The following is a 72,089-nucleotide window of genomic DNA, read 5'->3' on the forward strand; positions in this document are numbered from 1 at the left end:
CATTGCAAGTTTGTACTTAACTCAGACTGTAATAAAATTGATTGCAGGTATGTAACAGCCAAACAGCTCAGATATTGAGCATAAAAAAATTCACAGATATCTGACCAATGCTTATCAGCACAGAAAAACCCTCTAGGCTGAGAGTTGAACACTGAATATTAAAGAAGGGAAAACAACAATAACCCCCACTACCTGCAGAGAGAAAGAGAGACCACAATATTCAGTGAAAGGAATACATATACCAGAAAATAAAATGCAGTACTATCTTTAACACTGCAAGTTTGTATTTAACTCAGCTTATACTACAGTTGATTGTAGATATATAGCAGCCAGCCAAATAGCTCAAATATTGAGATGAAATACCTTCACATATACGTCACCAGTCCTAATAAGCACAGGGAAACCCTCTAGGCTAAAAGGTTAACTCCAACCATAAAAGAAGTGAAAACAACAATAACCGCCACTAACTGCAGAGAGACAGAGAGACCACAATATTCAAAGAAACAAATAAATAAATCGAAAAATAAAATGCAGAACTATCATTAACACTGCAAGTTTGTACACAACTCAGCTTGTAGGTATATAGCAGCCAGCCAAACAGCTAAGATATTGAGCAGAAATAAATGCACTGATATGTAACTAACTCTTATAAGCACACAGACAGCCTTTAGTCTATGAGTTTAACACTGAATACTAAAGAAAGTCCACAAATATTCCAAACCACAAAAAGTAAATAGAAGAAGTGCACCAAAATCTACCAAATAATAATTTATTAGCACTTTCATCTTTTTAAATACAAACTTCATCAGAATAAGCAGGTACATACAAAAAGCCATATTCAGACCCAGCTTTAAATACCAATCAGGTTCATTAATATTAATTATCAATTACCTAAAAGGTATACATCACTAAAACGTATATATGTATATATATCCACATCCCATTTTAGGTAAAAACATTAAAACTTTTTAAAGAAATGACAATAATAAATTAATCCATTGTACAAAACATACAAGACATAAATATATCATGCAGATATGTTATAGCCCTTAAATATATGCATATATTATGGAAACTATTAAATACGCAAAAACATTTTTTTACATATAACCGTCTGCCCTAAGCCTAAGAACAGGACTTATAGAAATATTACTATTGAGTCCTGGGTGTTCAATAGCATTGGTTCTCATCTGCCATCTCAATTCTTGCAGTTCTAAAAAAACATTTAAAGGGCCCCCCCCCCCATCCCCCATTACCACTTGCTCTAGTATAGTAAATTTAAAACTATGCTTCTCATTTTTGAGAACATGTACAGCCAAAACATTTTTGGAATCTTGTTTTTTAATATCATAAAGATGTTGATATACCCTAGTTCTAAGATTATTAATAGTCTTCCCAATATAGAAACTAGGACAAGAACCACAAAGGGCAAGGTAGACCACAGACATAGTACTACAAGAATTCTTCTTTTTATGTGTGTGCCTACCATAATTAGGTATATTTACCACAGTACCTTCCCGTATGTGTTTACATTGCAGGCAAAACCCACACTTAAACATTCCACCTATCCCTATATTAGTCTTACAGGTTCTCTCTAGCATATTTTTAAAAGTGATATATTTTTGATAAATTAATGTTGGCGCCATTCCTACCATTTCTATTTAGTCTTGACTAGTGTTAAATAAATTCCAACTTATGGTAAATTATTTGTCTAATACCATTAAATTGCTTGTTATAGCTAAAAATAGCGGATTGCTTAAAACCATCAGTCACTATCTTAGAAACACCCACTTGTAAGGAACTACCCTTTCCCAATAAGGGAAAGAAATGGCAGCTCTCTCTTTTATCAATCACTTCCTGTAGAATCACATCCAGAAATACTTCAGGATAACCTCTTTGTACAAGCATCCCTCTCAATACTTAAACCTGATATAGAAATTCATCCCACTCAGATACCATCTTGTTTAACTGGACACCCTGTCCTTTTACTAAGGATTTTTTTCTGATGAAGTGGGTGAAAGCTATTAAAATGTAGCAGGGTATTAGAATAAGTTGGTTTTCTATAAATGGTTGTTTTAAACCCTTTTGCCTCTCGGTCTTTGCTAATGGTAATATCCAGGTAGTTGATCTCTTCCTTACCTATTGTATGGGTGAAATCTAACAAGTCTGTACTTTGTTTTATGTAAGTCAAGAAGTTCTGTAGTTCTGTCTTGCTCCCATTCCATAAAATAATTATATTGTCCAAATATCTCCCATAATATTTCCAATTTTGGGCAAATGGGCTATTATAAACAAACTCAAGTTCCCAAAATATTAAAACTATATTTGCAAATATGGGGGCACAAATGGCCCCCATTGCCACACCCTTACACTGTTTAAATAACTGCTCCTCAAAGACTATGACATTTGCATCTAGGGCTAATTCCATAAGGGTTCTAATGGTCCTAATATGGTCATGCTTAAGATTGGAATATCAACAAAGAAAAGAATAGAACCATTCAACCCCTGTATCATGTGAGATTACTGAAAACAAATCCCTAACGTCTATTGTCACAAAAAGAAGGGTGTCATCATACATGTTCTTCCTAATTTTCCTGAGCAAGTCCCAAGAGTCTTTCACTACCCATGTACACTCATTTAGTACATATTTCAACTGTGTGTCAATGAATTTTGCAATAAAATAAGTTTTCAATGCCTTCTCATCTACAATAGGTCTAAGGAGGGGTTGGCTAAATCCTTATGCAGTTTCGGTATACCGATAATAGTTGGAATTTTAGGATATTTTACTCCCATGAACTGATAGTCGTCTAAACAAATTTCTGTATTTAGTACAAGCTCATCTAACATCATATCCACTTTCCTATATAAAATATTTTTTTCATTTAAACTAATCTCACAGTAAACATCCGTATATAATATACCTAACATTTTATCAATGTAAAGGTTAGAATTCATAATAGCCAACCCACCCCCCCTTATCAGGTTTCATAACTCTGATTGCCTTATTGTTAAAAATATATTTTACCAACTTCATTTCATTGTCATCCAAGTTGTTATCTTTATACAAATAATTACCTTTGTTCATAAAATATTTTTGTATATCATATTCACACATTTTCTCAAACGTTTGTACCACAGGGTGTACTGGAGGATTAATCATACTAGCTTTTTTACATATTCCATATTCTATCGGGATGGGGGCCATACCTTTAAAAAAGAATTGTAGATTTAATTTTCTTGTATAAAGGTTTAGATTAATCAACACATTGTCTATTGTTGCATCCCTACTGGGAACAAAGGAAAGACCTTTATCAAAAACATCCGCTATTTTCCTATCCAATATAATATCGCTATAATTATATATACTGAAATCTCCACATGTATTCTTGATAGTGCTAAATGAAGGCTCATTATTAATATTCAACACATTACCAGGTTCGACACCTGAATTAAGCACTTGGTTAAAAACATTACATACATATGCATTCAATCCATTTCCCTTTCCCCCTCCCCCCCCATTGTTCCAATTGTATTGGTTCATACCCCCTCTCTGGTTCCTCAGTCGCTCGGACTTCCTCAGAGGGGGATATTCTAAAGGATCAGGGTGAAATTCACCATTATTATTCAAACCCCTACAATCATTGTGATCATACCCATCTTCATTATCGGAGCTATTACCAGATTGTATTCGCTTATTTTGTCCCAAAGGGGGTGGGGGATAAGCTATACACTGAGCATATTCATTTTCATCCCTCTTAAGTTTTTGATCTTTTTTGTGTTTAAGATCATTAAGTACAAATCAATATGTTTAAAAATATCAAAATAAACATTCTTTTTAAAATCGAACAACAAAGCTGCATGTATAATATCATCCAGTCTTTTAATTTTCACAGACAGGTCAGACAATCTAACAGCTCACAACCATGTTTATTGAAAATCTGTAACAGTTCAACATGTAGGATACAGTCTTTTACTAACCCTGTTGTGTACTTCCACAGGCAGAGGCCCTTAGGGATCTCCTCTCTGCGTCTACATTCTCTCAGGTAACAGTTCTCAAGCTGCAATTTGCAGAAATCAGATGTTAATATTTCAAAATATTTTAGCTGGTCACTTAAGGAACTGTTTCCTTTATTGTTAGTTTGCTCTGTTGTGGCACGCCATTCCTGTTCACCTTCAAGCCATTGACTTAGTGGATCTCTTCCATTATAGAAGGAAACGCCCTTTCGCTCCTCATGATTTAAAAGCCTATGCAAATTCTCGCCAGTCGAGTGGATAGATTGCGATCTCCGTTCTCTTTGGGCTGGTGTAATACCGCTTGCTCTCATCTCATCCCCTACACTATGGTCATCAGACCTATCAGGTTGTGGAGGTATCGTACTAAAAGGTTGTTGAATAAATCTTTCCATTAAGGTAACTAAATTACCAACTGTAGAATTCAGGGTCTGCAATGACAATGCCAACTATCCTATAGTAGGTGGATCATTAGAGTCAGCTCCTTCCATAACACCAAACTAAGAAAGTCCACAAATATTCCAAATCACAAAAAGAAAATAGAAGAAGTGCACCAAGATCCACCAAATAATAATTTATTAGTGCTTTCGTCTTTTTAAATAAAAAAAACTTCATCTGAATAAGCAGGTACATACAAAAAGATGTATTCAGACCCAGCTTTGAATACCAATCAGGTTCATTAATATTAATTATCAATTACCTAAAAGGTGTACACGACTAAAACATATATATGTGTATATCTACATCCCATTTTAGGTAAAAACATTAAAACCTTTTTAAAGAAATAACAATAATAAATGAATCCATTGTACAAAAAATACAAGACATAAATATATCATACAGATATGGTATAGCTCTTAAATATATGCATATATTATGGAAACTATTAAATACTCAAAACTGTTTTTTTACATATAACCTTCTGCCGTAAGCCTAAGAATAGGGCATATAGAAATATTACTATTAAGTCCTGGTTGTTCAGTAGCATTGGTTCTCATTTGCCATCTCTAAAAATCTTTTAATGGACCCCCCCCATCCCCATTACCACTTGCTCTAGTATAGTAAATTTAAAAATATGCTTCTCATTTTTGAGAACATGTACGGCCAAAGCATTTTTGGAATCTTGTTTTTTAATATCATAAAGATGTTGATATACCCTAGTTCTAAGATTATTAATAGCCTTCCCAATATAGAAACCAGGACAAGAACCACAAAGGGCAAGGTAGACCGCAGACATAGTACTACAAGAATACTTCTTTTTATGTGTGTACCTACCATAATTAGGTATATTTACCACAGTACCTTCCCGTATGTATTTACATTGAAGGAAAAACCCACACTTAAACCTTCCACCTATCCCAATATTAGTCTTACAGGTTCTCTCTAGCATATTTTTAAAAGTGATATCTTTTTGATAAATTAATTTTGGGGCCATTCCTACCATTTCTATTTAGTCTTGACTAGTGTTAAATAAATTCCAACTTATGGTAAATTATTTGTCTGATACCATTAAATTGCTTGTTATAGCTAAAAATAGCGGATTTCTTAAAACCATCAGTCACTATCTTAGAAACACCCACTTGTAAGGAACTACCCTTTCCCAATAAGGGAAAGAAATGGCAGCTCTCTCTTTTATCAACCACTTCCTGTAGAATCACATCCAGAAATACTTCAGGATAACCTCTTTGTACAAGCATCCCTCTCAATACTTGAACCTGATATAGAAATTCATCCCACTCAGATAACATCTTGGCTAACCAGACACCCTGTCCTTTTACTAAGGATTTTTTCTAATGAAGTGGGTGAAAGCTATTAAAATGTAGCAGGGCATTAGAATAAGTTGGTTTTCTAAAAATGGTTGTTTTAAACCCTTTTGCCTCTTCGTCTTTGCTAATGGTAATATCCAGGTAGTTGATCTCTTCCTTCCCTATTGTGTGGGTGAAATCTAACAAGTCTGTACTTTGTTTTATGTAAGTCAAGAAGTTCTGTAGTTCTGTCTTGCTCCCATTCCATAAAATAATTATATTGTCCAAATATCTCCCATAATATTTCCAATTTTGGGTAAATGGGCTATTATAAACAAACTCAAGTTCCCAAAATGTTAAAACTATATTTGCAAATATGGGGGCACAAATGGCTCCCATTGCCACACCCTTAGACTGTTTAAATAACTGCTCCTCAAAGCCTATGACGTTTGTATCTAGGGCTAATTCCATAAGGGATCTAATGGTCCTAATATGGTCATGCTTAAGATTGGAATATCAACAAAGAAAAGAATAGAACCATTCAACCCCTGTATCATGTGGTATTACTGAAAACAAATCCCTAACGTCTATTGTCACAAAAAGAAGGGTGTCATCATACATGTTCTTCCTAATTTTCCTGATCAAGTCCCAAGAGTCTTTCACTACCCATGTACACTCATTTAGTACATATTTCAACTGTGTCTCAATGGATTTTGCAATAAAATAAGTTTTCAATGCCTTCGCATCTACAATAGGTCTAAGGGGGGTGTTGGCTACATCCTTATGCAGTTTTGGTATACCGATAATAGTTGGAATTTTAGGATATTTTACTTCCATGAACTGATAGTCGTCTAAACTAATTTCTGTATTTAGTACAAGCTCATCTAACATCATATCCACTTTCCTATATAAAATATTTTTTCATTTAAACTAATCTCACAGTAAACATCTGTATATAATATACCTAACATTTTATCAATGTAAAGGTTAGAATTCATAATAGCCAACCCACCCCCTTATCAGGTTTCATAACTCTGATTGCCTTATTGTTAAAAATATCTTTTACCAACTTCATTTCATTGTCATCCAAGTTGTTATCTTTATACAAATAATTACCTTTGTTCATAAAATATTTTTGTATATCATATTCACACATTTTCTCAAATGTTTGTACCACAGGGTGTAGTGGAGGATTAATCATACTAGCTTTTTTACATATTCCATATTCTATCAGGATGGGGGCCATACCTTTAAAAAAGAATTGTAGATTTAATTTTCTTGTATAAAGGTTTAGATTAATCAACACATCGTCTATTGTTGCATCCCTACTGGGAACAAAGGAAAGACCTTTATCAAAAACATCTGCTACTTTCCTATCCAATATAATATCACTATAACTATATATACTGAAATCTCCATGTGCATTCTTGATAGTGCTAAATGAAGGCTCATTATTAATATTCAACACATTACCAGGTTCAACACCTGAATTAAGCACTTGGTTAAAAACATTACATACATATGCATTCAATATATTTTCCCTTTCCCCCTCCCCCCGTTGTTCCAATTGTATTGGTTCATATCCCCTCTCTGATTCCTCAGTCGCTCAGACTTCCTAAGAGGGGGATATTCTAAAGGATCAGGGTGAAATTCACCATTATTATTCAAACCCCTACAATCATTGCGATCATACCTATCTTCATTATTGGAGCTATTACCAGATTGTATTTGCTTATTTTGTCCCAAATGGGGTGGGGGATAAGCTCTATGTTGAGCATATTGAGCATATAAAAAGACGAAAGCACTAATAAATTATTATTTGGTGGATCTTGGTGCGCTTTGAATTTTAAAGAAGTGAAAACAACAATAACCACCACTAACTGCAGATAGACAGAGACCACAATATTTAATGAAAAAATCAATAAGCAGGAAAATAAAATGCAGTAGTATATTTAGCATTACAAGTTTGTACTTAACTCAGCTTGCAATACAGCTGATTGTAGGTGTATAGCAGCCCGCCAAGCAGCTCAGATAATGAGCAGAATTAAATTCACAGATATGTGACCAACACTTAAAAGCACAGAGAAACCCCCTAGGGTAAGAGTTTAACAACGATTAATAAAGAAGTAAAAACAACAATAACCCCCCACTAACTGCAGAGAGACAGAAAGACCACAATATTCAATGAAACAAATAAACAGAAAAATAAAATGCAGTACTATATTTAAGACTGCAAGTTTGGACTTAACTCAACTTGTAATACAGTTGATTATAGGTTTGTAACAGGCAGCCTAACAGCTCAGATATTGACCAGAAAAAAATTCACAGATATGTGACTAACACGTATAAGCACAGAGAAATGCCCTAGGCTAAGAGTTTAACACTGAATATTAAAGAAATGAAAACAACAATAACCCCACTAACTGCAGAGAGACAGAGGGATGACAGTATTCAATGAAACAAATAAATAAGCAGACAAATAAAATCCAGTACTGTCTTTAACACTGCATGTTGGTACTTAACCCAGCATGTAATACAGTTGATTGTAGGTATATAGCAGGCAGCCAAACAGCTCAGATACTGAGCAGAAATTAATTCAAAGATATGTGACTAACACTTATAAGCACATATAAACCCTCTAGGCTAAGAGTTTAACAATGAATATTAAAGATGGAAAACAAAAATAACTCCCACTAACTGCAGAGAGACAGTGAGACCAAAATATTCAATAGAACAAATAAACTGAAAAATAAGGTGCAATACTATCTTTAACACTGCAAGTTTGTAATACAGTTGATTGTAGTTATATAGCAGCAAGTCAAACAGCTCAGATACTGAGCAGAAATACATTTCAAATATTTAACTAACACTTATAAGCACAGAGAAACATCCTAGGCTAAATCTTTAACACTGACTATTAAAGAAGTGAAACCAACAATAACCTCCACTAACTGCAGAGAGACAGAAAGACCACAATATTTAATAAAACAAACAGAAAATTAAAATGCAATACTATCTTTAACATTGCAAGTTTGAAGTTAACTCAGCTTGTAATACAGTTGATTGTAGGTATATAGCAGCCAGCCAAAGAGTTCAGATATTGAGCAGAAATAAATTCACAGATATGTGACTAACACTTATAAGCACAGAGAAACACCCTAGGCTAAGACTTTAACACAGAATATTAATGAAGTGAAAAAAGAATAACCCCCACTACCGACAGATAGAACCAAAGACAACAATATTCACAGAAACAAATAAATAAACAGAAAAATAAATATAGAACTAACTCAACTTCTAATACAGTTGATTGCAAGTATATAGCAGCGAACCAAACAGCTAAGATATTGAGCAGAAATGAATTCACTGATATGTAACTAACTCTTATAAGCACAGAGACAGCCTCTAGGCTTAGAGTTTAACACCAAATATTAAAGAAGTGAAAATAACAATAACCACCACTAACTACAGAGAGACAGAGAGACCACAATATTCAATTAAACAAATAAATATATAGAGAAGTAAAATGCAGGAATATCTTTAACACTGCAAGTTTGTACTTAACTCAGACTGTAATACAATTGATTGCAGGTATGTAACAGACAGCCAAACAGCTCAGATATTGAGCATAAAAAAATTCACAGATATCTGACCAACGCTTATTAGCACAGAGAAACCCTCTAGGCAGAGAGTTGAACACTGAATATTAAAGAAGGGAAAAAAACAATAACCCCCACTACCTGCAGAGAGAAAGAGAGACCACAATATTCAGTGAAAGGAATACATATACCGGAAAATAAAATGCAGTACTATCTTTAACACTGTAAGTTTGTATTTAACTCAGCTTATACTACAGTTGATTGTAGATATATAGCAGCCAGCCAAATAGCTCAGATATTGAGCTGAAATACCTTTGCATATACGTCACCAGTCCTAATAAGCACAGAGAAACCCTCTAGGCTAAGAGGTTAACTCCAACCATAAAAGAAGTAAAAACAACAATAACCGCCACTAACTGCAGAGAGACAGAGAGACCACAATATTCAAAGAAACAAATAAATAAACCGAAAAATAAAATGCAGGACTATCATTAACACTGCAAGTTTGTACACAACTCAGCTTGTAGGTATATAGCAGCCAGCCAAACAGCTAAGATATTGAGCAGAAATAAATGCACTGATATGTAACTAACTCTAATAAGCACACAGACAGCCTTTAGGCTATGAGTTTAACAATGAATACTAAAGAAAGTCCACAAATATTCCAAACCACAAAAAGAAAATAGAAGTGCACCAAGATCCAGCAAATAATAATTTATTAGCATTTTCATCTTTTTAAATACAAACTTCATCAGAATAAGCAGGTACATACAAAAAGCCATATTCAGACCCAGCTTTAAATACCAATCAGGTTCATTAATATTAATTATCAATTACCTAAAAGGTATACACCACTGAAACGTATATATGTATATATATCCACATCCCATTTTAGGTAAAAACATTAAAACCTTTTTAAAGAAATAACAATAATAAATTAATCCATTGTACAAAACATACAAGACATAAATATATCATACAGATATGTTATAGCCCTTAAATATATGCATATATTATGGAAAGTATTAAATACTCAAAAACATTTTTTTACATATAACCTTCTGCCCTAAGCCTAAGAACAGGACTTATACAAATATTAATATTGAGTCCTGGGTGTTCAATAGCATTGGTTCTCATCTGCCATCTCAATTCTTGAAGTTCTAAAAAACATTTAAAGGGCCCCCATCCCCCATTACCACTTGCTCTAGTATAGTAAATTTAAAACTATGCTTCTCATTTTTGAGAACATGTACAGCCAAAGCATTTTTGGAATCTTGTTTTTTAATATCATAAAGATGTTGATATACCCTAGTTCTAAGATTATTAATAGTCTTCCCAATATAGAAACTAGGACAAGATCCACAAAGGGCAAGGTAGACCACAGACATAGTACCACAAGAATACTTCTTTTTATGTGTGTGCCTACCATAATAAGGTATATTTACCACAGTACCTTCCCGTATGTGTTTACACTGCAGGCAAAACCCACACTTAAACATTCCACCTATCCCTATATTAGTCTTACAGGTTCTCTCTAGCATATTTTTAAAAGTGATATCTTTCTGATAAATTAATTTTTGGGCCATTCCTACCATTTCTATTTAGTCTTGACTAGTGTTAAATGAATTCCAACTTATGGTAAAGTATTTGTCTAATACCATTAAATTGCTTGTTATAGCTAAAAATAGCGTCTTTCTTAAAACCATCAGTCACTATCTTAGAAACACCCACTTCTAAGGAACTACCCTTTCCCAATAAGGGAAAGAAATGGCAGCTCTCTCTTTTATCAACCACTTCCTGTAGAATCACATCCAGAAATACTTCAGGATAACCTCTTTGTACAAGCATCCCTCTCAATACTTGAACCTGATATAGAAATTTATCCCACTCAGATACCATCTTGGCTCCTGTTCTTCTACTAAGGATTTTTTCTGATGAAGTGGGTGAATGCTATTAAAATGTAGCAGGGTATTAGAATAAGTTGGTTTTCTAAAAATGGTTGTTTTAAACCCTTTTGCCTCTTGGTCTTTGCTAATGGTAATATCCAGGTAGTTGATCTCTTCCTTACCTATTGTGTGGGTGAAATCTAACAAGTCTGTACTTTGTTTTATGTAAGTCGAGAAGTTCTGTAGTTCTGTCTTGCTCCCATTCCATAAAATAATTATATCGTCCAAATATCTCCCATAATATTTCCAATTTTGGGCAAATGGGCTATTATAAACAAACTCAAGTTCCCAAAGCGCTAAAACTATATTTGCAAATATGGGGGCACAAATGGCCCCCATTGCCACACCCTTACACTGTTTAAATAACTGCTCCACAAAGACTATGATGCTTGTATCTAGGGCTAATTCCATAAGGGGTCTAATGGTCCTAATATGGTCATGCTTAAGATTGGAATATCAACAAAGAAAAGAATAGAACCATTCAACCCCTGTATCATGTGGGATTACTGAAAACAAATCCCTAACGTCTATTATCACAAAAAGAAGGGTGTCATCATACATGTTCTTCCTAATTTTCCTGAGCAAGTCCCAAGAGTCTTTCACTACCCATGTACACTCATTTAGTACAGATTTCAACTGTGTGTCAATGAATTTTGCAATAAAATAAGTTTTCAATGCCTTCACATCTACAATAGGTCGGCTACATCCTTATGCAGTTTCGGTATACTGATAATAGTTGGAATTTTAGGATATTTTACTTCCATGAACTGATAGTCGTCTAAACTAATTTCTTTATTTAGTACAAGCTCATCTAACATCATATCCACTTTCCTATATAAAATATTTTTTCATTTAAACTAATCTCACAGTAAACATCCGTATATAATATACCTAACATTTTATCAATGTAAAGTTTAGAATTCATAATAGCCAACCCACCCCCCTTATCAGGTTTCATAACTCTGGTTGCCTTATTGTTACAAATATCTTTTACCAACTTCATTTCATTGTCATCCAAGTTGTTATCTTTATACAAATAATTACCTTTGTTCATAAAATATTTTTGTATATCATATTCACACATTTTCTCAAACGTTTGTACCACAGGGTGTACTGGAGGATTAATCATACTAGCTTTTTTACATATTCCATATTCTATCGGGATGGGGGCAATACCTTTAAAAAAGAATTGTAGATTTAATTTTCTTGTATAAAGGTTTAGATTAATCAACACATCGTCTATTGTTGCATCCCTACTGGGAACAAAGGAAAGACCTTTATCAAAAACATCCGCTATTTTCCTATCCAATATAATATCGCTATAATTATATATACTGAAATCTCCACATGTATTCTTGATAGTGCTAAATGAAGGCTCATTATTAATATTCAACACATTACCAGGTTCAACACCTGAATTAAGCACTTGGTTAAAAACATTACATTCATATGCATTCAATACATTTTCCCTTTCCCCCACCCCCCATTGTTCCAGTTGTATTGGTTCATACCCCCTCTCTGGTTCCTCAGTCACTCGGACTTCCTCAGAGGGGGATATTCTAAAGGATCAGGGTGAAATTCACCATTATTATTCAAACCCCTACAATCATTGTGATCATACCAATCTTCATTGTCGGAGCTATTACCAGATTGTATTCACTTGTTTTGTCCCAAAGAGGGTGGGGGATAAGCTCTACGTTAAGCATATTGAGCATATAAAAAGACAAAAGCACTAATAAATTATTATTTGGTGGATCTTGGTGTGCTTTGAATATTAAAGAAGTGAAAACTACAATAACCACCACTAACTGCAGATAGACAGAGACCACAATATTTAATGAAAAAAACAATAAGCAGGAAAATAAAATGCAGTAGTATATTTAGCATTGCAAGTTTGCACTTAACTCAGCTTGCAATACAGTTGATTGTAGGTATATAGCAGCCCGCCAAACAGCTCAGATAATGAGCAGAATTAAATTCACAGATATGTGGCCAACACTTAAAAGCACAGAGAAACCTCCTAGGGTAAGAGTTTAACAATGATTAATAAAGAAGTAAAAACAACAATAACCCCCACTAACTGCAGAGAGACAGAAAGACCACAATATTCAATGAAACAATTAAATAAACAGAAAAATAAAATGCAGTACTATCGTTAACACTGCAAGTTTGCAATTAAATCAGCTTGTAATACAGTTGATTGTAGATATATAGCAGTCAGCAAAAAAGCTCAGATATTGAGAAGAAATACATTCATTGATATCTGACTAACAATTATAAGTACAGAGAAACCCTCTCGGCTAAGAGGTTAACACCAAATATTAAAGAAGTGAAAACAACAATAACCTCCACTAACTGCAGAGAGACAGAGCAATCGCAACATTCAATGAGAAAAATTAATCAACAGAAAAATAAAATGCAGTACTTTCTTTAATTCTGCAAGTTTGTGCTTAATCAGCTTCTAGTACAGACAATTGTAGGGATATAGCACCCAGCCAAGCAGCTCAGATATTGAGAAGAAATACATTCACAGATATGTGACTAACACTTATAAGCACAAAGAAATTCCTTAGGCTAAGAACTTAACACAGAATATTAAAGAAATGAAAACAACAATAACCCCAACTAACTGCGGAGAGCCAGAGAGACCACAATATTTAATGAAAAAAAATAAATAAGAAGAAAAATAAAATGCAGTAGTATATTTAACATTGCAAGTTTGTTCTTGACTCAGCTTGCAATACAGTTGACTGTAGATATATAGCAGCCAGCCAAAAAGCTCAGATATTGAGCAGAATAAATTCACAGATATCTGACCAACACTTATAAGCACAGAAAAAACCCTAGGGTAAGAGTTTAACACTGATTAATAAAGAAGTAAAAACAACAATAACCCCCACTAACTGCAGAGAGACAGGAAGACCAAAATATTCAATGAAACAAATAAACAAACAGAAAAAATAAAATGCAGTACTCTCTTTAAAACTGCAAGTTTGTACTTAACACAGCTTGTAATACAGTTGATTGTAGCAATGTAACAGGTAGCCAAACAGATCAGATACTGACCAGAAAAAAAATTCACAGATATGTGACTAACACGTATAAGCACAGAGAAATGCCCTAGGCTTAGAGTTTAACACTGAATATTAAAGAAATGAAAACAACAATAACCCCACTAAGTGCAGAGAGACAGAGAGATGACAATAATCAATTAAACAAATAAATAAGCAGACAAATAAAATGCAGTACTGCCTTTAGCACTGCATGTTTGTACTTAAATCAGCTAAACAGCTCAAATACTGAGCAGAAATAAATTCATACATATGTGACTAACACTTATAAGCACATAGAAACCCTCTAGTTTAAGAGTTTAACAATGAATTTTAAAGAAGGAAAACAAAAATAACTCCCACTAACTGCAGAGAGACAGTAAAACCACAATATTCAATGGAACAAATAAATAAACAGAAAAATAAGATGCAGTACTATCTTTAACACTGCAAGTTTGTACTTAAATCAGCTTGTAATACAGTTGATTGTAGATATATAGCACCCAGCCAAAAAGCTCAGATATTGAGAAGAAATACATTCACAGATATGTGACTAACACTTATAAGCACAAAGAAATGCCCTAGGCTAAGAGTTTAACACCGATTAATAAAGAAGTAAAAACAACAATAACCCCACTAACTGCAGAGAGCCAGAGAGACCACAATATTCAATGAAACAAATAAAAAAAAAACAGAAAAAAATTCAGTACTATCTTTAACACTGCAAGTTTGTAGTTATCTCATCTTGTAATACAGTTGATCTTAGGTGTGCATCATGCCAGTCAAAAAGCTCATATATTGAGGTGAAATACATTCACAGATATGTGACTAACACTTATAAGCCAGAGAAACCCTCTAGGCCAAAAGGTTAACACCAAATATTAAAGAAGTGAAAACAGCAAAAAACCCACTAACTGCAGAGAGACAGAGAGACCTTAATATTCAATGAATCAAATAAATAAGCAGAAAAATAAAATACAGGATTATCATTAACACTCCAAGTTTGTTCTTAACTCAGCTTATAATAAAGTTGAATGTAGACATATTACAGACAGCCAAACAGCTCAAATATTGAGCAGAAATAAATTCACAGATATGTGACCAACACTTATAAGCACAGAGAAACCCCCTAGGATGAGAGTCTATAACCGATTAATAAAGAAGGGAAAACAACAATAACTCCCACTAACTGCAGAAAGACAGAGATGTGACAATATTCAATGAAACAAATAAATAAACAAATACAATGCAGTACTGTCTTTAACACTGCATGTTTTTACTTAACTCAACCTGTGATACAGTTGATTGTACGTATATAACAGCCAGGCAAACAACTCAGGTATTGAGCAGAAATACATTCGGAGATATGTGACTACAACTTGTAAAGACAAAGAAACCCTCTAGACAGAGTTTAACACCAAATATTAAAGAAGTGAAAACAACAATAGCCCAACTAACTGCAGAGAGACAAAGAGATGACAATATTCAATGAAACAAATAAATAAACAGAAAAATAAAATACAGTACGGTCTTTAACACTGCAAGTTTGTACTTAACTCAGCTTGTAATACAGTTGATTATAGGTATGCAGCAGGCAGCCAAAGAGCTCAGATATTGATCAGAAATAAATTCACAGATATGTGACTAACACTTATAAGCACATAGAACCCCTCTAGGCTAAGAGTTTAACAATGAATATTAAAGAAGGGAAAACAATAATAATTCCCACTAACTGCAGAGACAGCGAGACCACAATATTCAATGGAACAAATAAATAAACAGAAAAATAAAATCCAGCACTATCTTTAACACTGCAAGTTTGAACTTAAATCAGCTTGTAGTACAGTTTATTGTGTATATATATATATATATATATATATATATATATATATATATATATATATATAGATATAAATAGCAGTCAGCCAAATAGCTCAGATATTGAACAGAAATACAATCACTATTATGTGACTAATACTTTTCAGCACAGAGAAACCCTATAGGCTAAAAGGTTAACACCAAACATTAAAGAAGTGAAAACAACAATAACCACCACTAACTGCTGAGAGACAGAGATACCACAATATTTAATAAAACAAATAAATAAACAGAAAAATAAAATCAAAGGCTATTTTTAACACTGCAGGTTTGTACTAAACTAAGCTTGTAATACAGTTGAATGTAGATATATAACAGACAGCCACACAGCTGAGATATTGAGCAGAAATAAATTCACAGATATATGACCAACACTTATAAGCACAGACAAATCCCCTAGGCTAAGAGTTTAACACAAAATATTAAAGAAGTGAAAACAACAATATCCCCCACTAACTCCAAAGAGCCAGAGAGACCAGAATATTCAATTAGTCAAATAGAAAATCAGAAAAATAAAATGCAGTGCTATCTTTAACACTGCAATTTTGTACTTAACTCAGCTTGCTATACAGTTGAGTGTAGGTATACAGCAGCCAGACAAAGAGTTCAGATATTGAGCAGAAAGAAATTCACAGATATGTGACTAACACTTATGAGTGCAGAGAAACTCCCTAGGCTAATAGTTGAACACCAAATATTAAAGAAGTGGAAAGAACAATAACCCCCACTACCTGCAGAGAAAAAGATTGACCACAATATTCAAAGAAACAAATAAATAAAAAGTAAAATAAATGTAGAACTATTTTTAACCCTGCATGTTTGTACTTAACTCAGCTTGCAATAGAGTTGATTGTAGATATATAGCAGCCAAACAAACAGCTCAGATTTCGAGCAGAAATAAATTCACTAATAGGTGACCAACACTTATAACCACAGAGAAATTTCCTAGGCTAAAAGTTTAACACCGAATATTAAAGAAGTAAAAACAATAACCCCACTAACTGCAGAGAGCCAGGGAGACCACAAATAAAAAAACAGAAAAAAATGCAGTATAATTTTTAACACTGCAAGTTTGTACTTAACTCAGCTTGTAATACAGTTGATTGTAGATATATAGCAGCCAGCCAAATAGCTCAGATATTGAGCCAAAATACATTCACATATATGTGACTTATAAGCAGACAGAAACCCTCTAGGCTAAGAGATTAAAACCAAATATTAAAGGAGTGAAAACAACAATAACTGCCACTAACTGCAGAGAGACAGAGAGACCACAATATTCAAAGAAACAAATAAACCTAAAAATAAAATGCAAGACTATCATTAACACTACAAGTTTGTACATATCTCAGCTTGTAAGACAGTTGATTGCAGGTATATAGCAGCCAGCCAAAGAGTTCAGATACTGAGCAGAAATAAATTCACAGATATCTAACACTTATAAGCACAAGAAACCCTATAGGCTGAGAGATGAATGCCGAATATTAAAAAAGTGAAAAAAACATTAACCCCCACTACCTGCAAAGAGAAAGGGAGACCACAATATTTGAAGAAACAAATAAATAAACAGAAAAATAAATGTAGAACTATCTTTACCACTACAAATTTGTACTTACCTCAGCTTGTAAAACAGTTGATTGTAGGTATATAGCAGCCAGCAACACAGCTAAGATATTGAGCAGAAATATATTCACTGATATGTGACTAACTCTTTTAAGCACAGATACTGCCTCTAGGCTAAGAGATTAACAGCAAACATTAAAGAAGGGAAAACAACAAACAAGACCACAATATTCAATGACACAAATACATAAACAGAAAAATAAAATGCAGTACTGCCTTTGACACTGCAAGTTTGTACTTAACTCAGTGTGCAATACAGTTAATTGTATGTATATAGCATCCAGCCAAATATCTCACATATTGAGCAGAAATAAATTCACAGATATGTGACTAACACTTATAAGCACAGAGAAATCCTCTAGGCTAAGAGTTTAACAATAAATATTAAAGAAGGGAAAACAACAATAACCACCACTAACTGCAGAGAGACAGCGAGACCACAATATTCAATGAAACAAATAAAAAAAGAAAAAGAAAATGCAGTACTATATTTAATACTGAGATTTGCACTTATCTCACCTTGTAATAAAGTTGATTGTAGGTATATAGCAGCAGGGCAAACAGCTCAGATATTGGGTAGAAATAAATTCACAGATATGGGACTAAGACTTATAAGTACAGAGAAACCCCCTAGGCTAAGAAGAGAAAACAACAATAACCCACCTACCTGGAGTGAGACAGAGAGACCACAATATTTAATGAAACATATGAAAAGAAAAATAAAATGCAGTACTATCTTTAACACTGCAAGTCTGTAATTAACTCAGCTTGTAATACAATTGATTGCAGATTTATGGCAACCAGCCAAACAGCACAGACATTGAGCAGAAATAAATTTGCAGATACGTGACTAACACTTATAAGCAAAGGGAAACCCTCTAGGCTAAGAGTTTAACATGGAATATTAAAAAAGGGAGAGACCACAATATTCAATGAAACAAACAGAAAAATAAAATATAGTGCTATCTTTAACACTGCAAGTTTGTACTTAACTCAACTTGTAATACAGGTGATCGTAGGCATATATCAGCCAGCCAAACAACTCAGATATTTTGCAGAAATCTAATTCACAGATATGTGACCAACACTTCAAGGCTCAGAGAAACCCATTAGGCTAAGAGTTTAACACTGAATATTAAAGAAGTGAAAACAACAATAACTGCAGAGAGACAGAGAGACCACAATATTAAATGAAAGAAATAAACAGAAAAATAAAAACCAGCACTATCTTTAACACTGCAAGTTTGCACAAAATTCAGTTTGTAATATAGTTGATTGTATTTATATAGCAGCCAGCCAAACAACTCTGATACTGAGCTGAAATAAATTCACAGATATGTGACTAACACTTATAAGCACAGAGAAACCCACAAAGAGTTAAGCACCAAATATTAAAGATGGGAAAATAACAATAACCCCTACTAACTGCAGACAGACAGAGAGAGCACAATACTCAATGAAACATGTAATTAAAAAGAAAAATAAAATGTAGTATTATCTTTAACACTGCAAGTTTGAATTTAACTCAGCTTGTCATACATTTGATTGTAGCTATATAGCTGGCATCCAAACAACTCAGATATTGAGCAGAAATATATTCACAGATATATGACTAACACAAGCAAAACAAAAACTTCTAGGCTAAGAGTTTAACACCGAATAATAAAGAAATGAAAACAACAATAACCACAGCTAACTGTAGACAGAGTCCACAATATTCAATGAAACTAGTAAATAAACTAAAAATAAAATGCAGTACTATCTTAAACACTGCAAGTCTGTACTTAACTCAGCTTGTAATACAGTTGATTGTAGGTATGCTGCAGCAAGCCAAACAGCACAGATATTGAGAAGAAATAAATGGACACATATGTGACCAACACTTATAAGCAGAGGGGAACCCCGTAGGCTAATAGTTTGACACTGAATATTGAAGAGGTGAAAACAATAACCTCCACTAACTGCAAAAAGACAGATTAGAATATTCAATGAAACAAATCAATAAACAGAAAAGTAAAATGCAGTATTATCTTTAACACTGCAAGTTTGTACGTAACTCAGCTTGTAATACAGTTGATTGTAGGTATATATCAGCGAGCCAAACAGCTCAGATATTGAACAGAAATGCAATCACAGATATGTGACTAACACTTATAAGCACAGAGAAACCCTCTAAGCTATGAGTTTAACAATGAATATTAAAGAAGGGAAACAACAATGACCCCCCACTAACTGCAGGCAAACAGAGATACCACAATATTCAATGAAACAAATAAATAAGCAGAAAAATAAAATGTAGTACTGTCTTTAACACTGCAATTTGTTCTTAACTCACCTTGTAATACAGTTGATTGTAGGTAAATAGCAGCCAGCCAAACATCTCAAATATTGAGCAGAACTAAATTCACAGATATGTGACAAACACTTATAAGCACAGAGAAAATCCCTAGGCTAAGAATTTAACAACGAGAATTAAAGAAGTGAAAAAATAATAAACCCCATAAACTGCAGAGACAAAGAGGCCACAATATTTAATGAAACAAATAAACAGAAAAATAAAATGCAGTACTATTGTTAACACTGCAAATTTGTACTTAATTCAGTATACAGCTCAGCAAGCTCCTGCCTGGTGCCCTTCAGAGTTCTACAGCAGCAGAGTGACAAAAGAGAGAATTTGGAGTGATTAAGTATCATTTTTCTGCATTTTCTTGCTGCCTTTAGCTAATTCCGCATAAAACGCCAATTTTCTAGAGTTTCTGTGATTTAAAAAGTTTGTTTCAGCTACATATTGTACTTATTTTACTGCCTGTACTTTGTAACCAAGTTTTTTTTTGTTTAAATCACCTGTTTAACTTTTGTAGTCTACACACTCAAGTGTGATAGCCATTTCTATGCATTTAAATTGTTTTTTTATTGTATCTGCTTTATTTTCTGAAAAAAAAAACAAAAAAAAAAACAAAAAAAATACTTGTTTTCCTGCCTTTCTAAGCTAGTATAGTCCAGTTTTCAGGTTAGTGCTGAATTCAGGGCTGTGTTACAAGTTTCTGTGTTGGTCCATACCTTACTTGGATAATAGGAAGTTTCTCTGTTCACTGTGAGAGAGGGAGCTTTGAGCAGCCTATCTGTCCCTGGAGGAGTGATTTCAGCCCAGAAATTAGTAGTTTATTGGCCATTTTGGGCTAATTTCTATCTCTTTAATTTCCCTGCTATAAAACATGCATTTGCAAGGTTTTTGTGCTAGTATACATCTCAGCAAGCTCCTGCCTGGTGCCCTGCAGAGTTCTACAGCTGCAGAGAGACAAAAGAGAGAATTTGGAGTGATTAAGTATCATTTTTCTGCATTTCCGTGCTGCCTTTAGCTAATTCCGCCTAAAACGCCGATTTTCTAGAGTTTCTGATTTAAAAAGCTTGTTTTGGCTACATATTTTACTTATTTTACTGCCTGCACTTTAACAAAGTCATTTTTGTGTTTAAATTACCTGTTTAACAGTTGTAGGCTATACACTCAAGTGTGATAGCAATTTCTGTGCATTTAAAGTGATTTTTTGATTGTATCTGCTTTATTTTCTGTATTTTTTATTGGCCATTTTGTGTTAATTTCTATCTCTTTCATTTCCCTGCTATAAAACCTGCATTTGCAAGGTTTTGCCCACCGGGCAGGACCGGTTAGCTAGGGTATAACTATTCCCGGCTCCACAAAGTCTACTCTTCAATTTTTCCCTTGGAACTAGACAAATGTTCAACCTAAGCACTCAAACCATTCACTTTTCATACTGGCACTTGCTCAAAGCTCATAGCAAGCACTAATAAACCTTAGCACTAGACCCCCCATACTGTGGAGAAGGACAATGCTCTTTATTCGACCTTACCAGCCAATCAGTAAAACAGTTCACTGTACCTATCCAGGCATGTTCAAAAGGCAGTTTCAGGTATACTCTCCAGTCCAACTGGTGAATCTGGGGATTTTGAGGCAATGTTACAATTGCCTCATATACACAGGCAACCCTCTCCTTCTTCCACCAAACATTAATACATGCGAGAGATGCAATTATACAGCCAAACTGGAGGCTAAGCTCTCTCAACCCAAAGACTGGACCAGACAGTCAAGAGGAGAAACAAATTACTTGCATCACACCACCAGTCTTACATAGAACTATGAAACCAGCACCAGCAAAAAACACACATAAATACATGAAAACATACTCGGAAGCTCTAAATAAAAATCTGCAGAAGCAACAGAGACCTCTAACGCAGACTTCCAAGAAACCTCCACCCCCCAACACAAACCATGAAACACATACTTCACAAAACCAGAGTGCCACACAATCACAGCCCTTAAGGCAAAATAACATACCCAACACACTAGTAATAGGTGACTCTATAGTCAGGCACACTGATGTCCCACTCACTAGGCTGAACAAGGAGAAGGTTACTGTTAGCTGCCTGTCTGGTGCCAGGATCCGTCACATAACACAAGCACTCAGGTCACTCCAGAACAAGTACAAATATGACTATGTCATTGTCCATGTTGGTGTGAATGACCTGAGCTGTACCTCCCTGGACTACATGAAAAGAGACATGGAGGAACTCGCTGATCACGTAGCCCACCCCGGTATGACCCTGACCCTGAGAAGCATCCTGCCTTCACCAAGAATTATACCATGGTATAGAGAAAAAATTATCAATTTCAACAATTGGCTAAGCTTCTGGTGTCATTCAAAGGGGATCCAGTGTCTGTCAGCCTGGGATGACATGCTCGACAAGCCACGCTGCTTTGCTAGAGATGGCTTGCACCTGTCACCCTTAGGCTTTCAAATACTGGCCAAGGCTCTTGCCACCCCCATAGTGCCTTTATTAGGCAAGGCTCAAAAGACAAACCCACCGCTGTAACTAGCAAAAGTAACAAAAAACTGAGGGTAATGCTATTCAGTGTCAGAAGTCTAAACCTCAAAATGCACACACTCAAGGCACTCCTCAGTATGCAGAAAATCGATATATGTGCAGTAACAGAAACCTGGTTTAAGGTTCCAGAGAGCACCCCAGCACTACCAGGCTACAACTCATACCATACATGTCGGCCACAAAACCCAGACCAAAATACAAAAGGCGAGGGAGTATCCATATTCATCAAGGATACCCACACCTCCAGGTTAGTGGCACAGCACGATGCTTCAGACATCATCAACATGCAACTAACAATGGGCAAAACTGTTATTCAAATTATAGCTTGCTACAGATCACCCACCATGTCCCAGGACCCCCACTCTGCATTCCTGGAAACACTGGGAAACATAAAGGTCCTACCAAACACCCTGATATTGGGTGATTTCAATTACCCAAACATTAACTGGGAGAACTACTCAAGTACAAACTCCCTTGCCCAACATTTCCTAGAATTTATAAACTCAAATGCCCTGGATCAACTGGTCAACACCCCCACCAGAGGTGACAACATATAGGACCTGGTCATCACCAACATAGGCGACCAGTGTTCCACACCGGAGGTCAACCCCTCGCTGGTTAGATCTGACCATAAACTAATCACTCTGGATATCCACATTCCTCCACCACGCCCAGTCAAAGAAACCACTGTGAAAAACTTTTCAAAAGCAAACTTTACATTACTTAAGACCAAGGTGGGAAGTTTCAAAGCCCCCATGCTAAAGGATAATGCTGTCCAAGCTGCAAAATCCTTTACTAATGCACTCTACAGGTACCTAGAAGAATGCATGGATCATTCTATCCCAAACAAAACCAAGTCTCACTCCACCAAGAAAAGAAAACCAGTCTGGTGGACCCCTGCCATAAACAAGCTATTCAATAGATGGAGAAACTAGTACAGAATAGAGTAAAATCCCAAGAAGGGAAGACAGCCCTGATCAGTATCAGCAAGAAACTACGTTCCTTCATAAAATCATCCAAGGCTAGCTTCAAAAGAAAAATTGCCATGGACTCCAAAGATAATCACAAGGCATTCTTTAGCTATGTCAAGAATCTAAGTGGCAATTCTCAGATCTGTTCAGAGTTAGTGCAGAATGGCACAAAATACACTGAACCGACCGATATAGCCAACATCCTGGCAGACAGGTTCAGTGCAAACTTCATCCCCCCTCTCACCCCAAAAGGGCCCATAACTATATCAGAAGAATGTAGTGCTCCTGAAATCACAGACACTCAGGTTAAAACAGCCCTCTCCAAAGCCAAAAATACAGCATCAATGGGACCGGATGGTGTCCCAGGCTGCGTCCTACACGAGCTCAAAGATTAGCTAACCCCTCACCTAAACACACTGTTTAAACTCAGCCTCTCCACAAGCTACATGCCCACAGAGTGGTGTACAGCAAAGGTTATTCCACTCCACAAAGGTGGAGCCACAACGGACCCTGGGAACTATCACCCTATAAGCCTGACTAGCTTGGTCTGCAAAGCTATGGAGTGCATCATCATGGATTTCATTAACAGAGACATTGGAAACCTCCAAATACTGGTCCCTACCCAGTTCGGCTTTGTTAAGGGCAGATCATGCCTCCTAATCCTGGTGGACTTCTTTGAGACAGTTACCAAAGCTATAGATGAGGGAAAGGTGGTCCACACAGCCTACCTAGACCTTGCAAAGGTCTTCGACACCATTCCACACTCAGGTATTATAGATAAGCTCACCAGCCTGAACGTAAACCCTTACATCATGAGATGGGTTGCCAACTGGTTCACAGACAGAACCCACATGGTAAGAGTTGCGGGAGCTAGGTCTGACTCTAAATCGGTTACAAGTGGCATTCCCCAGGGCTCAGTCCTAGGACCCCTCCTGTTCAGCATATACTTCTCAGAGGTGCAGACAAGCACAGGAGGACTATGGCTGACCAAGTTCGCAGACAACTGCAAACTAGGGGCTATAATTGACTCTCTGGCTGACACAGACATCCTCCAAAAGGGTCTCACTGAGGCAGATACCTGGCATCAAAACCATGGCCTCAAGCTAAATGCCAAATAGTGCATAGTCATCCCCTTTGGAAAAAAGTACCCCCAAACTACCACATAGGTGGTAGCCCCCTAAATACGGAAGACATAACAAGGGATCTGGGGACCCACGTAGATAGAAACTGCTTCTTTGATAATCACATTGCCAAAGTGGTTAGAAAATCCTTCTATGTGGCCCACCTAAACACAAAAGGGTTTGCATCCAGATTGAAAAAGAGGTCATTGGGCCCCTCTATGCATCACTCAGACCCATGAGAGAGTACAATACCCCATTTTGGATGTACCTTACAAGACATCTGCAACAACTGGAAAGACCACATAAGTACTTCACCAAGAGGATCACCAGCCTCAAGAAGATGCCCTATGCAGCTCGACTGAATAAACTCCAGCTGTACTCGGTTGCATCCTGCCTACTCAGAGGTGATCTCTGCCTGACATACAAGGCCATGTCCAACCCAGAATTGATGGACATGCTCCATCTAAAGAAAACCATATCCCCTCGAGCCACACGCTCCAGGGATCTAAACCTCACCACAACAATAAATAGGATGTGCTGGAGGGATAGATTCCTGTCGCAGAAACTTCCCATACTCTGGAACAAGATTTCAATCTACATTAAGCAGAGCTCCTCGCTAACTCTCTTCAAGAGAAACCCTGATGAGTGGATCGGAAAGAGAAAGTTTACCCCAGGGATCACTTCAATGGTTCTGCTGGACAGAGGCACAGGGAACTAATCTAAGGGGGCAGCAAAAGCCAACACATTCTGGCTAGGCTTATAAATGCCTTCGGGCAGATAGCCTAGTACCTACCTATGAACCTATGTACCTATAATACAGCTGATTGTAGGTATATAACAAGCACCCAATCAGTTCAGATTTTGAGCAGAAATAAATTCGCGAATATGTGACTAACACTTATAACAAAAAATAAACCCTCGAGGCTAACAGCTGAACACCGAATATTAAAGAAGTGAAAACACCAATAATCCACACTAACTGCAAAAAGAAAGAGAGACCACAGTATTCAAAGAAACAAATAAATAAACAGAAAAATAAATGTAGTACTATCTTTAACACTGCAAGTTTGTACTTAACCCAGCTTGTAATACAGTTCAGATATGTGACTAACACTTATAATCACAGAGAAATCCTCTACTCTAAGAGTTTAACACCAAATATTAAAGACGTGAAAACAATAGCCCCTGCTAACCACAGAGAGACAGAGAGATCACAAGATTCAATGAAACAAATAAACAGAAAAATCAAATGTAGTACTATCTTTAACACAGCAAGTTGGTACTTAACTCAGCTTATAATAGAGTTGATTGTAGGTATATAGCAGCCAGCCGAACAGCTCAGATACTGAGCAGAACTAAATTCACAGATATGTGACTAACACTTATAAGCACAAAGAAACATTCTAGGCTAAGAGTTTAACACAGAATATTAAAAAAGTGAAAACAATAATAACTTCCCAAACTGCACACAGACAGAGAGATCATAATATTCAATGAAACAAATAAACAGAAAAATAAAATGCAGTACTATTCTTAACATTGCAAGTCTGTACTTAACTCAGCTGTAATACAGCTGATTGTAGGTATATAGCAGCAAGCCACATAGCAAAGATATTGAGCAACAATAAATTCACATATATGTGACAAACACTTGAACCCTCTAGGCTAAGAGTTTAACACAGAATATTAAATAAGTGAAAACAGCAATAACCCCCACTAACTGCAGAAAGACCACAATATTCAATGAAAGAAATAAAAAGAAAAAGAAAATACAGTACTATCTTTAACAGTGCAAGTTTGTTCTTAACTCAGCTTGTAGTACAGCTGATTGTAGATATATGGCAGCCAGCCAAACAGTTCAGATATTGAGCAGAAATAAATTCACAGATATGTCACTAACATTTATAAGCACAGAGAAACCCTTTAGGCTAAGAGTTGAACACCAAATATTAAAGAAATTGAAAACAACAATAAAAACAACTAACTGCAGCAAGACAGAGAGACCACAATATTCAACAGAAACATAAAATGCTGTACTGTCTTTAACACTGCAAGTTTGTACTCTACCCATCCTGTAATACAGTTGATTGTAGGAATATAGCAAACAGCCAATCAGTTCAGATATTGAGTAGAAATAAATTTACAAATATGTGACTAACACTTATAAGAACAAAGAAACCCTCTAGACTAAAAGTTGAACTCAGAATATTAAAGAATTGAAAACAACAATAACCCTCACAAACTGCAAAGAGAAAGAGAGACAACAATATTCAAAAAAAACACATAAATAAATAAACAGTAAAATGGATGTAGTACTGTCTTTAACACTGCATGTTTGTACTTAATCCAGCTTGTAATACAGTTGATTAAAGGTATATTGCAGCCAGACAAACAGCTCAGATATTGAGCAGAAATAAATTCACAGCTATGTGACTAACACTTATAAGCAAAGAGAAACCCTCTACTCTAAGAGTTTAATACCGAATATTAAAGAAGTGAAAACAATAGCCCCCAATAACGACAGAGAGACCACAATATTCAATGAAACAAATAATTAAACAGAAAAACCAAATGTAGAACTTTCTCTAACACTGCAAGTATGTACTCAGCTTGTAAAACAGTTGATTGTAGGTATATAGCAGCCAGCAACACAGCTAAGATATTGAGCAGAAATATATTCACTGATATGTGACTAACTCTTTTAAGCACAGAGACAGCCTCTAGGCTAAGAGATTAACAGCAAATATTAAAGAAGTGAAAACAGCAATAACTCTCACTAATTGCAGATAGATAGAGAGACCACAATATTCAATGAAACAAATAAATAAACAGAAAAATAAAATGCAGGACTATCTTTAACACTGGAAGTTTGTACTTAACTCAGATTGTAATACAGTTATTTGTAGATATGTAACAGACAGCCAAACAGCTCAGATATTGAGCAGAAAAAAACTCACAGATATCTGACAACACATATAAGCAAAGAGAAACCCTCTAGGCTGAGAGTTAAAAACCAGATATTAAAATAAGTGAAAACAACAATAACTCCCACTACATGCAGAGAGAGAGAGACCACAATATTCGAAAAAACAAATAAACAGAAAAATAAATGTAGAACTATCTTTAACACTGAAAGTTTGTACTTAACTTAGCTTGCTATACAGTTGATTGTAGGAATACAGCAGCCAGACAAAGAGTTCAGATATTGAGCAAAAAGAAATTCACAGATATGTGACTAACACTTATGAGCACAGAGAAACTCTCTAGGCTAAGAGTTGAACACCAAATATTAAAGACGTGGAAAGAACAATAACCCCCACTACCTGCAGAGAAAAACAGAGACCATAATATTCGAAGAAACAAATAAATAAATAGTAAAATAAATGTAGAACTATCTTTAACCCTGCATGTTTATACTTAACTCAGCTTGTAATATAGTTGGCTGTAGATATATAGCAGCCAGCCAAACAGCTCAGATTTCGAGCAGAAATAAATTCACAAATATTTGACCAACACTTATAACCAAAGAGAAATTTCTTAGGCTAAACGTTTAACACTGAATATTAAAGAAGTGAAAACAACAATAACCCCCACTAACTGCAGAGAGCCAGGGAGACCACAATACTCAATGAAACAAATAAAAAACAGAAAAAAATGCAGTATAAACTTTAACACTGCAAGTTTGTACTTAACTCAGCTTGTAATACAGTTGATTGCAGATATATAGCAGTCAGCCAAATAGCTCAGATATTGAGCTGAAATACATTCACATATATGTGACTAACACTTATAAGCAGAGAGATACCCTCTAGGCTAAGAGGTTAACACCAAATATTAAAGAAGTGAAAACAACAATAACCCCCACTAACTTCAGAGAGACAGAGAGAGTACAATATTCAAAGAAACAAATAAACTGAAAAATAAAATGCAGGACTATCATTAACACTACACGTTTGTACATAACGCAGCTTATAAGACATTTGATTGCAGGTATATAGCAGCCAGTCAAAGATTTCAGATACTGAGCAGAAATAAATTCACAGATATCTGACTAACACTTATAAGCACTAGAAACTCTATAGGCTGAGGGATGAATGCCGAATATTAGAAAAGTGAAAACAACATTAACCTCCACTATCGGCAAGGAGAAAGGGAGACCACAATATTTGAAGAAACAAATAAACAAAAATAAATGCAGAACTATCTTTAATACTGCAAGTTTGTACTTAGCTTGTAAAACAGTTGATTGTAGGTATATAGCATCCAGTAACACAGCTAAGATATTGAGCAGAAATATATTCACTGATATGTGACTAACTCTTTTAAGCACGGAGACAGCCTCTAGGCTAAGAGATTAACAGGAAATATTAAAAAAGTGAAAACAACAACAACTCCCACTAATTGCAGATAGACAGATAGACCACAATATTCAATGAAACAAATAAATAAACAGAAAAATAAAATGCAGGACTATCTTTAACAATGGAAGTTTGTACTTAACTCATAGGTTCATAGGTTCATAGGTTCATACTAGGCTATCTGCCCGAGGGCATTTACAAGCCTAGCCCATAGTTTTGTGGCTTACGCCACCCCTTTAGTATGGGGAACTATACCCATTATTTTGCTGTGCCTCTGTTGAGCAGTGACACTGAGGTAATCCCTGGGGTATATCTGCGATCTCCCATCCATTGGTCAAGATTTCTCTTGAACAAGGCCAGCGAGGTGCTCTGCCTCACATATACCGGGATTTTATTCCACAGCATAGGGAGTCTTTGGGTGATGAATCTATCCCTCCAGCACGTCCTATTAATAGCCGTGTCGAGGTTTAAGTCTCCGCCCTTGTGGCTCTGACGGATCTAGATTTTTGAGGTGAAGCATATTCATCAAATCTGGGTTTGACATGGCCTTGTATGTTAGGCAAAGGTCACCTCTGAGCAAGCGGTAGCGACTGAATAGAGCTGGAGTTCTTTCAGTCGGGCAGCATAGGACAGATGTTTGAGACCCTTTATCCTTTTGGTGAGGAACTTTTGTGGCCTCTCCAGCTGCTGCAAGTGTCGGGTCAGATACATTCGAATGGGGCATTGTACTCAATCATTGGTCTGATGAGTGATGAGTATAGGGAGACTATGACCTCCTTGATCTAGATGAGAATCCCTTCATGATAAGGTGGGCAATGTAGAAGGTCTTCCTAACTACTTTAGCTACATGGGTGTCGAATGACAGACTACTATCAACCTGGGTCCCCAGGTCCCTGATAACTTCTTCTGTACTCAGTGGATTGCCACCTATTTGGTAGCTAGGGGTAACCTTGTTTTTCCCGAAGGGTATGACTATGCATTTTTGGCATTTAACTTTAGGCCATGGCTCTGGCACCAGTTATCCGTTTCTGTGAGACCCTTCTGAAGGATATCTGTGTCAGATGTGTTTTACTATGGCCCAGTTTGCAGTCATCTGCAAACTTTGTCAGCCATAACCCTCCTGTGTTTGCTTGTACTTGGAAAAGTAGATGCCAAACAAGAGTGGGCCCAGGACTGAGCCCTGTGGTACACCACTTGTGACAGGCTTTGAGTCTGACATGGCGCCAGCAACTCTGACCCTGTGGGTTCTGTCACTCAGCCAGTTTGCAACCCATCTTATGATGTATGGGTTAACATTTAAGCTGATGAGTTTTTCAATGATACCCGAGTGGGGTATTGTATCAAAGGCCTTCGCCAGATCGAGGTAGGCTGTATGGACTGCCTTTCCTCATCAATGGCTTTGGTGACTGTTTGAAAAAGTCAACCAAGTTTAGAAGGCATGATCTGCCTTTGACAAAGCCAAACTGGGATGGATCCAAAGTCTGCAAATTCCTATGTCTTTATTTATGAGGTCCATTATGATCCTCTCCATGGCTTTGCAGATAAGGCTTGTCAAGCTAATGGGCGGTAATTTTCCAGGGTCGGTGGAGGCACCGCCTTTGTGAAGTGGGACCACAGTTGCAGTGCGCCACTCCTGGGTGCGTATCCAGAGGTAAGACTATGATTAAACAGCTGTCCTAGCTGTGGGTTGAATTCCTCATTGCGTTCGTGGAGCACACCGCCGAGGAGACAATCAGGTCCCATGGCTGATGGGTTTTATGCTTTGGAGAGAGCAGTTCTCACTTGGGCGTTGGAGATGTTTGGGGGCTGCAATCGCTTGGTATAGATATCTCTCCTTTTGGGGAGGGGAGAAGTTTGCACTGAACCTGTCAGCCAGTATGTTGGCAATGTCTGTAGGATCAGTAATCTTCACATCATTTTGAACTAGTTCTGAGCATATCTGGGAGTTTCCTCCCAGGTTTCTAACATAGCTAAAGAAGGCCTTATGATTGTCTTTCGAGTCTTTAGCTATTTTTCTCTCAAAATTTGCTTTGGATGATTTTATGAGAGCTCTTAGTTTTTACTTATAGTGATCAAGGGTGTCTTACCTTTTAAGGATTTTGCTCTATCTTGTAGTAGCTTCCTCCTTTTGTTGTAGAGTTTGTTTATGGCTGGGGTCCACCAGAGTGGACGCTTGCCTTTGGTACAAAGAGTCTTTGTTTTGCTTGGGATTGCCTTATCCATGCAGTCCTGCAGGTGCTGGTAGAAGGCATTTGTAAGTGATTCAGCGGCTTGAGTACTGTTTTCCGTCGGCTCGGGGCCTTAAAGGAGACCACACTAGTCTTTAGAAGTGTGAAGTCGGCTTTGAGAAGTTCTTTACTGTGGTCTTTTTATTTCAGGTGGGGGTGGGATGAGGACCTCCAGCGAGATTAGTTTGTGATCTGATCTCACCAGTGAGGGGTATACTTCGGTGTTGAACATTGTGCTCCCATGTTCGTGATGATGAGATCAAGTATGTTTTCTCCTCTTGTGGGGATGGTGACTAGTTGTTCCATGGCATTTGAGTTTATGAATTCCAGGAACTTTTGGGCTAGGGTGTTTGGGCTTGAGTAGTGTTCCCAGTCTATATTAGGGTAATTGAAGTCACCTAGTATGATGGTGTTTGGTGATACATTTATCCCCTCTAGTGTTTTCAGGAAGGCCATGTGAGGTTCCTGAGTTTGTGAGGGTGGCCTGTAACATGCTACAATTTGCAGAGCAGTCTTGCCTATGGTTAATTGCACCTGGATGGTCTCCGATGCATCGTGCGTTGCCACCAGTCTTGAGGTGTGGGTGTCTTTGATGAATATGGATACCCTCCTTTCTTGGTATTGTCCGGATTTTGGGGCGGAACGCATGATAAGAGGTAAAACCTGATAGTGCTGGGGTGCTCTCAGGAGCCTTGAACCAGGTTTCTGTCACTGCACAGACATCGATGTTCTCCATACTGAGAAGGGCCTCGAGTCGTGCATTTTGAGATTTAGACTTCTGGCATTGAGCAGCATTACCCTTAGTTTTTTCCTTTTTGTGTTCTAGGGTGGTAGGTTTAGAATTTGAGCCTTGCCTAAAAAGGCACTATGGGGGTGGCAAGAGCCTTTGCCAATATCCGAATCCCAGGGTGACAGGTGCAAGCCGTCCCTTGCGAGCAGCGTGGCTTGTCCAGCATGTCATCCCAGGCAGACAGACATTGGATCCCCTTTGAATGACACCAGAGTTTAAGCCAATTGTTAAAGCTGATCATCTTATCTCTGTATTGTGGCATCATTCTTGGTGAAGGTAGGATACTGCTCAAGGTCAGGGTCATACCTGCCTGGGCTACATAATCAGAGAGCTCCTCGATGTCTCTTTTCATGTAGTCAAGGAGTGCGTCTCAGGTCGTTTACACCAGCGTGGACAATGACTGAGTCATATTTGTACCTGCTGTTGAGAGACCTGAGTGCTTGCGTTATGTGGCGGATTCTAGCGCCCGACAGGCAGCTTACTGTGACCTTCTCCTTACTCAGTCTGGTGAGCGGGGCGTCAGTGTGTCTGACTATGGAGTCACCAATGACTAGTGTGTCTGGCATTGTGTTTGGCCTTAAGGGCTGTGACTGTTTGACACTCTGACTGTGAGGTCTATGTGTTGCAGGTGTTGTGTTCTGAGGTGGTGGTTGTTTGGGTGTCTGCTTTGGTGGCCTCTGCTGTTTTGGTAGATTTTTGATCAGAGCCACGAGTATGTCTTTGTGTGTTTATGTGTATGATTTGAGGTTGTGATGGTACTATGTGAGACTGGGTCTATAGTGTGTGTGGTAACCTTCTCCTCCTGACTGGTCTTGCCAGTCCTATGTTGAAGAGCTCAGCCTCCAGTTTGGCCGTATAGTTGCATCTCTCGCATGTATTTGTGTTTTGTGGGAGGAGGAGAGGGTTGTCTGTGTACATGAGGCAATTGTAACATTGCCTCAATATTCCCAGGTTCACCAGCTGAGCAGGAGAGGACACTAGCAACTGATCCCTCGACATGCTAGAAGGACTAGACAAAAAAACTTTAAAAGAGATTCCGGGGACGTGGTGACCGAGAAATGGGGTTTGCCTTTTGGGGTGCTATCTATAAGAGTGCCGTATCAAGGTAATAAGTACTGTAGGAGCAAGTGCTAGGTTTAACAGATAGAGAAAAGTCTACTTGGAGTCAAGTAGAGATGATCTTTTTCGGTATTAGAGAAAGTGCTAGTAACAGGGATGCTTAAAGGTAAGATTGAAAAGAATGCACTCTGCAGTGTGCACTAGAGAAGTTAGATATGAAAGTAGGTAACTTGAGTTTTACCTGTTTTAAAAAGTTATTGTAATAAAGTGTAATACAGTTGATTATAGGTATATAGCAGCCAGCCAAACAGCTAAGATATTGAGTAGAAATAAATTCACTGATATTTAACTAACTCTTATAAGCACAGAGACAGCCTCTAGGCTACGAGTTTAACACCGAATATTAAAGAAGTGAAAACAACAATAACCACCACTAACTGCATATAGACAGTGAGACCACAATATTCAATGAAAAAAATAAATAAGCAGAAAAATAAAATGCAGTAGTACATTTAACATTGGAAGTTTGTTCTTGACTCAGCTTGCAATACAGTTGATTGTAGGTATATAGCAGCCAGCCAAACAGCTCACATATTGAGCAGAAATACATTCATAAATATGTGACTATAACTTATAAGCAAAGAGAAACCCTCTAAGCAGTTTAACACCAACTATTGAAGAAGTGAAAACAACAATAACCACCACTAACTGCAGAGACACCACAATATTCAATGAAAAAAATAAACAAACAGAAAATAAAATGAAGGACTATCTTTAACACTGCAAGGCTGTACTTAACTCAGCTTGTAATACAGTTTACTGTAGGTATGTAACAGGCAGACAAACAGCTCAGATTTTGAGCTGAAATACATTCACATATATGTGACTAACACTTATAAGCAGAGAGATACCCTCTAGGCTAAGAGGTTAACACCAAATATTAAAGAAGTGAAAACAACAATAACCCCCACTAACTTCAGAGAGACAGAGAGAGTACAATATTCAAAGAAACAAATAAACTGAAAAATAAAATGCAGGACTATCATTAACACTACACGTTTGTACATAACGCAGCTTATAAGACATTTGATTGCAGGTATATAGCAGCCAGTCAAAGATTTCAGATACTGAGCAGAAATAAATTCACAGATATCGGACTAACACTTATAAGCACTAGAAACTCTATAGGCTGAGGGATGAATGCCGAATATTAGAAAAGTGAAAACAACATTAACCTCCACTATCGGCAAAGAGAAAGGGAGACCACAATATTTGAAGAAACAAATAAACAGAAAAATAAATGCAGAACTATCTTTAATACTGCAAGTTTGTACTTAGCTTGTAAAACAGTTGATTGTAGGTATATAGCAGCCAGTAACACAGCTAAGATATTGAGCAGAAATATATTCACTGATATGTGACTAACTCTTTTAAGCACGGAGACAGCCTCTAGGCTAAGAGATTAACAGGAAATATTAAAAAAGTGAAAACAACAACAACTCCCACTAATTGCAGATAGACAGATAGACCACAATATTCAATGAAACAAATAAATAAACAGAAAAATAAAATGCAGGACTATCTTTAACAATGGAAGTTTGTACTTAACTCATATTGTAATAAAGTGTAATACAGTTGATTATAGGTATATAGCAGCCAGCCAAACAGCTAAGATATTGAGTAGAAATAAATTCACTGATATTTAACTAACTCTTATAAGCACAGAGACAGCCTCTAGGCTACGAGTTTAACACCGAATATTAAAGAAGTGAAAACAACAATAACCACCACTAACTGCATATAGGCAGTGAGACCACAATATTCAATGAAAAAAATAAATAAGCAGAAAAATAAAATGCAGTAGTACATTTAACATTGGAAGTTTGTTCTTGACTCAGCTTGCAATACAGTTGATTGTAGGTATATAGCAGCCAGCCAAACAGCTCACATATTGAGCAGAAATACATTCATAAATATGTGACTATAACTTATAAGCAAAGAGAAACCCTCTAAGCAGTTTAACACCAACTATTGAAGAAGTGAAAACAACAATAACCACCACTAACTGCAGAGACACCACAATATTCAATGAAAAAAATAAACAAACAGAAAATAAAATGAAGGACTATCTTTAACACTGCAAGGCTGTACTTAACTCAGCTTGTAATACAGTTTACTGTAGGTATGTAACAGGCAGACAAACAGCTCAGATTTTGAGCAGAAAAAAATTCACAGATAGCTGACCAACACTTATAAGCACAGAGAACCTAGCTAAGAGATTAACACCGAATATTAAAGTGGTGAAAACAACAATAACCCCACTAACTGCAGAGAGACAAAAAGACTACAACATTCAATGAAACAAATAATTAATTAGAAAAATAAAATGCAGTACTATCTTTAACACTGCAAGTTTGTACTTGACTAAGCTTGTGATTCAGTTGATTGCGGGTATATAGCAGCCAGGCAAACAGCTCAGATATTGAGCAGAAATACATTCAAAGATATTTGACTAACCCTTATAAGGACAGAGAAACCCTCTATGTTAAGAGTTTATCACCCACTAATAAAGAAAAAAAAAACAACAATAACCCCACTAACTGCAGAGGGACAGAGAGACCACAATGTTTAATGGAATAAATAAATAAACAGATCAATAAAATGCTGTACTATTTTTAACAGTGCAAGATTGTACTTAACTCAGCTTGTAATACAGTTGATTGTAGATATATAACAACCAGCTTAACAGCTCAGATATTGAGCAAAAATAAATTCACAGATATGTGACTTACACTAATAAGCACAGAGAAAACCCATTAGGCTAAGACTTTAACACAAAATATTAAATAAGTGAAAACAACAATGACACCCATTAAATGCAGAGAGGCAGAGATACCACAATATATAATCAAACAAAGAAAATAAACAGAAAAATAAAATGCAGTGCTATCTTTAACACTGCAAGTTTGTACTTAACTCAGCTTGTAATACAATTGATGGTAGGTATAAAGCAACCAGCCAAACAGTTCAGATATTGAGCAGAAATAAATTCACAGATATGTGACTAACACTTATAAGCACAGAGAAACCCCATAGGCAAATACATTAACACTGAATATTAAATAACTGAAAACAATAACACCCACTAACTGGAGAGAGAAAGAGAGACCACGATATCTAAAGAAAGAAAGAAATAAACATAAAAATAAAATGCAGTACTATCTTTAAAACTGCAAGTTTGTAATTAACTCAGCTTCTAATACAGTTGATTGTAGGTATATAGCAGTCAGCCAAAAAGTTCAGATATTGAGCAGAAATAAATTCACAGATAACTGACTAAGACTTATAAGTACATCAAAACCCTCTAGGCAAAGCGTTGAAGAGCGAAAATTAAAGAATTGAAACTGCAGATTGAGAGAGAGACCACAATAATCAATGAAACAAATAAATAAACAGAAAAATCAAATGCAGTACTTTCTTTAACACTGCGAGTTCGTACTTAACTCAGCTTGCAATACAGTTAATTGTTGGTATATAGCAGCCAGGCAAACAGCTCAAATATTGCACAGAATTAATATCACAGATATGTGACTAACACTTATAAGCACAGAGAAATCCTCTAGGTTAGAGTTTAACAATAAATATTAAAGAAGGGAAAACAACAATAACAACCACTAACTGCAGAGAGACTGCAATATTCAATGAAACAAATAAAAAAAGAAAAAGAAAGTGCAGTACTATATTTAATACTGAAATTTTCACTTATCTCACCTTCTAATAAGGTAGATTGCAGGTATATAGCAGCCAGGCAAACAGCTCAGATATTGAGCAGAAATAAGTTCACAGATATGGGACTAAGACTTATAAGTACAGTGAAACCCCCTAGGCTAAGAAGTGAAAACAACAATAACCCACCTACCTGGAGTGAGACAGAGAGACCACAATATTTAATGAAACAAATGAAAAGAAAAATAAAATGCAGTACTATATTTAACACTGCAAGTCTGTAATTAACTCAGCTTGTAATACAATTGATTGCAGATATATGGCAACCAACCAAACAGCTCAGACATTGAGCAGAAATAAATTTGCAGATACGTGACTAACACTTATAAGCAAAGGGAAACCCTCTAGGCTAACATGGAATATTAAAAAAGGGAGAGACCACAATATTCAATGAAACAAAAAGAAAAATAAAATACAGTGATATCTTTAACACTGCAAGTTTGTACTTAACTCTACTTGTAATACAGGTGATTGTAGATATATATCAGCCAGCCAAACAGCTCAAATATTGAGCAGAAATCTCATTCACAGATATGTGACCAACACTTCATGGCCCAGAGAAACCCTCTAGGCTAAGAGTTTAACACTGAATATTAAAGAAGTGAAAACAACAATAACCCCCATTAACTGCAGAGAGACAGAGAGACCACAATATTAAATGAAAGAAATAAACAGAAAAATAAAAAAACAGTACTATTTTTAACACTGCAAGTTTGTACTAAACTCAGTTTGTGATATAGTTGATTGTATTTATATGGCAGACAGCCAAACAGCTCTGATACTGAGCTGAAATAAATTAACAGATATGTGATTAACACTTACAAGCACAGAGAAACCCTCTAGGCAAAGAGTTAAGCACCAAATATTAAAGACGGGAAAACAACAATAACCCCTACTAACTGCAGAGAGACAGAGAGAGCACAATACTCAATGAAACACGGAAATAAATAGAAAAATAAAATGTAGTACTATCTTTAACACTGCAAGTTTGAACTTAACTCAGCTTGTAATACATTTGATTGTAGCTATATAGCTGCCAGCCAAACAACTCAGATATCGAGCAGAAATCTATTCACAGATATGTGACTAACACAAGCAAAAAAAAACTTCTAGGCTAAGAGTTTAACACTGAATATTAAAGAAATGAAAACAACAAAAAACACCACTAACTGTAGACAGAGTCCACACTATTCAATGAAACTAGCAAATAAACTAAAAATAAAATGCAGTACTATCTTAAACACTGCAAGTCTGTACTTAATTAAGATTGTAATACAGTTGATTGTAGGTATGCTGCAGTAAGCCAAACAGCACACATATTGAGAAGAAATAAATAGACACATATGTGACCAACACTTATAAGCACAGGGAAACCCCATAGGCTAATAGTTTAACATTGAATATTGAAGCGCTAAAAACAACAATAATCTCCACTAACTGCAAAGAGACAGATTAAAATATTCAATGAAACAAATAAATAAACAGAAAAATAAAATGCAGTATTATCTTTAACTCTGCACATTTGTACATAGCTCAGCTTGTAATGCAGTTGATTGTAGGTATATAGCCGCCAGCCAAACAGCTCAGATACTGAGCAGAACTAAATTCACAGATATGTGACTAACACTTATAAGCACAAAGAAATGTTCCAGGCTAAGAGTTTAACACCGAATATTAAAGGAGTGGAAAAAAACAATAACCTTCCAAACTGCACACAGACAGAGATATCACAATATTCAAGGAAACAAATAAATAAACAGAAAAATAAAATGCAGTACTATTCTTAACATTGCAAGTTTGTACTTAACTCAGCTTGTAATACAGTTGATTGTAGGTATATAGCAGCAAGCCACACAGCTCAGATATTGAGCAAAATAAATTCACATATATGTGACAAACACTTATAAGACAGAGGAACCCTCTAGGCTAAGAGTTTAACACAGAATATTAAAGAAGTGAAAACATCAATAACCCCCACTAACTGCAGAGAGACCACAATATTCAATGAAATAAATAAAAAGAGAAATAAAATACAGTACTATCTTATCAGTGCAAGTTTGTTCTTAACTCAGCTTGTAGTACAGCTGATTGTAGATATATGGCAACCAGGCAAACAGCTCAGATACTGAGCATAAATAAATTTACAGATATGTCACTAACACATATAAGCACAGAGAAACCCTCTAGGCTAAGAGCTGAAAACCAAATATTAGAGAAATTGAAAACAACAATAACAACCACTAACTGCAGCTAGACAGAGAGACCACAATATTTATTGAAACAAATAATTCAACAGATACATAAAATGCAGTACTAACAAAAAAACCCTGTAGGCTAAAAGTTGAACGCCGAATATTAAAGAATTGAAAACAACAAAAACCCCTGCTAACTGCAAAGAGAAAGAGATACCACAATATTCAAAGAAACAAATAAATAAACAAAAAAATAGATGTAGTACTATCTTTAACACTGCAAGTTTGTACTTAATCTAGCTTGTAATACAGTTGATTAAAGGTATATTGCAGCCAGCCAAACAGATCAGATATTGAGCAGAAATAAATTCACAGACATGTGACTAACACTTATAAGCACAGAGAAACCCTCTACTCTAAGAGTTTAACACCGAATAATAAAGAAGTGAAAAAATAGCCCCACTAACCACAGAGAGACAGAGAGATCACAATATTCAATGAAGCAAATAAACAGAAAAATCAAATGTAGTACTATCTTTAACACTGCAAGTTGGTACTTAACTCAGCTTATAATACAGTTGATTGTAGTATATAGCAGCAAGCCAAACAGCTCAGATACTGAGCAGAAATAAATGTACAGATATGTAACTAACTAATAAATTCAGAGATATGTGACTAACACTTATAAGCACAGAGAAATCCTCTAGGCTAAGAGTTTAACACAGAATATTAAAGAAGTGAAAACAGCAATAACCCCCACTAACTGCAGAGAGACAGAGAGTCCACAATATTCAACGAACAAATAAAAAGAAAAAAATAAAATGCAGTACTATCTTTAACACTGCAAGTTCGTACTTAACTCAGCTTGTAGTACAGCTGATTGTAGGTATACAGCAGCCAGCCAAACAGGTCAGATATTGCACAGAAATAAACTCACAGATATGTGACGAACACTTATAAGCACAGAGAAACCCACTAAGATTTTAACACAGAATAATAAAGAAGTGAAAACAACAGTAACTCCCACTAACTGCAGAGAGACAGATAGACCACAATATTCGATGAAACAAATACAAAAACAGGGAAATCAAACGCGGTACTTCCATTAACACTTCAAGTTTGTACTAAACTCAACTTGTAATAAAGTTGATTGTAGGTATATAGCAGCCAGCCAAACAGCTCTGATATTTAGCAGACATAAATTCACAGATATGTTACTAACACTTGCACAGAGAAATGCTCTAGGCTAAGTGTTTAACACCGAATATTAAAGAAGTCAAAACAGCAATAACCCCCACTAACTGCAGAGAGACAGACAGAGCACAATACTCAATGAAACAAATAAATAAAGAGAAAAAATGTATCACTGTCTTTAAGACAGCAAGATTATACTTAACACAGCTTGTAATACATTAAAGTGCGGCTATATAGCAGTCAGCCAAACAGCTCAGACATTGAGCAGAAATAAATTTGCAGATACGTGACTAACACTTATAAGCAAAGGGAAACCCTATAGCCTAACATGGAATATTAAAAAAGGGAGAGACCACAATATTCAATGAAACAAAAAGAAAAATAAAATACAGTGATATCTTTAACACTGCATGTTTGTACTTAACTCTACTTGTAATACAGGTGATTGTAGATATATATCAGCCAGCCAAACAGCTCAGATATTGAGCAGAAATCTAATTCACAGATATGTGACCAACACTTCATGGCCCAGAGAAACCCTCTAGGCTAAGAGTTTAACACTGAATATTAAAGAAGTGAAAACAACAATAACCCCCATTAACTGCAGAGAGACAGAGAGACCACAATATTAAATGAAAGAAATAAACAGAAAAATAAAAAAACAGTACTATTTTTAACACTGCAAGTTTGTACTAAACTCAGTTTGTGATATAGTTGATTGCATTTATATGGCAGACAGCCAAACAGCTCTGATACTGAGCTGAAATAAATTAACAGATATGTGACTAACACTTACAAGCACAGAGAAACCCTCTAGGCAAAGAGTTAAGCACCAAATATTAAAGATGGGAAAACAACAATAATCCCTACTAACTGCAGAGAGACAGAGAGAGCACAATACTCAATGAAACATGTAAATAAATAGAAAAATAAAATGTAGTACTATCTTTAACACTGCAAGTTTGAACTTAACTCAGCTTGTAATACATTTGATTGTAGCTATATAGCTGCCAGCCAAACAACTCAGATATCGAGCAGAAATCTATTCACAGATATGTGACTAACACAAGCAAAAAAAACTTCTAGGCTAAGAGTTTAACACTGAATATTAAAGAAATGAAAACAACAAAAAACACCACTAACTGTAGACAGAGTCCACACTATTCAATGAAACTAGCAAATAAACTAAAAATAAAATGCAGTACTATCTTAAACACTGCAAGTCTGTACTTAATTAAGATTGTAATACAGTTGATTGTAGGTATGCTGCAGTAAGCCAAACAGCACACATATTGAGAAGAAATAAATAGACACATATGTGACCAACACTTATAAGCACAGGGAAACCCCATAGGCTAATAGTTTAACATTGAATATTGAAGCGCTAAAAACAACAATAATCTCCACTAACTGCAAAGAGACAGATTAAAATATTCAATGAAACAAATAAATAAACAGAAAAATAAAATGCAGTATTATCTTTAACTCGGCACGTTTGTACATAGCTCAGCTTGTAATGCAGTTGATTGTAGGTATATAGCAGCCAGCCAAACAGCTCAGATACTGAGCAGAACTAAATTCACAGATATGTGACTAACACTTATAAGCACAAAGAAATGTTCCAGGCTAAGAGTTTAACACTGAATATTAAAGAAGTGAAAAAAACAATAACCTTCCAAACTGCACACAGACAGAGATATCACAATATTCAAGGAAACAAATAAATAAACAGAAAAATAAAATGCAGTACTATTCTTAACATTGCAAGTTTGTACTTAACTCAGCTTGTAATACAGTTGATTGTAGGTATATAGCAGCAAGCCACACAGCTCAGATATTGAGCAAAATAAATTCACATATATGTGACAAACACTTATAAGACAGAGGAACCCTCTAGGCTAAGAGTTTAACACAGAATATTAAAGAAGTGAAAACATCAATAACCCCCACTAACTGCAGAGAGACCACAATATTCAATGAAATAAATAAAAAGAGAAATAAAATACAGTACTATCTTTAACAGTGCAAGTTTGTTCTTAACTCTGCTTGTAGTACAGCTGATTGTAGATATATGGCAACCAGGCAAACAGCTCAGATATTGAGCATAAATAAATTTACAGATATGTCACTAACACATATAAGCACAGAAAAACCCTCTAGGCTAAGAGTTGAAAACCAAATATTAGAGAAATTGAAAACAACAATAACAACCACTAACTGCAGCTAGACAGAGAGACCACAATATTTATTGAAACAAATAATTCAACAGATACATAAAATGCAGTACTAACAAAGAAACCCTGTAGGCTAAAAGTTGAACGCCGAATATTAAAGAATTGAAAACAACAAAAACCCCCGCTAACTGCAAAGAGAAAGAGATACCACAATATTCAAAGAAACAAATAAATAAACAAAAAAATAGATGTAGTACTATCTTAAACACTGCAAGTTTGTACTTAATCTAGCTTGTAATACAGTTGATTTAAGGTATATTGCAGCCAGCCAAACAGATCAGATATTGAGCAGAAATAAATTCACAGACATGTGACTAACACTTATAAGCACAGAGAAACCCTCTACTCTAAGAGTTTAACACCGAATAATAAAGAAGTGAAAAAATAGCCCCACTAACCACAGAGAGACAGAGAGATCACAATATTCAATGAAGCAAATAAACAGAAAAATCAAATGTAGTACTATCTTTAACACTGCAAGTTGGTACTTAACTCAGCTTATAATACAGTTGATTGTAGTATATAGCAGCAAGCCAAACAGCTCAGATACTGAGCAGAAATAAATTTACAGATATGTAACTAACTAATAAATTCAGAGATATGTGACTAACACTTATAAGCACAGAGAAATCCTCTAGGCTAAGAGTTTAACACAGAATATTAAAGAAGTGAAAACAGCAATAACCCCCACTAACTGCAGAGAGACAGAGAGTCCACAATATTCAATGAACAAATAAAAATAAAAATAAAATGCAGTACTATCTTTAACACTGCAAGTTTGTACTTAACTCAGCTTGTAGTACAGCTGATTGTAGGTATACAGCAGCCAGCCAAACAGGTCAGATATTGCACAGAAATAAACTCACAGATATGTGCCGAACACTTATAAGCACAGAGAAACCCACTAAGATTTTAACACAGAATAATAAAGAAGTGAAAACAACAGTAACTCCCACTAACTGCAGAGAGACAGATAGACCACAATATTCGATGAAACAAATACAAAAACAGGGAAATCAAATGTGGTACTTCCATTAACACTTCAAGTTTGTACTAAACTCAGCTTGTAATAAAGTTGATTGTAGGTATATAGCAGCCAGCCAAACAGCTCTGATATTTAGCAGACATAAATTCACAGATATGTTACTAACACTTGCACAGAGAAATGCTCTAGGCTAAGTGTTTAACACCGAATATTAAAGAAGTCAAAACAGCAATAACCCCCACTAACTGCAGAGAGACAGACAGAGCACAATACTCAATGAAACAAATAAATAAAGAGAAAAAATGTATCACTGTCTTTAAGACAGCAATATTATACTTAACTCAGCTTGTAATACATTAAAGTGCGGCTATATAGCAGTCAGCCAAACAGCTCAGATATTGAGCAGAAATAAATTCAAAGATATATGACTGACACTTATAAGCAGAGAGAAACCTTCTACTCTAAGAGTTTAACACTAAATATTAAAGATGTGAAAATAACAATAGCCCCCACTAACCGCCGAGGGACAGAGAAACCACAATATTCAATTAAACAAATAAACAGAAAAATAAAATGCTGTACTATATTTAACACTACAAGTTTGTACTTAACTCAGCTTGTAATATATTTGATTGTAGCTATAGAGCAGCAAGACACACAGCTCAGATATTGAGCAGAAATAAATTCACAGCTATGTGACTTAACACTTATAAGCACAGATAAACCCTCTGGGCTACGAATTTAACAAAGAATATTAAAGAAGTGAAAACAGTAATAACCCCCACTAACTGCAGAGAGACAGAGTGACCACAATATTCAATGAACAAATAAAAAGAAAAAGAAAATGCTGTACTATCTTTAACACTGCAAGTTTGAACTTAACTCAACTTGTAGTGCAGTTGATTGTAGCTATACAGCAGCCAGCCAAACAGCTCAGATATTGTGCAGAAATAAATTCACAGATATATGACAAACACTTATAAGCACAGAGAAACCCTATAGGCTAAGATTTTAACACCTAATAATATAGAAGTGAAAACAACAGGGACTCCCACTAACTGCTGAGAGACGGAGAGGTCATAATATTTAAAGAAACAAATGCATAAACAGAAAAATCAAATGTGGTGCTTTCATTAACACTGCAGGTTTGTACTAAACTCAGTTTGTAATACAGCTGATTGTAGGTATATAGCAGCCAGCAAAACAGCTCTGATATTGAGCAGAAATAAATTCACAGATTTGTGACTAACACTTATATGCACAAAGAAAACTTCCAGGCTAAGAGTTTAACACCAAAATTAAAGAAGTGAAAACAACAATAACCCACTAAACGGTACACAGAGAAATCACAATATTCAATGAAACAAATAAATCTAATTAATAATGCCAAAATAATCATCTCCAAATGCCAGCTTAACCCACATAAAACTATAAATATCATCTGTGCATATCTTCCCCCAGGAAACAATATTAGCTTACTTGAATACATACTCATTTGGCTTTCCCATAATCACCCACAAGAAACCATAGTCTTAGGAGACTTCAATATAGATTGGACTTCATGTAGCAGTACAAACCCCACTTCCCATATAAACCTTTATGGCTTCTCTCAAACTATAAACTCCCCTACTAGAACTAATAAACTCAACAATAAAGACAGTACCTTGGATTGGATACTCACCAATAATCCTCACCAAACATATACCACAGGAACTCTTCCAGATGACCTAAGTGACCATTCTCTAATATACATTATCATACATAAAACCAACCTAACTCTTCCTAATACTTCTAGAACTGTACGTACCAAAAAGCACTTTAATTCCAAGCTATTCCAAACAGAACTAAAGCAATGTAATTGGACTCTACAGAAATCTCTCCCTATAAATAAAGCAGTTGAATACTTTAACTCTACTTTCTTAAAAATCCTGGACCATCACGCCCCATTACGATCTACTAGAATTAAAATTAAACCTGCCCCTTGGCTCTCTAATGAAACCAGGCATTTAATCCATCAAAGAAACAAATCCTGGGCAAAATGGCATACTACTAAGAATCATGTAGATCACCAAACCTTCTGACAACTCAGAAACAATACAAAAAAAGCCATTTTACTAGACAAAAAGAACTATTACCACCAGTTACAACAATCCTCCCTCAAGTATCCACAAAAATTTTGGACCAGCATTAACAAACTGCTTAACCCAGGACAATCTATCACCCCCAACCCACTAGGCTCAAACCCTGAAAATCCTATACAAACAGCCAATGCCTTTAATACTTTCTTTACTGACACTATTCAAACCCTTGCAAGCCATCTATCTCCCAATACTGTTAACCTACCCACTCCCACTAGCTATCCACCCCCTGCATTTCATTTATAACCAGTGGCCACATCCTTTATCTGCTCCCTTCTACATAAACTAAAACCAACCACCCCTCCAGCCGACAAACTCCCAGCAGAATTTCTGCAAAAAGGGGCCGATGCCATTGCTTACCCCATCTCTATTCTCATAAATAGAACTATAAAGGAAGGTACTATCCCATCTATCTGGAAAATTTTTCACATCATTCCACTACATAAAGGAAGTAACTCCAATGACTTCTCTAACTTTCGCCCTATAGCTCTACTATCCCCCCTTGCAAAGATAATGGAAAAATGCATTCACAAACAACTTCTTAACCACCTTCTCCATCATAACCTTTTAGCCAACTGTCAGCATGGATTCAGACCTTCCCACAGTACAACCACTGCCCTGCTATCCTTCACAAACTGTATCAACAAAAACTGCAATACAAATCTTCTTTTCTCTGCAGTTTTTGTGGATTTATCTAAAGCTTTTGACATGGTTAATCACCAACTTCTTCTACACATACTGAAATCTCTCTCACTCGACACTCTATCCACGAGTTGGTTCACATCTTACCTTGAAAACCGACATCAAGCTGTACTGTGGCAAAATAAACTATCTAATCATCTTCCTGTCTCCCTAGCTGTACCACAAGGCTCCATATTAGGTCCACTCCTGTTTTCCATCTATATCAATGACCTTCACTTAGCTATTTCACACTCCACCTGCCTCCAATATGCAGATGACTCTACAATAATCTGCTCAGCCACCTCCCTAGCCGAACTCCAGTCTCTTACCCAAAAAGCTTTCAATATTGTTGAGCATTGGTTCTCAAACCGCTGCCTCCTCCTAAACCCCAAAAAAACTAAACTGCTACTCTTTACACCAACCCATAAGTCTTCTCCTTTAATTTTACCCTCACATCCAATAATGGTACTCTTATCTCTCCTGACCTAACCACCAAACTCTTAGGTATCACAGTTGACAACAACCTCAACTTTGACACTCACATAAATTCCTCTATAAAATTAGTTAACAGAAAACTAGGATCCCTCTATAAAATTAAGCCCTTTCTTACACCACTAGCAAGGACCGTTATAGCTAGAACACACCTAATCTCAACCCTACTATATGCCTCTCCTATATACACTAACCTCTCTAAGAATAACCTCAACAAACTTGCCACATCTTATCACAATATTGCTAGATTTGCTACTGGCTCTCCGTTCAGAACTCATCACTGTCTGAACCTAAAGCAACTAGGCTGGCTAGAATTTCTTAACCAGCTTCAATTCCACCAACTTACAATAGCCCATAAGACCCTGTATCAACCCTCTAACACGCCGATACTCTCAAGCCTTATTATACCTTATAAAAATCTCAATAATCTGCGCTCCTCAAACAAAATGTTGATTAATACCACCAAAACTAAAAACTCAGCAGGCGACTCCTTGTTTTCTAACGCTGTCGGGAAAAGTATGGAATCAACTACCTCCCAATCTCACATCTCAGACCTCTCTCTTGCTTTTTAAAAAGAATCTAAGGCTATTTCTTTATCAACACTGGTTATGCTCCTGCACCAACCCTGACTAACTTCTCTCCCCTACTCTAACATTTCATCCTACATCCTATACTTTTCCTCCCTCTCTCTGTTTCTACATAATTTGTTTTGTACACAAACCCCTAGTTATATTTATCTACACTGAGAAATATACACAGTAAAAAAAAAAATATATATATATATATATATATATATATATATATATATATATTTGTTTTTATAATGTCATTCTTAACAATTGATGTTTTTTATATTGTTTCTGTACTACCCTCTATCAATGTTTTTATAATACATCTATGTAACAATTTGTTGTTTTTTTAATGGCTCTGTCTAAACCTAGACTAACTCTGTATGATTCCTGGAGCTTTTCTCCCCGGGCCTCTACTGAAAATGGACATGTATCCAGTTAGACAAGCCCGGTCAACAAATGTAAAATAAAATAAAATAAAATAAATAAAAAATAAACAGTAAAAATAAAATGCAGTACTATCTTAAACACTGCAAGTTTGTACTTAACTCAGCTTGTAGGACAGTTGATTGCAAATATATGGCAACAGCCAAAAAGCTCAGATATTGAGCAGAAATAAATTCACAGATCTGTCACTAACCTTCTAGGCTAAGAGTTTAACACAGAATATTAAAGAAATGAAAACAACAATAACCACCACTTACTGACAGGAGACAGGTTCCAGAATATTCAATGAAACTAATAAATAAACACTAAATAAAATGCAGTACTATGTTTAACACTGCAAGTTTGTACTTAGATTAGCTTGTAGTCCAGTTGATTGTAGGTATACAGCAGCCAGCCAAACAGCTCAGATATTGAGAAGAAATAAATTCACAGATATGTGACCAACACTTATAAGCACAGGGAAGCCCCCTAGCCTAAGAGTTTAACACCAAAACTGAAAAGGTGAAAAAACCAATAACCCCCATTCACTGCAGGGAAACCGCAATATTCAAAGAAAGAAAGAAATAAACAGAAAAATAAAATGCAGTACTGTCTTTAACACTGCAATTTCTAATGATCTCAGCTTGTAATGCAATTGATTGTAGTTATAAATCAGCAAGCCAAACATCTCAAATATTGAGCAGAAATAAATTCACAGATATGTGACTAACACTTATGAGCTCAGAGAAAACCCCTAGGCTGAGTTTAACACCTTATATTAAAGAAGTGAAAAAAAAAACAATAACTCCCACTAACTGCAGACAGACAGAGAGACCACAGTATTTAATGAAACAAATATAGAAATAGAAAAATAAAATGCATTACTATTTTTAACACTGCAAGTTTGTACTAAACTCAGCTTGTAATATAGTTGATTTAGGTATATAGCAGCCAGCAAAACATGTCTGATACTGAGCAGAAATAAATTCTCAGATATGTGACGAACACTTACAAGGACAGAGAAATACTCTAGGCTGACAGTTTAACATTAAATTTGAAAGAAGTGAAAACGGCAATAACCCCCACTAACTGCAGGGAGACAGAGAGAGCACAATACTCAATGAAACAAAGAAATAAAGAGAAAAAAACATGTATTACTGTCTTTAAGACTGCAATATTGTACTTAACTCAGCTTGTAATACATTCAATTGCAGATATATAGCAGTCAGCCCAAACAGCTCAGATATTGAGCAGAAATAAATTCACAGATATGTGACTAACACTTAAAAGCACAAATAAACCCTCTAGGCTAAGAGTTTACAATGAATACTAAACAAATGAAAACAATGGCACCCACTAACTGCAGAGATATAGAGTCCACAACATGCAATTAAACGAATAAATAAAAAAAATAAACTGCAGCCCTATTTTAACACTACAAGTTTGTACTTAACTCACCTTGTAATACAGTTGATTGTAGATATACAACAGCCAGCCAGCTTAGATATTGAGCAGAAATAAATTCACAGATATGTGATGAACACTTATAAGCACAGAGAAATCCATTAGGCTAAGAGTTTAACACTGAATATTAAAGAAGTGATAAAGCAATAGCCCACACTAACTGCTGAGAGACCGAGCGACCACAATATTCAAAGAAACAAATAAATAAATAGAAAAAATGCAGTACTATCTTTAAAACTGCAAGTCTGTACTTAACTCAGCTTTTAATACAGTTGATTGTAGGCATATAACAGCCAGCCAAACAGCTCAGATATTAAACTGAAATACATCTAGAGATATGTGACTAACACTTATACGTACAGAGGAGAAACCCTTTAGGCTAAGAGTTTAACACTGAATATTAAAGAAGTGAAAACAACAATAGCCTCCACTAACCACAGAGAGACCACAATATTCAATGAAACAAATAAGCAGGAAAAATAAAATGCAGTACTATCTTACACACTGCAAGTTTGTACTTAACTCATCTTGCAATACAGCTGATTGTAGGTATATAGCAGTAAGCCACACAGCTCAGATATTGAGAAGAAATAAATTCACAGATACGTGACCAACACTTATAATCACAGGGTAGCCCCCTAGCCTAAGAATTTAACACCAAAAATTGAAAAGGTGAAAAAAATCAGTAACCACCATTCACTGCAGGGAAACCACAATATTCAAAGAAAGAAAGAAATATACAGAAAAATAAAATGCAGTACTATATTTAACACTGCAATTTCTACTTATATCAGCTTGTAATGCAATTGATTGTAGTTATAAATCAGCAAGCCAAACATCTCAAATATTGAGCAGAAATAAATTCACAGATATGTGACTAACACTTATGAACTCAGAGAAAACCCCTAGGCTGAGTTTAACACCTTATATTAAAGAAGTGAAAAAAAAACAATAACTCCCACTAACTGCAGAGAGACAGAGAGACCACAATATTTAATGAAACAAATATAGAAATAGAAAAAATAAAATGCATTACTATCTTTAACACTGCAAGTTTGTACTAAACTCAGCTTGTAATATAGTTGATTTAGGTATATAGCAGCCAGCAAACATGTCTGATACTGAGCAGAAATAAAGTCTCAGATATGTGACTAACACTTACAAGGATAGAGAAATACTCTAGGCTGACAGTTTAACATTAAATGTGAAAGAAGTGAAAATGGCGATAACCCCCACTAACTGCAGAGAGACAGAGATAGCACAATACTCAATGAATCAAATAAATAAAAATAAAAAAACATGTATTACTGTCTTTAAGACTGCAAGATTGTACTTAACTCAGCTTGTAATACATTCAATTGCAGATATATAGCAGTCAGCCAAAACAGCTCAGATACTGAGCAGAAATAAATTCACAGATATGTGACCAACACTTATAAGCACAGGGAAGCCCCCTAGCCTAAGAGTTTAACACCAAAAATTGAAAAGGTGAAAAAACCAATAACCCCCATTCACTGCAGGGAAACCACAATATTCAAAGAAAGAAAGAAAGAAAGAAACAGAAAAATAAAATGCAGTGCTATCTTTAACACTGCAATTTCTACTTATCTCAGCTTGTAATGCAATTGATTGTAGTTATAAATCAGCAAGCCAAACATCTCAAATATTGAGCAGAAATAAATTCACAGATATTTGACTAACACTTATGAGCTCAGAGAAAACCCCTAGGCTGAGTTTAACACCTTATATTAAAGAAGTGAAAAAAAAAACAATAACTCCCACTAACTGCAGAGAGACAGAGAGACCACAATATTTAATGAAACAAATATAGAAATAGAAAAATAAAATGCATTACTATCTTTAACACTGCAAGTTTGTACTAAACTCAGCTTGTAATATAGTTGATTTAGGTATATAGCAGCCAGCAAAACATGTCTGATACTGAGCAGAAATAAATTCTCAGATATGTGACGAACACTTGCAAGGATAGAGAAATACTCTAGGCTGACAGTTTAACATTAAATTTGAAAGAAGTGAAAATGGCGATAACCCCCATTAACTGCAGAGAGACAGAGAGAGCACAATACTCAATGAAACAAATAAATAAAGAGAAAAAACATGTATTACTGTCTTTAAGACTGCAAGATTGTACTTAACTCAGCTTGTAATATAATCAATTGAAGATATATAGCAGTCAGCCAAAACAGTTCAGATACTGAGCAGAAATAAATTCACAAATATGTTACTAACACTTAAAAGCACAAAGAAACCCTCTAGGCTAAGAGTTTAACAATGAATACTAAACAAATGAAAACAATGACACCCACTAACTGCAGAGATACAGAGTCCACAACATGCAATGAAACTAATAAATAAAAAAAATAAACTGCAGCACTATTTTAACACTACAGGTTTGCACTTAACTCAGCTTGTAATACAGTTGATTGTAGGTATACAACAGCCAGCCAGCTTAGATATTGATCAGAAATAAATTCACAGATATGTGACGAACACTTATAAGCACAGAGAAATCCATTAGGTTAAGAGTTTAACACTGAATATTAAAGAAGTGATAAAGCAATAACCCACACTAACTGCTGAGAGATAGAGCGACCACAATATTCAAAGAAACAAATAAATAAATAGAAAAAATGCAGTACTATCTTTAACACTGCAAGTTTATACTTAACTCAGCTTGTAATACAGTTGATTTTAGGCATATAGCAGCCAGCCAAACAGCTCAGATATTGAACTGAAATACATTCAGAGATATGTGACTAACACTTATAAGCACAGAGGAGAAACCCTTTAGGCTAAGAGTTTAACACCGAATATTAAAGAAGTGAAAACAACAATAGCCCCCACTAACCACAGAGAGACCACAATATTCAATGAAACAAATAAGCAGGAAAAATAAAATGCAGTACGATCTTACACACTGCAAGTTTGTACTTAACTCATCTTGCAATACAGCTGATTGTAGGTATATAGCAGTAAGCCACACAGCTCAGATATTAAGAAGAAATAAATTCTGAGATATGTGACTAACACTTGTAAGCCCAGCGAAACCCTCTAGGCTAAGAGTTTAACACAGAATATTAAAGAAGGGAAAACAGCAATAACTCCCACCAACTGCAGAGAGACAGAGAGTCTACAATATTCAATGAACAAATAAAAAGAAAAAGAAAATGAAGTACTATTTTAACACTGCAAATTTGTACTTAACTTAGCTTGTAGTAAAGTTGATTGTAGATAAATGGCAGCCAGCCAAACAGCTCAGATATTGAGCAGAAATAAATTCACAGATATGTCACTAACACTTATAAGCACAGAGAAACCCTCTAGGCTAAGAGTTTATCACCAAATATTAAAGAAATGAAAACAATAAACACAACTAAATGCAGATAGACAGAGACACCACAATATTCATTGAAACAAACAACAATAGCCCCAACTAACCACAGAGTGACAGAGAGACCACAATATTCAAATAAATAAATAAATAGAAAAATATAATGCAGTACTATATTTAACACTACAAGTTTGTACTTAACTCAGCTTGTAATACAGTTGATTGCAGGTATATAGCAGCCAGCCAAACAGCTCAGATACTAAGCATAAATAAATTCACAGATATGTGACTAACACTTATAAGCACAAAGGAACCTCTAGGCTAAGAGTTTAACACCGACTATTAAAAAAGTGAAAAAAAACAATAACCCCCACTAACTGCAGATAGACAGACCACAATATTTAATGAAACAAATATATAAACAGAAAAATAAAATGTAGTACAATCGTTAGCACTGCAATTTGTACTTTACTCAGTTTGTAATACAGTTGATTGTAGTTATATAGCAGCCAACCAAACATCTCAAATATTGAGCACAAATAAATTCACAAATATGTGACTATCACTTATAAGCACAGAGAAATCCCCTAGGCTAACAGTTGAACACCGAATATTAAAGAAGTGAAAACAACAATAACCCTCACTAACTGCATAGAGAAGAAGAGACCACAATAATCAAAGAAACAAATAAACAGAAAAATGAAAGTAGTACTATCTTTAACAATGCAAGTTTGCACTTAACTCAGCTTGTATTACAGTTGATTGTAGATATATCACATCCAGCCAAACAGCTCAGATATTGAGCAGAAATAAATTCACAGATATTTCACTAACACGTATAAGCAGAGATAAAACCTCTAGGCTAAGAGGTTAACACCAAATATTAAATAAATGTATACAACAATAACCACCACTAACTGCAGATAGGCAGAGACACCACAATGTTCACTGAAACAAATAAATAAACAAAAAAAATGCAGTACTATCTTTAACACTGCAAGTTTGTACTTAACTCAACTTGTAGTACAATTGATTATAGGTATATAGCAGCCAGCCAAACAGCTCTGATATTGAGCAGAAATAATTTCACAGATATGTGACTAACACTTTCAAACACAGAGAAATGCTTTAGGCTAAGAGTTTAAAACTGAATATTAAAGTCAAAACAGCAATAACCCCCACTAACTGCAAAGAGACAGACAGAGCACAATACTCAATGAAACAAATAAATCAACAGAAAAATAAAATGTAGTATTATCTTTAACACTGGAGGTTTGTACTTAACTCATCTTGTAATACATTCAGTTGTAGTTATTAAGTAGCCAGCAAAACAGCTCAAATACTGATCAGAAATAAATTCACAGATATGAGACTAACACTTATAAGCACAAATCAACCATCTAGGCTTAGAGTTTAACATAGAATATTTAAGAAATGGAAATAACAATAACCCCCAGAAACTGCAGATAGTCCACAATATTCAATGAACCTAATAAATAAAAAATCAAATGCAGTACTATCTTTATTCAAAGAAACAAATAAATAAATAGAAAAATAAAATGCAGTACTATATTTAACACTACAAGTTTGTACTTAACTCAGCTTGTAATACAGTTGATTGTAAGTATATAGCTGCCAGTCAAACAGCTCAGATACTAAGCATAAATAAATTCACAGATATGTGACCAACAGTTATAAGCACAGGGAAACCCACTAGGCTAAGAGTAAAACATTGAATATTGAAGACATGAAAATAACAATAACCCCCACTAACTGCAGAAAGATGGAGAGACCACAATATTTAATTAAACAAATAAATAAACAGAAAAATCAAATGCAGTACTTTCATTAACACTGCAAGTTTGTATTTAATTCAGCTTGTTCAACTGATTGTAGGTATATAGCAGCCAGCCAAACAGCTCAGATATTGAACAGTAATAAATTCATATATATATGACTAGCATTTATAAGCACGGGGAAACCCCTTAGGCTAAGAGTTTAACACTGAATATTAAAGAGGTGAAAACAGCAATAACCCCAACTAACTACAGAGAGACAGAGAGACCACAATATTCAATGAACAAAATAAATAAACATAAATAAAATGCAGTATTATCTTTAACACTGCAAGTTTGTACTATACTCAAATTGTAATACACGATTGTAGGTATATTGCAGCCAGTGAAAGAGCTCCAATATTGAGCAGAAATACATTCAGAGATATGAGACTAAAACTTATAAGCACAGAGAAACCATCTAGACTAAGAAATTAACACCAAATATTAAAGACGTGAAAACAACAACAACCCCATTAACTGCAGAAAGACAGAGATGCCAAAATATTCAATGAAACCAATAAATAAAGCTAAAAATGCAGTACTTTCATTAACCAGCACCAGCCAAAAAGCTCAGATACTGAGCATAAATAAATTCACAGATATGTGACTAACACTTTTAAGCACAGAGGAACCCTCTAGGCTAAGAGTTTAACACTGAATATTACAGAAGTGAAAACAATAACCGACCAAACTGCACACAGACAGAGAGATCACAATATTCAATGAAACAAATAAACAGAAAAATAAAATGCCGTACTACCTTTAACACTGCAAGTTTGTTCTTAACTCAGCTTGTAATACAGTTGATTGTAGGTATATAGCAGCAAGCCACACAGCTCAGATAATAAGCAAAAATAAATTCACAGATATGTGACTAACACTTTTAAGCACAGAAAAACTCTCAAGCCTAAGAATTTAACACAGAATATTAAAGAAGTAAAAGTTGAGTTAACTACAAACTTGCAGTGTCAAATATAGTACTGCATTTTATTTTTTGTTTATTTATTAGTTTCATTGAATATTGTGGACTCTGTCTCATTGCAGTTAGTGGTGGTTATTGTTGTTTCTTTGACACTTATAAGCTCAGAGAAACCCTCTACTCTAAGAGTTTAACACCGAATATTAAAGAAGTGAAAACAACAATAGCCCCCACTAACCGAGAGGGACAGAGAGACCACAATATTCAATAAAACAAATGAATAAACAGAAAAAGCAAATGTAGTACCATCTTTAAAACTACAAGTTTGTAGTTAACTCAGCTGGTATTATAGTTGATTGTAGGGATATAGCAGACAGCCAAACAGCTCAGATACTGAGTGGAAATAAATTCACAGATATGAGACTAACACTTATAAGCACAGAGAAACCTTCTAGGCTAAGAGTTTCACATGGAATATTAAAGAAATTAAAACAAAAATAACACCCGCTAATTGAACAGAGACCACAATATTCAATGAAACAAATAAAAACAAAAAGAAAATGCAGTACTGTCTTTAACACTGCACGTTTGTACTTAACTCGGCTTGTAGTACAGCTGATTGCAGATATATGGCAGCCAGCCATACTGCTCAGATACTGAGCAGAAATAAAGTCACAGATATGAGACTAACACTTATAAGCACAGAGACACCCTCTAGGCTAAGAGTTTCACATGGAATATTAAAGAAATGAAAGCAAAAATAACACCCGCTAACTGCAGAGAGACAGAGAAACCACACTATTCAATGAAACAAACAGAAAAATAAAATGCAGTACTATATTTAATACTGCAAGTTTGTACTTAACCCAACTTATAATACAGTTGATTGTGGGTATATAGCAGCCAGACAAACAGCTCAGATATTGAGCAGAAATGAAATCACAGATATGTGACCAACACTTCTAGGCCAGAGAAACCCCATAGGCTAAGAGTTTAACACTGAATATTAAAAAAGTGAAAGCAACAATAACCGTCACTAACTGCAGAGAGGCAGAGAGACACTAATATTAAATGAAACAAATAGAAAAATAAAAAACAATACTATCTTTAACACTACAAGTTTGTACTAAACTCAGGTTGTAATACAGTTGATTGTATGTATATAGCAGCCAGACAAACAGCTCCGACATTGAGCTGAAAAAAAATTACAGCTATGTGACTAACACTTACAAACACAGAGAAACCGTCTAGGCTAAGACTTAAGCAACAAATATTAAAGAACAGAAAACAACAATAACCCCCACTTAATGCAGACAGACAGAATCCATAATATTCAATGAAACTAGTAAATAAACAAAAAGTAAAATGCAGTACTATCTACTTAGCTTGTAATACATTCAATTGTAGCTTTGTAGCAGCCAGCCAAACAGTTCAGATATTGAGCAGAAATATATTCACAGATATGTGACTAACACAAGCAAAAATAAACCCTCTAGGCTAAGAGTTTAACACCAAATATTAAATAAATTATAACAACAATAACCAACACTAACTGCAGACAGACAGTGTTCACAATATCCAATGAACCTAGTAAATAAACATAAAATAAAATGCAGTACTAGCTTAAACACTGCAAGTTTGTACTTAACTCAGCTTGTAATACAGATGATTGTAGGTATAAAACAGCCAGCCAAACAGTTCAGATATTGCGTACAAATAAACTTACAGATATGTGACAAACACTTATAAGCACAGAGAAACCCTCTAGGCTAATATTTTAACACCAAATATTAAAGAAGTGAAAACAACAATAACCCCCACTAATTCCAGAAAGACAGAAAGACCACAAAATGCAATAAAACAAACAAATAAACAAAAAAAAATCAAATTCAGTACTTTCATTAACACTGCAAGTGTGTACTTAACTCAGCTTGTAATACAGTTGATTGTAGGTATATATCAGGCAGCCAAACAGCTCAGATACTGAGCATAAATAAATTCACAGATATGTGACCAACACTTATAAACACAAGGAAACCCCCAAGGCTAAGAGTTTAACACTGAATATTACAGAGGTGAAAACAACAATAACCGTGACTTACTGCAGAGAGACAGAGAGACCACAGTATTCAATGAAAGAAAGAAAGAACATAGAAATAAAATGCAGTATTATTTTTAACACTGCAAGTTTGTACTGAACACAGCTTGTAATACAGTTGACTGTTGGTATATAACAACAAGTCAAAGAGCTCAGATATTGAGCAGAAATACATTTACATATATGTGATTAACACTTATAAGCACAGAGAAACCCTCTAGCCTAAGACTTTAACACAAAATATTAAAGAAGTGAAAATAACAATAACCCCCTCTCACTGCAGAGAGACAGACAGAACACAATATTCAATGAAACAAATAAATAAAAAGAAATATAAAATGCATGACTATCTTTAATACTGGAAGTTTATACTTAAATCAGTTTGTAACATAGTTGATTGTAGGTATATAACAGACAGCTAAAAAGCTCAGATATTGAGCAGAAATAAACTCACAGATATGTGACCAACAATTATAAGCACTGAAAAAACATTGTGGCTATGACTTTAATACCTACTATTAAAGAAGTAAAAACAACAATAACCCACACTAACTGCAGAGAAATAGAGACCACGTTATTCAATGAAACAAATAAATAAACAGAAAAATAAAATACAGTACTATACTTAACACTGTAAGTCTGTACTTAACTCAGCTTGTAATACAGTTGATTGTAGGTATATAACAGACAGCCAAACAGGTCAGGTATTGAGTAGAAATAATTTCACAGATATGTGACCAACAATTATAAGCACAGAGAAACCCCCTTGGCTAAGACTTTAACACCAAATATTAAAGAAGTGAAAACAACAATAACCCCTCTCACTGCAGATAGAGATAGACCACAATATTCAATGAAACAAATAAACAAAAATAAAATGCAGTACTTTCATTAAAACTGCATGTTTGTACTTAACTCAGCTTGTAGTGCAGTTGATTGTAGGTATATAGCAGCAAGCCACACAGCTCAGATAATAAGCAAAAATAAATTCACAGATATGTGACTAACACTTTTAAGCACAAATAAACTCTCAAGCCTAATAATTTAACATAGAATATTAAAGAAGAAAAAGTTGAGTTAAGTACAAACTTGCAGTGTCAAAGATAGTACTGCATTTTAGTTTTTGTTTATTTATTAGTTTCATTGAATATTGCAAGCTCTGTCTCACTGCAGTTAGTGGTGGTAATTGTTGTTTCTTTAACACTTATAAGCTCAGAGAAACCCTCTACTCTAAGAGTTTAACACTGAATATTAAAGAATTGAAAACAACAATAGCCCCCACTAACCGCAGAGGGACAGAGAGACCACAATATTCAATAAAACAAATAAATAAACAGAAGAATCAAATGTAGTACTATCTTTAAAACTGCAAGTTTGTAGTTAACTCAGCTGGTATTACAGTTGATTGTAGGGATATAGCAGACAGCCAAACAGCTCAGATACTGAGTGGAAATAAATTCACAGATATGAGACTAACACTTATAAGCACAGAGAAACCCTCTAGGCTAAGAGTATAACACAGAATATTAAAGAAGTGAAAGCAGCAATAACCCACACTAAACGCAGAGAGACAGAGAGACCACTATTGTCAATGAAACAAATAAAAAGAAAAAGAAAATGCAGTACTGTCTTTAACACTGCACATTTGTACTTAACTCGGCTTGTAGTACAGCTGATTTCAGATGTATGGCAGCCAGCCAAACAGCTCAGATATTGAGCAGAAATAAACTCACAGATATGTGACCAACAATTATAAGCACTGAAAAAACATTGTGGCTATGACTTTAATACCGAATATTAAAGAAGTGAAAACAACAATAACCACCACTAACTGCAGAGAGATAGAGACCACATTATCAATGAAACAAATAAATAAACAGAAAAATAAAATACAGTACTATACTTAACACTGCAAGTTTGTACTTAACTCAGCTTGTAATACAGTTGATTGTAGGTATATAACAGACAGACAAACAGGTTAGATATTGAGTAGAAATAAATTCACAGATATGTGACCAACAATTATAAGCACAGAGAAACCCCCTTGGCTAAGACTTTAACACCAAATATTAATGAAGTGAAAACAACAATAACCCCACTAACTGCAGATAGACAGAGATAGACCACAATATTCAATTAAACAAATAAACAAAAATAAAATGCAGTACTTTCATTAACACTGGAAGTTTGTACTTAACTCAGCTGGTAGTGCAGTTTATTGTAGGTATATAGCAGGAAGCCAGACAGCTCAGAGATTGAGCAGAAATAAATTCACAGATATGTGACTAACACTTAAGCATAGACAAACCCTCTAGGCTAAGAGTTTAACACAGAATATTAAAGAAGTGAAAACAGCAATAAATCTCACTAAATGCAGAGAGACAGAGAGACCACTATATTCAATGAAACAAATAAAAAGAAAAAGAAAATGCAGCATTTTAACACTGCACGTTTGTACTTTACTCGGCTTGTAGTACAGCTGATTGCAGATATATGGCAGCCAGCCAAACAGCTCAGACATTGAGCAGAAATAAAGTCACAGATATGAGACTAACACTTATAAGCACAGATAAACCCTCTAGGCTAAGATTTTAACACGAAATATTAAAGAAGTGAAAATAACAATAACCCCATTAACTGCAGAGAGACAGAGATACCACAATATTCAATGAAAATAATAAAGTGATAAAAATGCAGTACTTTCTTTAACACTTCAAGTTTGAACTTAACTCAGCTTGTGATATAGTTGATTGTCTGTATATTTCAGCCAGCCAAACAGCTCAGATATTAAGCAGAAATAAATTCACAGATATATCACTAACACTTATAAGCACAGAGAAACCCTCTAGGCTAACAGTATCACAATTAATATTAATGAACGGAAAACAACAATAACTCCCACTAAATGCAGAGAGACAGAGACCACAATATTCACTGAAACAAAAAAGAAAAAGAAAATGCAGTACTATCCTTAACACTCCAATTTGTATTCAACTCACCTTGTAATAGATTGATTGTAGGTATATAGCAGCCCATCAAACAACTCAGAAACTGAGCAGAAATAAATTCACAGATATGTGACTAATACTTATAAGTACAGAGAACCCCTTAGGCTATGATTTTAACACTGAATATTAAAGGAGTGAGAACAACATTAACTCCCACTAATTGCAGAGGAAAAGAGAGACCACAATATTTAATGAAAGAAATAAACAGGAAAATCAAATGTAGTACTATCTTTATCACTGCAAGTTTGTACTTAACTCAGCTTGTAATACAGTTGCTTGTAGATATATAACAGCCAACCAAACAGCTCAGATACTGAGCAGAAATAAATTCACAGATATGTGACTAACACTTATAAGGCAGAGAAAACTTTAAGGCGAAGAATTTAACACCGAATATTAAAGAAGCGAAAGCAACAATAACCCACCAAACTGCATACAGAGATCACAATATTCAATGAAACAAATAAATAAACAGAAAAATAAAATGCAGTACTATCTTTAACACTGCAAGTTTATATTTAACTCAGCTAGTAATAGAGTTGATTGTAGATATATAGCAGCAAGCCACACAGCTCAAATATTAAGCAAAAATAAATTCACAGATATGTGACTAACACTTATAAGCACAGTGAAAACTTCTGAGCTAAGAATTTAACACAGAATAATAATGAAGTAAAAACAGTAATAACCCCAACTAACTGCAGAGAGACAGAAAGACCACAATATTCAATTAAACAAATAAAAAAATAAACAAAATGCAGTACTATCTTTAACACTGCAAGTTTGTACATAACTTGGCTTGTAGTAGAGCTGATTGTAGATATATGGCAGCCAACCAAACAGCTCAGACATTGAGCAGAAAAAATTCAAACATATGACACTAACACTTATAAGCACAATGAAAGCCTCTGGGCTAAAAGTTTAACATGAAATATTAAAGAAGTGAAAACAACAATAACCTCATTAACTGCAGAGAGACAGAGATTCCATAATATTCAATGAAACCAATAAATAAAGCAAAAAAAATGCAATACTTTCTTTAACACTTCAAGTTTGTACTTAACTCAGCTTGTAATACAGTTGATTGTCTGTATATAGCAGCCAGCCAAACAACTCAGATATTGAGCAGAAATAAATTCACAGATATATCATTAACACTTATAAGCACAGAGATACCATCTAGGCTAAGAGTTTAAGAATGAATATTAAAGAAGGGAAAACAACAATAACTCCCACTAACTGCAGAGAGACAGAGAGACCAGAATATTCAATGAAACAGATAAATAAACAGAAAAATAAAATGCAGTACTATCTTTAACACTGCAATTTGTACTTAACACAGCTTGCAATGCAGTTGATTGTAGGTATATAGCAGCCAGCCAAGCAGTTCAGATATTGAGCATTAATAAATTCACAGATATGTGACTAACACTTATAAGTACAAAGAAACCCCCTAGGCTAACACTTTAACACTCAATATTGAAGAAGCGAAAACAAAAGTAACCCCCTCTAACTGCAGAGAGACAAAGAGACCACAATATTTAATGTATGTAATAAATAGAAAAATCAAATATAGTACTATCTTTAACACTGCAAGTAAGCACTTAACTCAGCTTGGAATACAGTAGATTGTAGGTATATAGAAGCCAGCTAAACAGCTCAGATACTGAGCAGAAATAAATTCACAGATATGTGAGTAACACTTATAAGCATAGAGAAACCTTCTAGGCTAAGAGTTTAACACCAAATATTAAAGAATTGAAAAAACAATAACCTACCAAACTGCACACAGACAGAAAGATCAAAATATTCAATGAAACAAATAAATAAACAGAAAAATAAAATGCAGTAATATCTTTAATACTGCAAGTTTGTACTTAACTCAACTTGTAATACAGTTGTTTGTAGGTATATAGCAGCAAGCCACACAGCTCAGATATTCAGACAAAATAAATTCAGAGATATGTGACTAACACTTATAATCACAGAGAAACCCTCTAGGCTAAGAATTTAACACAGAATATTAAAGAAATAAAAACAGTAATAACCCCCACTAACTGCAGAGAGAGAGAGAGAGAGAGAGAGAGAGAGCACAATATTCAATTAAATGAATAAAAAGAAAAAGAAAATGCAGTACTATATTTAATACTGCAATTTGTACTTAACTCAGCTTGTAATACAGTTGTCTGTAGGTATACAGCAGCCTGCCAAACTGCTCAGATACTGAGAATAAATAAATTCACAGATATGTGACAAACACTTATAAGCATAGGGAAACCATTTAGCGTAAGAGTTTAACACCGAATATTGAAGAGGTGAAAAAAATAATAACCCCCACTAACTGCAGAGAGACAGGGAGACCACAATATTCAATGTAACAAATAAATAAACAGAAAAATAAAATGCAGTACTATCTTTAAAACTGCAATTTGTAATTAACCAGAAGTGTATCCCTCACTGGTAAGATCAGACCATAAACTAATCTCACTGGATATTCACATCCCGACCCCACCCCCTGCCCAGAAAACCACAGTGAAAAACTTCCCTAAAGCAAATTTCACACTCCTCAAAACTGAGGTGGAATCCTTCAAAGCCCCCGGGCCTGTGGAAAATACGGTCCAGACTGCAGAATCCTTTATAAACGCATTCTATGAACACCTTCAGGAATGCATGGATCATGCAATCCCAAATAAAACCAAGACCCAATCCTCCAAAGGCAGACGTCCTGTCTGGTGGACCCCAGCCATAAACAAACTATACAATAGAAGGAGGAAGCTACTAAATGATAGAGCAAAATCCCAAAAAGGGAAGGCATCACTGATCAGTATTAGCAAAAACTACGGGCACACATAAAATTGTCTAAGGCCAGCTTCGAGAGAAAAATTGCACAGGACACTAAGGATAATCACAAGGCTTTCTTTAGTTATGTTAGGAACCTGGGTGGGAACTCCCAGATATGCTCAGAATTAGTCCAAAATGACAAAAATACACCGAACCCACAGACATTGCCAACATCCTAGCTGACAGGTTCAGTCCAAACTCCCCCACCAAAAGGGCAAATATCTCTCCCAGCAGAGTGCTGCCCCCCTGACATCTCAGATGCTCAGGTAAGAGCCGCCCTCTCCAAAGCAAAAAACACAGCATCAATGGGACCAGATGGTGTCCCGGCTGCGCCCTACATGAACTCAAGAAGAGCTAAACCCAAACATAAAACTACTGTTCAATCTCAGCCTTACTACAGGATATGTGCCCAAAGAGTGGCATACAGTAACAGTGGTCCCTCTCCATAAAGGTGGTGCCTCAACGGATCCTGGAAACTATCGCCCCATAAGCCTGACTAGCTTGGTCTGCAAAGCTATGGAAAGGATCATCATGGACCTCATAAATAAAGATATTGGGAACCTACAAACACTGGATCCTACCCAGTTCGGCTTTGTTAAGGGCAGATCCTGCCTCTTAAACCTGGTTGATTTCTTTGAAACAGTCACCAAGGCCATTGACGAGGGGAAGGTGGTCCACACAGCCTACCTGGACCTCACAAAAGCCTTCGATACAATACCCTACTCGGGCATTATAGATAAGCTCACCAGCTTAAATATAAACCCCTATGTCACTAGATGGATTGCAAACTGGCTCAAGGACAGAACCCACATGGTTAGAATTGCTGGAGCCATGTCAGACTCCAAACCAGTTACAAGTGGTGTCCCACAAGGCTCAGTCCTGGGACCTCTCTTGTTCGGTATATATTTCGGGGAGGTACAGGCCAACACGGAAGGACTGTGGCTGACCAAGTTTGCAGATGACTGCAAACTGGGTGCCATAATCGACTCTCCAGCCGACACAAGCATCCTCCAAAAGGGCCTCATAGAAACAGACAACTGGTGCCAGAGCCATGGCCTCAAGCTAAATGCCAAAAGTGTATAGTCATCCCTTTGGCAAAAACAAAGTGCACAAATTACCACATAGGTGGTAATCCATTAATACAAGTAATTAGGGATCTGGGGACCCAAGTTGATAGCAATCTCTCATTTGACAACCACGTGGCCAAAGTGGTTAGAAAAACATTTTATATAGCCCACCTAATCATGAAGGGATTCACATCTAGATCAGGGAAGGTCATCGTGCCTCTTTACTCATCCCTCATCAGACCCATAATTGAGTACAATGCCCTTTTGGGATGTACCTTACCAGACACCTGCAGCAACTGGAAAGACCCCAAAAGTACCTCACCAAGAGGATCAAAGGGCTCAAACAGATGCCATATGCTGCCCGGTTAAAGAAACTCCAGCTCTACTCAGTGGCATACCATCTGTTCAGAGGCGATCTGTGCCTGGCGACGATAAAGCCATGTCCAACCCGGAATTAATGGACATGCTGCACCTCAGAAAATCCAAATCCCATCGAGCTACGCTCGAGACTTGAACCTCAGCACTGAAATAAATAGGACATGCTGGAGGGACAGATTCATAACCCAGAGGCTCCCTTCACTCTGGAATAAAATCCCAGTCCAGGTTAGGCAGAGTCCCTCATTGACTCTCTTCAAGAGGAATCTTGATGAGTGGATGGGAGATCGTAGGTTTACCCCGGGTATCACTTCTGTGTCACTGTTAGACAGAGGCACAGTATACTAACCTCGAAAAAGGGCATTAGCAAAATAAATTTAAAATGGGTGGCGAAAGCCAAACACATTCTGGCTAGGCTTATAAATGCCCTAGGGCAGATAGCCTAGTATGAACCTATGAACCTATGAACCTATGAACTCAGCTTGTAATACAGTTGATTGTAGAGATATAGCAGAGAGCCAATCCATTCAGAATGTGAGCAGAAAGAAATTCACAGATATGTGTCTAACACTTATAAGTACAGAGAAACCCCCTAGTCTAACACTTTAACACTGAATATTAAAGACATGAAAACAACAGTAACCCCCGCTAACTGCAGAGACACAGAGACACCACAATATTTAATGAAACAAATAAACAGAAAAATCAAATGTAGTACTATCTTTAATACTGAAAGTTTGTACTTAACTCAGCTTGTAATACAGTTGATTGTAGCTATATAGCAGTCAGTTAAACAGCTCAGATATTGAGCAGAAATAAATTCAGAGATATCTGACTAAGAATTATAAGCACAGAGCAACCCTATAGTTAAGAGTTGAACACCGCCTATCAAAGAAGTGAAAACAACAATAACTCCCACTAACTGCAGAGAGAAAGAGATGCCACAACATGCAAAGAAAAAAAGAAATAAACAGAAAAATAAAATGCAGTACTATCTTTAACACTGCAAGTTTGTACTTAACTCAGCTAGTAATACAGTTGATTGTAGGTATATAGCAGCCTGCCAAAAAATTCACATATTCAGCATAAATAAATTCACAGATAACTGACTAAGAATTATAAGTACAGAGAAACCCTGTAGGCTAAGAGTTTAAAACTGAATATTAATGAAGTGAAAACAACAATAACCCCTACTAACTGCAGTGAGACAGAGAAACCACAATACTCAATGAAACAAATAAACAGAAAAATAAAATGAAGTACTTTAACACTGCAAGTTTGTACTTATCTCATCTTGATTGTAGTTACATTGCAGCCAGCCAAACAGCTCAGATATTGATTAGAAATAACTAAACAGTTATGTGACAAACACTTATAAGCACAGAGTAATCATCAAGGCTAAGAGTTTAACACTGAATATATAAGGAGTGAAAACAACAATAACCCCCACTAACTGCAGAAAGACAGAGAGAACACAATATTCAATGAAACAAGTCCTCTCCAAGTCCTATACTGTCTCTCTTTCCTTCCCCTCTGCTTACCTTAGCCTTCCCTTCAAGTAATTTCCGCCCTCTGTCATCTGTTGTACTTCAACCCTGAACACTAGGTAGCATTCTTACCAAGAATTTACCCTCATCCCCTTTACTTGTACTATTCCACCTCTATACACTATTCTTTTCACCTTCGCCTCCCTTGCCCTCTTGTATAATCACTCCTTATATCTCTCCTTCACTGCCCCCAACCTCTTCTCCTATCTCCATCTACTCTTAGCAGACTAGTATGCTATTTTGTTTCCTCTCTCTTTCCTTTGGTCTCTAGCTATACCTGCCTCACTTGAAGCCACTCACTTGCTTTATCTTCTCTGTCTGGGCTGCTCCAATCACTGATTGTCTCCTTCACTACTTGCTGTAACCCGCTCCGTTCGCCCTACGGGCTCACTCCGCTCCCCTACCCTACCCCCAATTCCCACCCACCCCCAGTGCTGTTACACTTATACTTCACAAACCACACACACCATAGTTCCCATCAAATCACTACAACTGAATAGTTTAAACTCCTCCCCTTATCTCCATATCTTATTAATACCAAACTAACAAATTCTCTTATAGCTTCATCTTCTTATTCTTCCACTTGCACACTCCATCATCTCCACTATCCCTTCTCTGAAACTTTACCACTAATCTTACATCTAAAACTATTTTCTTCCTACCCCACTACCTACCCCAGCTATCCTTTCTAACCTTTCAATTAACTTAGCCTTCACTTCAATTATATTCTAAACCACCTTTACTTGATCATTCCTAATGGCCTACTCTCATAAACCTTTACTTAAACATATTTTTCTCTTCTGTTCATTATTCATATTTCTAACCTTTGCCTATACTCTCACTGCCTATGATCAGTGTGTACCGGCTCATAAAGTGTCACATTCACAGAGTCTCCCAACCTTACTTCCCAATTGCCTCTCTCACTGTAACATTACCTCTAACTCAGCCTATTTGCATCCTAAGTTCCATAGATATACTCATCTTACTTCCCTCCCCAATAGGCTATGCCCACCCAAACTTAATAAATTCTCAAAAACTTCCTTAATACAATCCAAAAATATTCTAACAGGTGGAGACATTCATCCTAATCCTGGCCCAACCCCACTAAGGGTCAATCCACAAAAACAATGGCAAAATGACACTTCCACCTCTTCTAAATTAGATAACTCCCTCAAAATAGCACATCTTAATATTCGCAGCATTAATAACAAAACTAGCCACCTGCATGCTCTCCTTCAAGCCCATGCATTCGACATTCTCTGTCTTACAGAAACTTGGCTAAAACCCTATACTCAGGACCAAGAAATAATCCCACCTGGTTACAATATCCTTAGATGTGACCACACTTCAAAAAAGGGTGGCGGCGTAGCAATCCTGTTCAAATCTGAACTCCTTGTTTCTCCCTATCATGTAGCACTACCCTCAAATACCAATGCTGAGACACTTACCATCAAACTCCAACTTAATAGCTCTAAATCTATATATATAATCTGTTCTTATATCCCTCCAGGTAATAATATCACTACCCTTGAAAACATACTTAGCAGCCTATCCACTCACCTACCTCAAGAAACAATATTACTAGGAGATTTTAATATAGACTGGACCTTATGTAACTCTTCCAACCCTAAGACCCACATAAACCTATTTGGTTTCACTCAAATAATAAACACCCCACTAGAATCCATAAACCTAGTACTAAACAAGCCACTCTGGACTGGATACTAATTAACAGTCACCCTGAAACGTACTTGACAGGATCACTCCCAGATGACATCAGTGACCACATTCTAACCTACATAGTCAAGCAAAAGAAACCTAGCCCCAAAGACAACATATTTATCACCTATTGGTCAAAAAAATACTTCCAATCTGAGTCCTTTATTAATGAACTAAAAGCCTGCAACTGGTCATTACTAAAGCTACTTAATCTGGATGATGCTGTCTCCTTCTTTAATTCTAAATTCCTTCAAATCCTGAACAGCCATGCTCCCATCCACTCCTCTAGAGTCAGGACCAGAATAGCTCCTTGGCTTACAAAACAAACCAAAGATAAAATGTTCCTCGAACAAAATTTGGGCAAAATGGAGAACCTCCAAAAGCCCAGCAGATCATCTCTACTTTAAACAGTTAAGAAATGCCGTCAAAAAAGATATAATCTTAGACAAAAAAAAAACTATTATTCCCATCTTCAACACTCAAACTCTAATAATCCTCAAAAGTTTTGGTCTGGCATTAATAAACTCCTCAAACCAGGCCAGACTAGAACTCCCTCTCCCAGCTCTATCCCCCATAACAACCCTCTGCAAATAGCTAATGCTTTTAACAACTACTTCATTGAAGCTATTCAAACCCTTACTAGAACACTTACACCCATTACACCCACTTCTACACAACATACCAACAATTCTCTTCCCCCCCTACATTTACAACCAGTACCAACTACCTTTATCTGCAAACTCTTTCAAAAACTTAAACCTTGCACCCCTTCTGCTGACTGTCTCCCAGCAGAATACCTTCAAATCGTTGCTAAAGCCATTGCATACCCTGTTTCCATCCTTATAAACAGAACTATCTCTGAAGGTTACATCCCTTCTCTATGGAAAATCTCCCATATAATCCCCTTACACAAAGGAGGTAAATCCACTGAAACGTCCAACTACCGTCCAATTGCTTTACTCTCCCCTTTAGCTAAAATCATGGAAAAATGTATCCACCATCAACTACTTCAGCACCTTCTCCACAATAACTTGCTTGCTAATTGCCAACACGGTTTCAGACCCTTTCATAGTACTACATCTGCCCTACTAACTTTTACTGACTGTATTAACAAGAATCGAAACAACAACTCTCTCTCATCTGCCCTATTTATCGACCTATCTAAAGCCTTTGACATGGTTAATCATAACCTACTTATCAATACACTAAAAGCACAACATCTTGACCAACAAGCAATCCTTTGGTTTAAATCCTATCTTGAAAACAGAAAGCAGGCAGTACTCTGGGACAATAAACTATCCACACCCCTCCCAGTGGACACTGGTGTACCCCAAGGCTCTATCCTAGGACCTCTTCTTTTTTCCATTTTTATTAATGATCTCCATACTGCTTTTCCACAAACTTCCTGTATACAATATGCTGATGACTCTACACTTATCTGTACTGCCAAATCTTCTCCCTCCCTCCCTCCAGACCCTTGCCCAAACTGTATTTAATAAAGTAGAAGTATGGTTTACCCAATGCTGCCTCCTCCTTAACCCCAAAAAAACAAAACTTTTACTATTTACTCCCACCCAAAAATCACTGCAAATCCACTTTACCATTACCTCTAACAATGGTACTTGTATTTCCCCAGACTCTACCGCTCGTCTCCTTGGAATAACTATTGACCATAACCTCACCTTCGATGACCATGTTAACAATACTATAAAAACCATCAATAAAAAACTAGGCTCTTTGTATAGAATTAAACCCTTTCTTACCCCATTAGCTAGGAAATCTATTGCCCAGACTCAGCTCACATCTTCCCTGTTCTATGCATCTGTCATATATACCAATCTGTCTAAACATAATATTTCCAAGCTGGAAATGAGCTATAATAACATCACTAGATTTGCCACTGGCTCCCCTTATAGAACCCACCACTGTTGCAACCTGCAACAACTCATTTGGTTAGAACTACAGAACCAACTACAATATAATCAACTTCTGATTGCTCAAAAAATTCTCCACCACCCTACGAACACCCCTATCCTTTCTAATCTGATCTCCCCATACAAAAATCTTACAACACTACGCTCAGCTAACAAGTTACACATTGCCAACAATATATCAAATAACAAAGCAGGAGATTCACCCTTTTCCAATGTGGTTGGTAGAATCTGGAACAAGCTTCCTGACACACTCACTTCTCTCTCCTCTACACAACTCTTTAAGAAACACCTCAGATATTACCTAAAAGGACAATGGCTTTGTCCCTGCTCTAAGTCTGATTAAAACATACTTTTACTTTTTCACCCCCTCCTCTCATGCTTTTTAACTAACCCCACCCCTGTGAGTCACTGACTTTTGACTACCAACCCCTTTTTTACCTGCTCTTTCTCCTGCCTTGTCTCCACTTTATTTTTTTTTTCTTTTTCTTTTTCTTTTCTTTTCTTTTCTTTCCCTTACTTTGTGATTTTGGATTTAAGTTTCTTGTCTCTCAAATGAATGTTGATGCTTAATTATGTTAACTGTTGCATGATTGTATTTGCAACCCCTCTGTAGAATTAAAATATGATTATGCTATATCTACTCTAATGTCTCTGTACAGTATTCACAATACTAACTTCTGTACTTGTTATGCTGTATAATTGTAGCTAGTCTTTTTTTGCTAAGTTTTTAATACCTTAATGAATTTGTACATGGAGCTTTTCTCCCCGGGCCTCTGCTGAAAATGGATATGTATCCAGCTAGACTAGCCCGGTCAACAAAAATAAATAAATAAAATAAATAAAAATAAATAAATAAATAAACAAATGAACAGAAATTAAAATGCAGTACCATGTTTAACACTGCAAGTTTGTACTTAACTCAGCTTGTAATACAGTTGATTGTAGATATATGGCAGCCAGCCAAACAGCTCAAACACTGAACAGAAACAAATTTGCAGATATGAGACTAACACTTATAAGCACAGAAAAACCCACTAGGCTAAGAGTTTAACACCAAAATATTAAAGAAGTGAAAACAACAATAACCCCACTAACTGCAGAGAGACAGAGATATACCACAATATTCACTGAAACCGATAAATAAACCAAAAAATGCAGTACTGTCTTTAACAGTGCAAGTTTGTACTTAACTCAGCTTGTAATACAGTTGATTGTCTGTACATAGCAGCCAGCCAAACAGCTCAGATATTGAGTAGAAATACATTCACAGATATTTGACAAACACTTATAACCACAGAGAAAATGTTAAGGCTAAAAGTTTAACACCGAATATTAAAAAAGTGAAAACAATAATAACCCACCAAACTGCACACAGACAGAGATCACAATATTCAATTAAACAAATAAATAGTCAGAAAAATAAAATTAAGTACTATCTCTAACACTTCAAGTTTGTACTTAACTCAGCTTGTAATAGGGTTGATTGTAGTTATATATCAGCAAGTCACACAGCTCAGTTATTAAGCAAAAATAAATTCTAGATATTTGACTAACACTTATAAGCACAGTGAAACCATCTGGGATAAGAATTTAACACATAGTAAAAAGAAGTAAACAGTAGTAACCCAAATTAACTGCAAAGGGACAGAGAGACCACAATATTCAATTAAAAAAATAAAAGTAAAAAGAAAATGCAGTACTATCTTTAACACTGCAAGTTTGTACTTAACTCGGCTTGTAGTACAGTTGATTGTAAATATATGGCAGCCAGCCAAACAGCTCAGACATTGAGCAGAAATAAATTCACATATATGAGACTAACACTTATAAGCACAGAGAAACCCTGTAGGCTAAGAATTTAACACAAAATATTAAAGAAGTGAAAACAACAAGAACCCCATTAACTGCAGGGAGACAGATATACCACAATGTTCAATAAAACCAATAAA

The sequence above is a fragment of the Protopterus annectens genome, chromosome 4.part0 (genome assembly GCF_019279795.1).
Source record: "Protopterus annectens isolate FY-2018-M chromosome 4.part0, PAN1.0, whole genome shotgun sequence".
Classification (NCBI taxonomy): domain Eukaryota; kingdom Metazoa; phylum Chordata; order Ceratodontiformes; family Protopteridae; genus Protopterus; species Protopterus annectens.